Source organism: Capricornis sumatraensis, chromosome 7, assembly GCF_032405125.1.
Source record: "Capricornis sumatraensis isolate serow.1 chromosome 7, serow.2, whole genome shotgun sequence".
Taxonomy (NCBI): Eukaryota; Metazoa; Chordata; class Mammalia; order Artiodactyla; family Bovidae; genus Capricornis; species Capricornis sumatraensis.
Window position 1 is genome coordinate 113,163,751 of NC_091075.1, and position 71,730 is coordinate 113,235,480.

A 71,730-nucleotide genomic window follows, 5' to 3' on the forward strand; every position below is an offset into this window, starting at 1 on the left:
CTCAAGAGTCTTCTCCAACACCACAGTTCAAAAGCATCAATTCTTCGGCATTCAGCCTTCTTCACAGTCCAACTCTCACATCCATACATGACCACAGGAAAAACCATAGTCTTGACTAGACGGACCTTAGTCGGCCAAGTAATGTCTCTTAAAAGATTAGACCGGAATAAGTACAGTGGTGACAGACTGATGAAAATTGATGGCATTCAGATCATTTGTGGGCTTCCCTGATGGCTCAGTAGTAAAGAATCCACCTGCCAATTCAGAAGACCTAGGTTCAAACCCTGGGTTTGGAAGATCCCCCTGGAGGAGGAAATGGTAACCCACTCCAGTGTTCTTGCCTGGAAAATGCCATGGACAGAGGAACCTGGTGGGCTACAGTCCTGGGATTGCAGAGTCAGAGGTGACTGAGCACAGATGGAAGACTTTACCCTTCTTCCATTCCATTCTCACCCCCACCCCCGCACACACAAATTGGCATTACTTAATGGAGAGGTTTGTAAGGAAGTGCTGTATTATGCTGATAAGACCCAAATATCCCAAGTTCAAGAAAGCAGTGCAGTAAGTACTTTCAAAACGGTCACAGTCAACATGAGCTAAGAGGAAATAACACTTGGTGGAGGAGCTGTGTTGCTCCATGGTCTGCTGTATTCAGCTTTGGCAGTGTACTCTGCATCTCCTGGTGCCGACCCCCAGGTCTTGCATCATTTTTTCTCTCTCCCAGTCTTGGTTGAAGTGGTCTGCCTTGTAGAAATGGGCCTAAACCTGTATAATATGGTGGTGAGGAGAACTACAGCTTTTTGCTTCAACATCCATGACCTTGGATTTTGTAACGGTCACGATAGCTGAGAACAGTACTGCTCTGTCTTGTAATGCTTAATGTCATATTTCTGGTCTTATTCCCAGGTCAAGGATGCATTCCAAGAAAGCTCTAAAGAGATATCACCAGCTCCAACCGTATAGCTGACCTAGCCATGGAACCTTACTAGATCAAAGCGTAATCTTAAAAAATATGCTTCCTATCAGAAAGTATCAGGAATAAAAATCTGAGATGTATACTCACCACTTCAAGGAAGTTCCAGTGTCAGCCAGCAGTTTAGCAGATCAGCTAGTTTATCTTTGATCAAGCAGACATAGTCAAGCTACCAACACAACAGAAGAAAATGCCTCTGTATTTTTCATGTTATGTGTGGGACCCATTTAGTAGGTCATGAAATCAATTTTGTGAGTCATGATGAACACTTTTAAAAACAAAATAAAATTTGAAATATCAGAGTGCTTTGCATAAATCCTTTGCCAGAATCCTGCACCTTACAGTTTCAGTATGTGAAAAGATATTTGATGGAGGGGATATGATCAATATAGTGTCCATTGATTGCTTAAGAAATGGTTTTTCAGTCATTTGTTCATTGATGTTTGGTTTTCATAACAAAATGGCTGATGTGCAGTCTAGTTGTATATTATAACATGCAACTGGATATAAAATCTGAGATGGTCAACTGAGATTCAGTTGCAAATTGAATGTTTTGGAAAGATGTTATCTAGGCTATAAATATACACACATAAATATATATATTTGAGTTAGTGGCAATTGGAACATTCAAAATTGCTTTTAAAATGAATCATTTCTTTTTTAAAAGAAAGAGGAATAATGAAGCAAAATATGCAAAAGCATGTTCAAGTTCTACCTCGGGATCTGGAAGTGTGACCAGTGACAATTATGAGAAAAATATTGACTCTAATCTGCAAACATCAACTGCATTTGAACCACATTTCAAAAAGAAAAAAGTCAGTGTAAGACGTTATAATGAAGGTTATTTAAAATATGGTTTTATCAAATGTGAAAAACCCTTTGAAAGTGACAGACCTCAGTGTGTTATTTGTAATAATATTCTTGCAAATGAAAGCTTAAAACCTTCAAAATTAAAAAGGCACTTAGAAACACAGCATGCTGAACTTATTGATAAGCCTCTTGAATATTTTCAAAGGAAGAAAAAAGACATAAAGTCACCAACACCATTTCTTAGCTATTCTCCTGTCAGTGAGAAAGCCTTATTGTCATCGTACTTAGTTGCATATCTTGTGGCAAAAGAGAAAATGGCTTACACAGCTGCAGAAAAAATTATTCTTCCAGCATGCTTGGATATGGTGCGTACAATTTTTGATGATAAATCTGTGGATAAATTAAAAACTATTCCTAATGATAACACAATAGCTCTTAGAATTTGTACAATTGCCGAGCATTTAGAGGCCATGCTTGCTACTCGATTACAGTCAGGAATAGACTTTGCAGTTCAGTTTGATGAAAGCACTGATACTGGAAGCTGCCCAGCACTTTTAGCCTATGTAAGATACATGTGGCAAGGTGACTTCATGGAGGATTTTTTTGTGTTATTTAAACTTAACCTCATGCCTAAGTGAAGTAGGTATTTTCACAGAATTGGAAAAGTGCATTGTTGGTCACTATAACTTAAACTGGAAAAACTGCAAAGGAATCAAGTGATGGAACAGCAAACAACTGGGAAACAGAGCAGAGTAATTAAAAAGTTGCTCGAGGTGACTAGTGCTATGTGGAATCACTGTTTTATCCATCGTGAAGCATTAGTGTCCAGAGAGATCCCACAAAATCTCATGGAAGTATTGAAAAATGCAGCGAAAGTTGTTAATTTTATTAAAGGAAGCTCACTAAACAGCCGACTGCTTGAAACCTTCTGTTTAGAGATTGGAGCTAACTATACCCACTTACTATATCATACCAAAGTCCGCTGGTTATCTCAAGGGAAAATACTAAGCAGGGTTTATGAACTCAGGAACGAGATCCACATTTTTCTCACTGAAAAGAAATCTCATTTGGCAGCTATTTTTGAGGATAATATTTGGGTAATGAAACTGGCATATTTAACAGATTTTTGGCATCCTTAATGAACTCAGTTTAAAACTACAGGGGAAAAACAATGATGTATTCCAACAGATGGAACGGATCCAAGGATTCCGAAAGACATTATTGTTGTGGCAAGCGAGACTGAAAAGCAACCGTCCTAGCTACTACATGTTTCCAAGATTTTTGCAGCACATCGAAGAAAATGTTATTAATGAGAACATTTTGGAGGAAATAAAACTAGAGATACTGTTGCATCTCATGTCTCTCTCTCAAACCTTTAACCATTTCTTCCCAGAAGAGAAATTCGAAACACTAAGACAAAATTGTTGGGTAAAAGATCCATTTGCTTTTCAAAACCCAGAATTAATAACTGAGTTAGACCTGGTGCCTGAGGAAGAGAATGAATTCTTGCAGCTCAGTTCTTCATTCACATTGAAGAATGATTATGAAGCATTAAGTTTATCAGCATTTTGGATTAGGATAAAGGAAGATTTTCCTTTGCTAAGTTGAAAGAGCATCCTGCTACTGTTACCATTCACAACGACTAGTTTGTGTGAACTGGGATTTTCGGTCTTAACTCAGTTAAAAACAAAGGAAAGGAATGGATTCTGTGGTGCAGCAGAGATGCGGGTAGCACTCTCCTCCTGTGTTCCAGACTGGAACGAGCTCTTGCGCAGGCAGGACACTCCCCACGTTAAATCAGTCTGACCCGGTTTTTGTTTGTGTTTCATATTTTGTGACCCTTTACTGTGTTGTATTTAAATGTTAATATAGCAGTGTATGTGGTAACATGTTTTATTTTGGTTAAATTTAAATACAATAAAATAATTTTATGTCCATTGAACAGAAATTAATGAATTTTGATTAGCGGTCATGCACTGCTGTAGAGGCATTTGGGATATGAAATGAAGAAAACAAAAGATCATTCTCTAGTGGAGCTTTAGTTCTGGCAAGGAGGGAAAGATGATAAATGTAATAAATACAACCTTTATAATATTTAGCAGATAATAAGTGCTGTAGGAACGGGTTTCCCCCGTGGCTCAGTGGTAAAGAATCCCCCTGCAATGCAGGAGACAAGAGACATGGGTTCAATCCCTGGGCCAGGAAGATGCCCTGGAGGAGGGCATGGCGACCCACTCCAGTATTCTTGCTTAGAGAGTTACATGGACAGAGGAAGCTGATGGGCTACAGTCCCTGGGGTCACAAAGTTGGGACACAACTGGGCACATGTGCAACACAACAAGTGCTACAGAAAGTAATAAGAAAGGAGGTCAGGGAAGTACTGGAGGACCAAATCATGAAGGACTGTGGACCATTCTAGGGCCTCTGGGTTTTGCCAGTGACAAGGAGAGCAATTGAAGGGTTCTGTGCAGGAGAGACATGGTGTGAATTAGGTTTTCAAAAACTCCCCTTGACTTCTGTTTTGAGAATAGGTTGAATTTAAAGGTTGCCTCTTTAAAGAAGTCCTTCCTAATCACCTTAGTTTGGGTACCTCCTTTATCCTTCTTTCTATTTCTTTGCTTTCTTGGTGGTATGTAATTTCTAATATTTGTATTTATTTGATTACTGGTTCTGTCACTCTGCCACCTTGGAATGCATGCTCCATAGGAGCAGAAATTGTGTTCCGTCTTGCATGATACATCGTAAGTGGATATTTCATTTACATTTGTCGAGGCACAAATGAATCTGTGATACCTATCACTTGTAACCTGAGGTCATATTCCCTGGAATAATTAATCAATGTATGGCAAATTTCTTTGCCCTTTTTTTACATTTAAATATATGATTTGGGGGGACTTAGTGGTGATCCAGTGCTTAAGACTGCCTTCCAGTGCAGGGGGTTCAGGTTCAACCCCTGGTCAGGGGACAAACCTTGTGGTTCAGTTGATAAAGAATCCGCCTGCAATGTGGGAGACCTGGATTTGATCCCTGGGTTGGGAAGATCCCCTGGAGAAGGGAAAGGCCAGTATTCTGGCCTGGAGAATTCCATGGACTGTATAGTCCATGGGGTCGCAAAGAGTCGGACACAACAGAGCGACTTTAACTTCACTTAAGGGACTAAGGTCCCAAATGCTGCGAGTTGTGACCAAGATTTTTTTTAAAGTCTGATCTTTGTCAGATTAGAAGTGTCCCCAAATGGAATTGATTGATGTTGCTTCCTCACATCATTGCTGAAAATTAAGCAACTTAATTGCTTAACATGTCTTCCTCAAACTGCTTTCAACTTCTGCCTGTCGTATTTCCTGACTCCCCCTCCCCACCTGTTTCTTTGGGTATGGTCTTTCTCTAAAATCAGTTCAGTTCAGTTCAGTCGCTCAGTCGTGTTCGACTCTGCGGCCCCATGAATCGCAGCATGCCAGGCCTCCCTGTCCATCACCAACTCTCTGAGTTCACTCAGACTCATGTCCATTGAGTCAGTGATGCCATCCAGCCATCTCATCCTCTGTCGTCCCCTTCTCCTCCTGCCCGCAATCCCTCCCAACATCAGAGTCTTTTACAATGAGTCAACTCTTCTCATGAGGTGGCCAAAATATGGGAGTTTCAGCTTTAGCATCATTCCGTCCAAAGAAATCCCAGGGCTGATCTCCTTCAGAATGCACTGGTTGGATCTCCTTGCAGTCCAAGGGACTCTCAACAGTCTTCTCCAACACCACAGTTCAAAAGCATCAATTCTTCGGCACTCAGCCTTCTTCACAGTCCAACTCTCACATCCATACATGACCACTGGAAAAACCATAGCCTTGACTAGACGGACCTTAGTTGGCAAAGTAATGTCTCTGCTTTTGAATATGCTATCTACGTTGGTCATAACTTTTCTTCCAAGGAGTAAGCGTCTTTTAATTTCATGGCTGCAGTCACCATCTGCAGTGATTTTGGAGCCCCCCCAAAATAAAGTCTGACACTGTTTCCACTGTTTCCCCATCTATTTCCAATGAAGTGATGGGACCAGATGCCATGATCTTCGTTTTCTGAATGTTGAGCTTTAAGCCAACTTTTTCACTCTCCTCTGTTACTTTCATCAAGAGGCTTTGAGTTCCTCTTCACTTTCTGCCATAAGGGTGGTGTCATCTGCATATCTGAAGTTATTGATAGTTCTCCCGGCAATCTTGATTCCAGCTTGTGTTTCTTCCAGTCCAGGTTTCTCATGATATACTCTGCATAGAAGTTAAATAAGCAGGGTGACAATATACAGCCTTGATGTACTCCTTTTCCTATTTGGAGCCAGTCTGTTGTTCCATGTCCAGTTCTAACTGTTGCTTCCTGACCTGCATACAGATTTCTCACAGGAGGCAGGTCAGGTGGTCTGGTATTCCCATCTCTCTCAGAATTTTCCACAGTTTATTGTGATCCACACAGTCAAAGGCTTTGGCATAGTCAATAAAGCAGAAATAGATGTTTTTCTGGAACTCTCTTGCTTTTTCCATGATCCAGCAGATGTTGGCAATTTGATCTCTGGTTCCTCTGCCTTTTCTAAAACCAGCTTGAACATCAGGAAGTTCACGGTTCACATATTGCTGAAGCCTGGCTTGGAGAATTTTGAGCATTACTTTACTAGCATGTGAGATGAGTGCAATTGTGGGGTAGTTTGAGCATTCTTTGGCATTGCCTTTCTTTGGAATTGGAATGAAAACTGACCTTTTCCAGTCCTGTGGCCACTGCTGTTTTCCAAATTTGCTGGCATATTGAGTGCAGCACTTTCACAGCATCATCTTTCAGGATTTGAAATAGCTCCACTGGAATTCGTCACTTCCACTAGCTTTGTTAGTAGTGATATTTTCTAAGGCCCACTTAACTTCACATTCCAGGATGTCTGGCTCTAGGTGAGTGATCACACCATCGTGATTATCTGGGTCATGAAAATCTTTTTTTGTACAGTTCTTCTGTGTATTCTTGCCACCTCTTCTTAATATCTTCTGCTTCTGTTAGGTCCAGACCACTTATGTCCTTTATCAAGCCCATCTTTGCAAGAAATGTTCCCTTGGTATCTCTAATTTTCTGGAAGAGATCTCTAGTCTTTCCCATTCTGTTGTTTTCCTCTATTTCTTTGCATTGATCCCTGAAGAAGGCTTTCTTATCTCTCTTTGCTGTTCTCTGGAACTCTGCATTCAGATGCTTATATCTTTCCTTTTCTCCTTTGCTTTTTGCCTCTTCTTTTCACAGGTATTTGTAAGGCCTCCCTAGATAGCCATTTTGCTTTTTTGCATTTCTTTTCCATGGGGATGGTCTTGATCCCTGTCTCCTGTACAATGTCACGAACCTCATCCCATAGTTCATGAGGCACTCTGTCTATCAGATCTAGGCCCTTAAATCTATTTCTCACTTCCACTGTATAATCATAAGGGATTTGATTTAGGTCATACCTGAATGGTCTAGCGGTTTTCCCTACTTTCTTCAATTTAAGTCTGAATTTGGTAATAAGGAGTTCATTATCTGAGCCACAGTCAGCTCCTGGTCTTGTTTTTGGTGACTGTATAGAGCTTCTCCATCTTTGACTGCATAGAATATAATCAATCTGATTTTGGTGTTGACCATCTGGTGATGTCCATTTGTAGAGTCTTCTCTTGTGTTGTTGGAAGAGGGTGTTTGCTATGACCAGTGCATTTTCTTGGCAAAACTCTATTAGTCTTTGCCCTGCTTCATTCCACATTCCAAGGCCAAATTTGCCTGTAACTCTGGGTGTTTCTTGACTTCCTACTTTTGCCTTCCAGTCCCCTGTAACAAAAAGGACATCTTTTTTGGGTGTTAGTTGTAAAAGGTCTTGTAGGTCTTCACAGAACCAGTCAACTTCAGCTTCTTCAGTGTTACTGGTTGGGGCATAGACTTGGATTACCGTGATATTGAATGGTTTGCCTTGGAGACGAACAGAGATCATTCTGTCGTTTTTGAGATTGCATCCAAGTACTGCATTTCGGACTCTTTTGTTGACCATGATGGCTATTCCATTTCTTCTGAGGGATTCCTGCCCACAGTAGTAGATATAATGGTCATCTGAGTTAAATTCAGCCATTCCAGTCCATTTTAGTTTGCTGATTCCTAGAATGTCGACGTTCACTCTTGCCATCTCCTGTTTGACCACTTCCAATCTGCCTTGATTCATGGATCTGACATTCCAGGTTCCTATGCAATATTGCTCTTTACAGTATCAGATCTTGCTTCTATCACCAGTCACATCCACAGCCGGGTACTGTTTTTGCTTTGGCTCCATCCCTTCATTCTTTCTGGAGTTATTTCTCCACTGATCTCCAGTAGCATATTGGGCACCTACTGACCTGGGTAGTTCCTCTTTCGGTATCCCATCATTTTGCCTTTTCATACTGTTCATGGGGTTCTCAAGGCAAGAATACTGAAGTGGCTTGCCATTCACTTTTCCAGTGGTCCACATTCTATCAGACCTCTCTACCATGACCCGCCCGTCTTGGGTTGCCCCCCAGGCATGGCTTGGTTTCATTGAGTTAGACAAGGCTGTGGTCCTAGTGTGATTAGATTGAGTAGTTTTCTGTGAGTATGGTTTCAGTGAGTCTGCCCTCTGATGCCCTCTTGCAACACCTACCATCTTACTTGGGTTTCTCTTACCTTGGGCATGGGGTATCTCTTCACGGCTGCTCCAGCAAAGCACAGCCGCTGCTCCTTACCTTGGATGAGGGGTATCTCCTCACTGCCACCCTTCCTGACCCTGAACGTGGGATAGCTCCTCTAGGCCCTCCTGCGCCTGCACAGCCACTGCTCCTTGGACGTGGGGTTGCTCCTCCCGGCCACTGCCCCTGGCCTCAGGCGCGGGGTGGCTCCTCTCAGCCGCGCTTAGTGCGCCAGTTGCAGCCGCCTGCGCTTAGTGCGCCGGTCACAGGTTAGCAATTCCTTTCCATCAGCTTCTCCGAACATTCTTGTAATTTTGGGGGATTTTTTTAGTTTTTTCTGCTCTGTTAAATATAATAGACTTATCCCCCTTTCGGGTGCCTTCAGCTGGAAGACAACTCTCCATGAATAGCTCACATTTCTGCATCATCTGAATGAAAGTATTTGGATTTAAATTAAGAATATGCATATAAGGGAACTTTCCAGGATGGTGAGACTAGAAACATCCTTCTTCCCAAGGAATATCCCTGGGAAGAAAAGGTCAAGTCTTCTCCTTTCTTCCCTGGAGACATTTGCTTGCCTTCCAAGAGTAATGAGTAATCTCTCTGTGGAGAAGGGTAGGAAGATGTACCAGTAGCCCCTTAAAACCTGCCTCCAGTGGTGCAAGCGCTGCGTGAAGAGCTGAGACCTGTGGGAACTGCAGCATAGGCAGCGAACCCACACGCTGATCTGGTTCCTCCCCCTTTTTTTTACTTGCTATAATTAATAAGTTGTATCTCTGACCCAAAGGTCTCGTATCTTTATGGCCAACATATGTCACTTCTATCGTTCATGGGGTCACAATGAGCCAGACACAACTTAGTGACTGAACAACGTCACTTCTACAAAATCCCTTTTACCGTGCGTGACAACATAACCACAGGTTTCAGGGATTAAGACTTGGCCATCTTTAGTGGGAACCATTATTCAGCCTATCACAGTCCACCCCCAGTCCTCATAGACTCTTATACGTCCCACGTGAAAAATACATTCATCTATTCCAGGGGCTTCCCAAAATCTCAGCCCATTACAACATCAACTCAAATTTCATATCCCATCATCTAAATTATGTATGGGTGCACTTCTGGGTATAACCTATCCTGGAGCAAAATCTGTGGACCTGTGAAATTAGAAAGTAAGTCTGTGTTCCAAAAAAAAGAGTGGTGGGACAGGCATAGGGTAACAGGTCCTTCCTCATTCAGTAAGGGAGAGAATGAAGGAAAAGAGCCAGTTGATCATTTGTCCACCTAGGCAAGCTCCATTAAGTTTCAAAGCGTAGAAATAACTTCTATGGCTCATGCCTCTGCCCCCTGGACTCATTCCACTCTCCAGAGCTCTCCACCCTTGGAATCATCTTTTCTTATCAAGAGTAATACAGCTCTGTTGTTCACAGCCTGTTTTCTGCCTGTCGAATTTTGGGAGTCTGACAGCTTTTACAGTTTTGTCCTCTGTCCCTTTTCATCCAACGTGACTATGTTTCTGTTGGTATAGCAGTCTCATAAACATTGTGGGTGATAAATTCACTCCGTTAGAAGAGGCTACTCCACAGATATTTCCTGAACCATTTCATTTCTCTTTCTGGCTTCTGAGTCATGCTGCTGCTGCTGCTGCTGCTAAGTCACTTCAGTCGTGTCTGACTCTGTGTGACCCCATAGACGGCAGCCCACCAGGCTCCCCCGTCCCTGGGATTCTCCAGGCAAGAACGCTGGAGTGGGTTGCCATTTCCTTCTCCAATGCATGCAAGTGAAAAGTGAAAGTGAAGTCACTCAGTTGTGTCTGACTCTTAGCGACCCCATGGACTGACTATAGCCTACCAGGTTCCTCCATCCATGCGGTTTTCCAGGCAAGAGTACTGGAGTGGGGTGTCATTGCCTTCCCCGTTCTGAGTCATAGACCCTTTCAAAGAGCCCTCTATGTACTTGAATCTGCTAACCTTTTGTACTTCCCAGGCACTAGCAAAAGTCTCTCCACACTTAAAATGGTTAAGATGATAACTTTAATGTGTATTTTACCACAGTTAAATTTTTAATTAAAAAAAAAAAAAAAGACAATACCTCACCAACCACATCATTGGCTAACTCTCCAGAGCATCCTTTCCTGACACCGAATCTCAACTCCAGCATTATTTGCAATCTATGTAGTCTAAGAATTTCCCAAATAAAATTTGGCTAACTTTTTGTAACAGTTTTCTCCACTTTTTTCTTTCACATTTTACCAAAAGCAACAAGGAGAAACCAGGTCACACCTTCAGAACTTTGCTGGGAAATCTCAACCAAATACCCAAATTTGTTGCTTACACGTTCCATTTTCTGTATAATTTATAGGACACAGTATTATCATTATATAACAACCCCCTTGCTTCCAGTTTCCAAAAACATATTCCTCTTTTCCTTCTGAGACTTTATCAGCAGACACCGATATTTCTTTTTTTGGCTGTGTCACAGGGCAGACGGGATCTTAGTTCCCTGAGCAGGGTTCAAACCCATGCCTCTGCAGTGGCAGCTTGGGGTCTTAGCCACTGGACCACCAGGGAAGTCTTCCAAACCACATTTCTACTAACTGTGTGTTAACGGCAGTCTAGGATTTTCTATCACGTTCCTCAAACTTCTTCCAGCTTCTACCCGTTAATCCACTTCCAAACCACTTTCATAGTTTTAGTATTTGTTACAGTAGAGTTGGCATAGTTTGGAGCCAGAAAAAAATCTTTCTTGTGATGATTGAACTCACCACACTCCTACTCCAATTCCACTTCTTCTTTGGTGCATGCTCCTGGCAGACTCTGGCCAAGATTAGCCAAGGGTAAGATGCCCATGGTGTCCCTCCCAAGCTCAGTCTTGGAAGTGAAGACAAAGGGAGGCAGAAAGACAGACACTTTCAGAGACCAAAACCTGTACTCACTTCCTATTGCTGCTGTAACAAATGACCACAATATGAATGGCTTAAAGCAACACGGATTTATTATCTTTTGGAGGCAGAAGTCCAGTGATAATCTCACTGGACTAAAGTCAAGGTGTCAGCAGAGTTTGTGCCTTCTGGAGACCCCAGGGAAGAATCTGTTTCCTTGAGTTTTCAAGCTTCTAGGGTCTTCCTGCATTCGCTGTCTCAGAGCACCTTCCTGCATCTTCAAAGCCAGCAGCAAAGCACCTTCAAATATCTCTCTGCTTCCATCACCACATTGCCTTCTCTCTATGATTGTCTTCACTTATGAATCCATTGGACCCATCCGGACGGTCCATTATAATCCCTCCATCTCAGGATCCCTAATTTAACCACATTTGCAAAGTCCCTTTTACCATGTGAGCTGATGTATTCATAGGTTCCACAGGACTAAGACATGGACATCTCTGTGGGACCGTTACTCAGTTGACCACAACTGAAAATAAACACAAGGAACAAACAAGACGATGATAAGCATTTAAAGGGACTTCCCAGGTGGTGCTAGTGGTAGAGAATCTGCCTGCCAGTGGAGGAGACAGAAGAGACATGGCTTCCATCCCGACTCTTGGGTCAGGAAGATCCCCTGGAGGAGGGAATGGCAACCAGCTCCAGTATTCTTGCCTGGGAAATTCCATGGACAGAGGCGCCTGGCAGCTTACAGTTCATGGGGTCACAAAAGAGCTGGATGTGACGGAACGACTGAGCACAAGTATTTAAAACATTCATTGAGAGGTCATTACGAATCGTTCAAACCTTCAAATTCATTCTCTCTCTTGCTTCATCCTCCAGCAACCAAAAATTCCAACCAGCAAACAAGACAAAATTTTCAATAAGGAAGTTTAGGAATGAAAGCACTTGTTGTTCAGGAGGACAAAGATCAAATTAGTACTGTGTCCAAGGTCTTTAAGACATAAAATATGACCCTGGAAATTCCCTGGTGGTCCAGTGGTTAGGACTGCATGCTTTCACTGCTGAGGGCATGGGTCCAATTGCTGGTCGGGGAAATAGATTCTACAAGCTTCGAGGCAGGGCCAAAAAAGAAAAAAAAGGTATGACCCTAACTTTTTAAGTCAGATCTCAACCTGCACCCTATTTATCAGTGAAAATAAAACTATACCTTTTTCAAGAGAAGCCCCGTGCTTTCTCGTCGTTCTGCCTTTGCTCAGGCAATGGTTCCATCTGAAATCTCTTTTCTCCCAATTCTGTATATCAGCATTCTCTTTTTTCTTCTAGAACGTCATATAAGAATGACCCAGTGTGTATTCTATTATGCTTAGCTTCTTTGATGAAGCATATGTATGTTTTTAGATTCTTCATTGTTTGCTCCTTTGTGTCTCTTAGTTGTATTTTATTGTAGACTACATCATAATTTGCTTATTCCTTCCTTGTTGGGTATCTGCGTTGTTTAGGGACTACTATGAATTAAGCTGCTATGCATATTTCATGTATAAATCTTTCAGTTCAGTTCAGTCACTCAGTTGTGTCTGACTCTGCAACCCCACGGACTGCAGCACACCAGGCTTCTCTGTCCATCACCAACTCCTGGAGCCTACTCAAACTCATGTCCATCGAGTCGATGATACCATCCAATCATGTCATCCTCTGTTGCCCCCTTCTCCTCCCGCCTTTAATCTTCCCAGCATCAGGGTCTTTTCCAATGAGTCAGTTTTTTGCATCAGGTAACCAAAGCATTGGAGTTTCAGCTTCAGCATCAGTCCTTCCAATGAATATTCAGGACTGATTTGCTTTCAGATGGACTGGTTGGATCTCCTTGCTGTCCAAGGGACTCTCAAGAGTCTTCACCACAGTTCAAAAACATCAATTCTTTGGCGTTCAGGTTGCTTTACAGTCCCACTCTCACATCCATACATGACTACTAGAAAAACCATAGCTTTGACTCGATGGACCTTTGTTGGCAAAGTAATGTCTCTGCTTTTTAATATGCTGTCTAAGTTGGTCATAGCTTTTCCTCCAAGAAGCAAGTGTGTTATAATTTCATGGCTACAATCACCATCTGCAGTGATTTTGGAGCCCCCCAAAATAAAATCTGTCACTGTTTCCCCATCTATTTGCCATGAAGTGATGGGACCAGATGCCATGATATTAGTTTTCTGAATGTTGAGTTTTAGGCAAACTTTTTCACTCCTCTTTCACTTTCATCAAGAGGCTCTTTAGTTCTTCTTTGCTTTCTGTCATAAGTGTGGTGTCATCTGCATGTCTGAGGTTATTGATATTTCTCATGGCATCTTGATTCCAGCCTGTGCTTCATCCAGCCTGGCATTTCTCATGATGTACTCTGCTGCTGCTGCTGCGGCTGCTAAGTCGCTTCAGTTGTGTCCAACTCTGTGCGACTCCATAGATGGCAGCCCACCAGGCTCCCCCGTCCCTCGGATTCTCCAGGCAAGAACACTGGAGTGGGTTGCCATTTCCTTCTCCAAGGCATGAAAGTGAAAAGTGAAAGTGAAGTCGCTCAGTCGTGTCCGACTAGTAGCGACCCTATGCTCTGCAGCCCACCAGGCTCCTCCGTCCATGGGATTTTCCAGGCAAGAGTACTGGAGTGGGGTGCCATTGCCTTCTCCGCATGATGTACTCTACATATAAGTTAAATAAGCAGGGTGACAATGTACAGCCTGATGTCCTCCTTTCCCGATTTGGAACCAGTCTGTTGTTCCATGTCCAGTTCTAACTGTTGCTTCTTGGCCTACATACAGATTTCTCAGGAGGCAGGTCAGGTGGTCTGGCATTCCCATCTCTTGAAGGATTTTCCACAATTTATTGTGATCCACACAGTCAAAGCCTTTGGCATAGTCAATAAAGCAGAGCTAGATGTTTTTCTGGACCCCTCTTGCTTTTTCAATGATCCAGTGGATGTTGGCAATTTGATCTCTAGTTCCTCTGCCTTTTCTAAAACCAGCTTGAACATCTGGAAGTTCACAGTTCATGTACTGTTGAAGCCTGGCTTGGAGAGTTTTTGAGCATTACTTTTGAGCATTACTTTGCTAGCGTGTGAGATGAGTGCAATTGTGTAGTAGTTTGAACATTCTTTAGCATTGCCTTTCTTTGGGATTGGAATGAAAACTGACCTTTTCCAGTCCCGTGACCACTGCTGAGTTTCCCAAATTTGCTGGCGTATTGAGTGTAGCACTTTCACAGCGTCATCTTTCAGGATTTGAAATAGCTCAACTGGACTTCCATCACCTCCACTAGCTTTGTTCGTAGTGATGCTACCTAAGGCCCACTTGACTTCACATTCCAGGTTGTCTGGCTCTAGGTGAGTGGTCATACCATCATGGTTATCTGGGTCATAAAGATCTTTTTTGTATAGTTCTTCTGTGTATTCTTGCCACTTCTTAATATCGTCTGCTTCTGTTAGGTCCATACCATTTCTGTCCTTTATTGTGCCTATCTTTGCATGAAATATTCCCTTGGTATCTCTAATTTTCTTGAAGAGATCTCTAGTCTTTCCCAATCTATTGTTTTCCTCTATTTCTTTGCATTGATCACTGAGGAAGGCTTTCTTATCTCTCCTTGCTAGTCTTTGGAACTCTGCATTGAAATGGGTATATCTTTCTTTATCTCCCTTGCCTTTGGCTTCCTCTTCTTTTCTCATCTGTTTGTAAGGCCTCCTCAGACAACCATTTTCCCTTTTTGCATTTCTTTTTCTTGGGGATGGTCTTGATCACTGCCTCCTGTATAATGTCAGGAACCTCCATCCAGTGTTCTTCAGGCACTCTGCCTATCAGCTCTAATCCCTTGAATCTATTTCTCACTTCCACTGTATAGTCATAAGGGATTTGATGTAGGTCACACCTGAATGATCTAATGGTTTTCCCTACTTTCTTCAAGTTAAGTCTGAATCTTGGAATAAGGAGTTCATGATCTGAGCTACAGTCGGCTCCCAGTCTTATTTTTGATGACTTTATAGAGCTTCTCAATCTTTGGCTGCAAAGAATACACTCAATCTGATTTTGGTGTTGACCATCTGGTGATGTCCATGTGCAGACTCTTCTCTTGTGTTGTTGGAAGAGAGTGTTTGCTATGACCAGTGCGTTCTCTTGGCAAAACTCTGTTAGCCTTTGCCCTGCTTCATTTTGAACTCCAAGGCCGAATTTGCCTGTTATTCCAGACATATTTTCATTTTTTTCTTTGGCAAATAACCTAGTAGTAGAATATCTTCCTTGGTGAGGTGTCTGCTCATATTTTAAAAGCAGATGCCATTTAAAAATTTGGGTGGTTTTTCTTATTTTTGAGTTGTTGAATTCTTTCTATTTTCTAGATGAAAGCATTAAAGCAGTAGTCAGCATTTACATTGTGTCTCATGAATGTTATTCATAGCTGAGCTTAAACTATTCTGTGATTATGTTTTTTCTTGTAAACTTGCTTAACTTAGAGATAATAATTGTCTCCCTTCTCCCAAGTTTATTTGCTTGGTATTCTGTTAAGACATACATTTGTAATCATGGTTAAATTATCTGCAAGATGTATAAATCTCTCAATGCATTTGAAAGCATTAGTCAATACATCAGGTGATTTCTTTAGCTCTGTCTGTCTCTTTCTCTGTTTTTTTTTCCCCCCCCCTTGGAAACATCCTTCCAGGAGCTGTCAGCACAATGAAAGGAAATGGCTTGCTCTCAAGTTCATCTCTGAAATTTCATACTCTCGAGATTTATCCTAAAGACTTCCAGAGAGAAAGTCAAATAAACAGGATTAGGAAAATGGCCTTGGCTCTTTCAACAATAACATAGACATCAGAAAACAGTGGTGCACTGCCTTCAGATTTTTGAGGGAAAATTATTTTCAACTTAAAATTCTCTCCAACCAAATTCTCAGTAAAGTGTGAGGGTAGAATAATGCCATTTTACATTATTATGCAAAAGTCAAAAAATTTAGCCCCTATGGCATCTTCTGAAGACACTATTGGAAGATGCAATCTAAAAAACAGGTAAGAAGACAGATCTAGGAAACAGGACATCAACTCAAGAGAGAGGAGAACCAGCATGTTCCTGGACCACTGCAAGACAACTACACAGCAACTTTAGAGCAGTGAGCTCAGATTGGGACATAAACTGGACAAGAAAGGATGTTTCCAAGAAACGAAAAGAGAGAGAGAGTGAGACACCTGAAAGATTGACTGATGCTTTAAAATGCATTGAGGGATTTACAAGCCTTGTAGAGAACTTGACCATAATCGTAAGTGTACATATTACACCAAGGAAGCAAATCAGCCAGTGGCGGGGAATTGTGGGAGAAAGTGACTACTTCCAGGGTAAGCATGAAGTTCACAAGAAAGGAAACAGAACCATAGAAGACTACAATTCAGCCATGAATAATATTCACAGTTCAGTTCAATCCCTCAGTCATGTCCGACTCTTTGTGACCCCATGGACCGCCGCCCGCCAGGCCTCCCTGCTGGGGTCCAGCCCTGGTGGATCCAGGGAAATTTGAAGTGGGGACGGCGTGGGTGAGGAAAACTTATTTATTTAGAAATGTAAAAGAAATTAAGGAGAAATAGTATAGTAGGAAAATTTACCGGAGAAAAGAGGCTGAATAACTTGGTTTACTGGGAAAGCCAATAAAATCTCAAGATGAGATTTGCACCATCTACGTTAGGCCACCGGCACCCACTTGAATATCGAAGGGTACCCTGCCTTAGGCTCCCTTTCTGTGGCTCTTAGACACCAGGGCAAGTAAGTAGATGTGGTGAGCCTCCTCGCTCCAGATGGGAATTCCGCTGTAAAAGGAGAAGGAGGGAGAGGGAGAGGGAGAAAGAGAAAGAGAGAGACACGGGGGGAGCCAGACTTCCAAGAAACTAGTTCGAGAGACTAGTCTGAGAAACTGGTCCATCCTGTATTGTTCAGAAGGCTTTTTATACTTTTGATTGTACATAGAGATCAATGGGTAATACAAAGTTATGCAGCGTCAGCAGCAGCCCTGACTCTTATCAAAACCAGGCTTTCTCTCTGCATACCTAGTTGTATACACAAGTCTTAGGTGATTTACATCATCTTCTGGCCAGAAAGCCAATTAGCATTTTACGGTCTTTTTTCTGATAAGGGTTTGTCAACCAGAAGACTTATTTGTGCTGTTCTTCCCAAAGTCTGGTGCCACTCTCAGAAAGCACTAAATAAGGTTACATTCTTACATAGCAAAGATACAGCAACTTATAACAAGTAAAAGGAGTACAGTGATTTATAACAAAGAAAAGTAATTAACTCAAAAGTCTAGTGTTGCTAACATCAAAACTACTATATTCCTTTTTCTATATCCCTATTACATTGATTAATATCCTTCAGGTGTCTAAAAGATAAAGAATATGGAGGCCTGGCAGCAGTCATTGAGTCAACAGTGAAAACCCATCACCAATATGATTTTTAGCTCTTTAGAAAAGGCTCTATATCTTTAAGATGCTTTAAGCTTTGTGCCTTTCACGGTTGGGGGGCTGTAAACAATTCACAAGTTGTAAAAAGTCCCGGGGAACCTGTCAGGCAAGTTAGAGGGCCATCAGAGGGGGTCTGAGCTGAAACATTCCTCTCATATGCAGGAGACTGAAGCCCTGAGTTAATTCTTTTTCGAGGAAAGTGGTCAGGGATGGCCCCCTGTTATGTCAGAAGAGTGGAAACACAGTACAATAAGGCAGGCAGACTCTGGTTTTGGGGGGTAGATGTTCAGGAAAACTCAGGGGGAACCCTTGAAGCCAGATCACGCCTTTGCGTTTTGCCGGACTTCCTTCCTCATGACCTTTGCCATGGGCGGGATTCCTCACACTGGCTCCTGGCACCTCGCTGTCCATCACCAAATCCCAGAGTTTACTCAAACTCATGTCCATCAAGTCGGTGATGCTATCCAGCCATCTCATCCTTTGTCGTTCCCTTTTCCTCCCGCCTTCAATCAACCCCAGCATCAGGGTCTTTTCCAATGAGTCAGCTCTTCGCATCAGGTGGCCGAAGTATTATATACCCACAAGTCATAATAATGTAAATGCTGCTTACGGAGTGAAAGCTTTTGATACAAGCTACCTGGGGGCTTCCCTAGTGGCTCAGTGGTAAAGAATCCGCCTGCCAATGAGCCCTGGTCTGGGACGATCACACATGCCTCGGAGCAGCTAAGCCCACACGCCGCAAGACTGAAGTGCCTGAGCTCTACAACCTTTCCTCCGCAAGGAGAGAAGCCACTTCAAGGAGAAACCTGTGCACCGCAACTAGAGAGTAGCCCCTGCTCACTGCAACTAGAGAAAGACTGCAGGCAGCAACCAAGACCCAGTGCAGCCATAATAGTAAGTACGTAAGTGTTAGTCACTCAGTCATGCCCGAGTCTTTGTGACCCCAGTGACTGCAGCCCACCAGGGCTGTGTCCATGAGATTTTCTAGGTAAGGATACTGGAGTGGGTTGCCATTTCCTTCTCCAGGGATCAACCCTGGGTCTCCTGCACTTCAGGGAGATTCTTTACCGACTGAGCTACAAGGGAAGCCATAATAAAAATAAATAAATCTTAAAAAAAAAAAAAAAAAGATTTGCCTAAAGAAAGATACAGAAGGCTGCATTTTTTCCCCCAGTGTATTTGGCTGCACTAGGTCTTTATTGCAGCATGAGAGATCTTTAGTTGCAGCATGGGAGATCTTTAGCTTTGGCATGGAAACTTTTAGTTGCAGCTTGTGGGATCTAGTTCCCTGATCCTGGATTGAACCCAGGCTCCCTGCATTGGAAGCATGAAGTCTTAGCTGCTGAACCTCCAGGGAAGTCCTAAGGATGCCTTTTGAGGAAATGTGGAATTAAAGTTCAAATTTCCTTTTCCACGGTGGGAAGTCAAAGATACTACCCAAGATGGAAACATCAGGAAACAGCATATAGGTTTATTATTTGGAAATGCGGAAGTCAATACCAGGGGGAGAAAACCTGCTGACAAAATTTTAAATGCTTATTTCTGGAAAGTGGACTTCAGTTACGAAGGGACTGGACAGGACAATGAGGGTTTTGATTAAAATTTCAAAAACAAAAAAAGGAGATTAAAATAAAACTTTAATAATGTAAATGCTGTCAATTATTAAATGTAAATTTAATAATGTAAATTATTATTTATATTAAAAGTTAAATTTATTAAACGTAAAAATAATGTAAATTCTAGAATCCTCCCACCCTACCTCTCACAGACCTCCCACATTTATCACATGTCTGCCAGGCACTCGGTTCAAAGCTATCATCACCGAGGGACTGAGGACTTGGCCCTCCACGTGGAGTTCTGCTAATCTTTGCTCCCTGCACTGATATCTCAGGAATTCTGCATCTATCTGGAAAGGAGTTTAACATTCGACAAGTTACTTAATTTCCCTGAAGTTAACGGGAGTGATAAACCTAGCTCAGAGAGGTATTGTGAAAAGGCAATGAAAAATATGCATGCAGAGGGCTTGGCACTTAGTAATAAATAATAGAAAGCAAACATCATTCACTTATTATTGGGCCGTTGAGAAAGAGGGTGTCTTTGAAAGCTGTCGGTGTGAAACTTGGAAAAATCTTCCCTTAGGGGACTGAATTCGTCCTTCTCCAACCTGGCTTCTTGGGAGCTCCCTCCCGGTGGACTCCGGCCACGGTTAGCTGAGGGCAAGAGTCCTGCCTAGGGTGATGTCCCAACTCATCCCGGAGCTGAAGCAGAAAGAGGGGGACAGGAAGTGAGCGCGGGTGCCGATTGGGCGAAGAGCGCTGCGCGGGGTTGCTCGGGGAGAACCTGGCTGGGAGGGGAGGGGAGGGTCCCGGAGCAGAGTCGCCCGAAGTGCCCGCGATGGCTGGCTCGGGGCGCGCGCGCGGGGGGCGCCCGCGGCCGGCCCTCCAGCTGCTGCTGCTGCTGCTGCTGCATCTGCGGTGGCCCCAGGTCGCCGGCGCTGCGGGTGCGCGCTGGAGCGGGCCAGGTACCACCCCGCACCTGCAGACCATATTCCTGGGCCGCTGCGCCGAGCAGATCGCACTGCAGAACCCGGAGCTGCGGTGAGCGCGGCAGGGGGCTAGGGAGCCGGAGGGGGAGGGAAGTGGGGGGAAAAGGGGAGGGGTGGGGCAAAGGGGGAGGGGGTGAGATAAAGGGGAGGGGAGGGTAAAGAGGCAGGGGTGGGATAAAGGGGAGGGGGATAAAGAGGGAGGCCGGTGGGGAATCTACTGGGTGCTTGAGTGGGCTGTAGGGGTCTGGAGGTGAATCGTGTGTGTGTGTGTGTGTGTGTGTGTGTGTGTGTGTGTGTGTGTGTGTAAGTGTGTAAAGATGAAGAGGAGGGTGTATGTGGGGGCTCGTGGATGGGGATGAGGCAGCGATGTGTTTGGATGGCAACCAGCTTAAAATTTAAGCAGAATGCTCAGACCCAGGAACGTGGTCTCCAGCTGTAATTCCCAGAGCCCAGCTACTCTGAGAGTTCAAATTTCACGTCTTCTCATTTAGAGGGCGTTTAAAAGTCTGAGTCTCTCTTGCCAGCACTGTGGCTCTTAATCATTTTTGTTCCTTCTTGGGACACACGTTTTCAGTTTTCACAAGGCCCCTTTTATGTGCCATTTGTTTTTATTGAGACGCATTTTAGGCAAATAAAAAAGAACAGAGAATAACACGGGGAACACCCATGTTATTCACTGCCCAGCGTGAGAAATCACAAGGTAGGAAAGGTGTGGGAAGTGTTTTTGGAAAGCCAGGCGGGACTTAGGCATTGCTGCGGGCTCTGGAGGTCATGCTTCCTGCCTTAGCGGGAGGTGGAAACCCTTTTCCACACGTGGTCCTCACTCCTGAGTTTACTAACACGAGGTCCTGCCTGTCCGCCTGATCTCACCTGGCCTCCAGGCCCAAGATGGACCTGTGTCTAAGTGAAGGGGTACCTGAAGCCAGGAGCCCATGTGATTTATCGGGATCCTCTCCTAGTTCCCTGCATTCTCTGCCACCTCTGTGAGCCTGTTCTAAGTTCCACGAGATGTATGTGGCACCTCTGAAAGACACTTCCACTGTCAGCTTTCTAAATCCATCACCAAAGTTATTTTTCATCCTCTTCTGAATCGGGGTTAATGCGTGAGTCATGACCATTTCCTGTCTGTTTTGTATGCCTACTTCTGCAGTGCTGACATTTGACAAAATCGCTCATAAAAACACTTGGAGTGAGAAGAGGAAATGTATCACACTGGAATGTAGTCTTTAAAAAAAAAAAAAAACCAACCCAAACAAACGTGTGCTTTCCTGCAGGGACAAGAACTGCACAGCCATCTGGGAAGCCTTTAAAGTGGTGCTGGATAAGGATCCCTGTTCTGTGCGCCCCTCGGATTATGACCTTTTTATTAACCTCTCCAGACACTCCATTCCCAGAGACAAGGTAACCCTGCCTTCCGACACTGCTCTGCTTCATCAAGCAGCCAACTCACAAGGAGTGCCAGGTGGCTGGTGGGAAGGTGGCTCTGTCTTCACTCATGCCCCTGGGTCTCCTGTCTGTCGTGGGCAGAAGGAGCTTTCTTAAGTCAAGAACTCAGTGCCGGAACCACTAGAACATCAGGGTGTCACCACACGTTTCCTACGGGACCGCTGCACCTGGCCAGTTCTGAACAATCTCCGTCCTGACCTACACCAGAGTGTTGAACCTTGAGGACTTCAGAAAACCCTCCTCCCAATATCCTTACAGGAGACCAGTCCCTCCTCTCATCAGGCCTTACGATGATGTCCATTCAGTTCTTAAAGAAACTGGTCAAGTGTACACAAGTGGTTTACGTGTGTGCATCCTGTCTGCACTCTAGTCCCTAATAGAGTGAATGTAAATGAAAACATCCTTGTAAACTGCTTTAGAACAACACCTTGAGTTTAGAGAAAGCTAGATACCATTTTTATTTCTCTGCCTTAAATTCTTTTTTTCTTAATGAAGGGCATATTTATTTTTGATATAAAATCTTAACTTGATTTTTTAAATTGTAAAGTCATGTAGCACTGATGTTTACAAATGAAAACATCTGACTGGTTTTGTTTTGTTTTTTTTTTTTTTAGATAAAGGCAGGTGAATGGAACTGGGAGGTTCAAACGTATAATAGGCTCAAAATGTGCTTTTTGAATATGCGTTGCCATTTGAATCTCGCAGTTGCTCTGTCAGTGAGGAGAGGAGCTATTGCTGGTTTTTCTTTTCTTTTGGCTGCGCTGTGCAGCATGAAGGATCTCAGTTCCCTGACTAGGAATCAAACCTGCAAGCCCTGCAATGGAAGTGCAGAGTCGTAGCCATTGGACTGCCAGGAAAGTGCCTGCATGCATGCGTGCTAAATCGCTTCGGTCGTGGCTGACTCTTTGTGACCCCATGGACTGTAGCCCACCAGCTTCCTCTGTCCATGGGATTCTCCAGGCAAGAAAACTGGAGTGGGTTGCCATGCCTTTCTCTAGGGGAACTTCCTGACCCGGGGATGGAACGTGCATCTCTTAGGTGCATTGGCAGCTGGGTTCTTTACCACTAGTGCCACCTGGGAAGGCTCAGGGAAGTGCCTGGGAGCTGCTATATTTGTTCTCCTTTCTCATAGACTTTGACTGATAGACTCATAAACACTGAGCTACTCTTATGTAGCAGGCATTGTTCTCAGGGTTTCCGTTGCAATAGGGAACACAGTCCGCCCTTGGGTAGCATCCAGTCTAGACCAAGACCCTGGTTGGGATACTGAGGATATGATGGTGTGATGAGGGGAATGTTGTTCTTTGTGTTATTAGTGTCTGAAAACACTGTAACTTATAGGAGAAAACTACAAAATATAATCTAAAAGCAATGTGTTTTTGAGGCACCTTACCCCTTAGGAATCCATCTGTGATTGTATGTCATCTTCGTCACAGCTGTGAGAGAAGAGAAAGGGTTCATACTCCCCATGTTCCACGTGTGGAAACTGAGGCAAAGGGAGATGACTTGCTGTGCTCATGATCACACATTTAGGGCGTGACAGACCCAAGATTTGAACCCAGGTCCCTTGATTAAAAAAAAAAATTCTATTATTTTTTAAGTACTAGAAAATGTAAGTATATGTGTGTTGTGTGCTTAGTCACTAAGTCATGTCCAAATCTTTGTGACCCCGTGAACTGTAGCCCTCCAAGCTCCTCTGTCCATGGGATTTCCCAGGCAAGAATACTGGAGTGGGTTACCATTTCCTCCTACAGGGGAATCTTCCCGACCCAGGGACTGACCTGTGTCTTTTGCATTAGCAGACAGATTCTTTACCACTGGCCCACCAGGGAAGCCTATATATATGTATCTACCTATCTACTTTGTTTTTACTGCTGGGAAAATATTTTGTTGACATTTACATGTTACCCTTGCAATAAAGGGAAGAGAGCTGGTGTGTGTTAATCACTCAGCCACGTCCGACTCTTTGTAACCCCATGGACCATAGCCCACCAGGCTCCTCTATCCGTGGGTTCTCCAGGAAAGAATACTAGAGTAGGAAGCCAATCCCTTCTCCAGGGGATCTTCCCGACCCAGGGATTGAACCCAGATCTCCTGCGTTGCCACCGTCTGAGCCATCATCTAAGCCATCAGGAAATACCTATCTACTTTTTTTCACTGCTGGGAAAGTATTTCATTAGCATTTGTATGCTACCCTTGTTATAAAAAGGTTCACTGGTGGCTCAGATGGTAAAGAATCTGCCTGCAACCTGGAAGACCCAGATTTGATCCCTGGGTTGGGCTTCCCATGTGGCTCAGTTGGTAAAGTATTTGCTCGCAATGCGGGAGACCTGGGTTCAATTCCTGGGTCAGGAAGTTCCCCTGGAGAAGGAAATGGCAACCCACTCCAGTATTCTTGCCTGGAGAATCCCATGGACAGAGGAACTTGGCGGGCTACAGCCCATGGGGTGGCAAAGAGTCAGACACGACTGAGCAACTAACACACACCTGCGGTAAAGAGGAGAGAGTCGGTAGCCCTCTCCAAGGGGCTCAGTGAAGACAAAGCCACGTTTGCCTGTCATAAGGCAAGTCTCAGTTGGATGAGAAATGATTGTCCTGACTTGTCTTGATGATGCTGTGCCTGAAGGAATCTGTTGTGATTTTATTTTACGTTTTCATTTCGTGTTGATTTTTCCTCAGTCCCTGTTCTGGGAAAACAACCACCTCCTTGTCACCAGCTATGCAGAGAACGGCCGCCGCCTTGTACCGCTCTGCAACGTTCTGTATGGCAGGGTCGGAGATTTCTTGAACTGGTGTCGACAAACAAATGCCTCAGGTAAGACTTCCGCATGTATCACAAGAAAAGTCAGTGTTCCTATCTACTATGAAGCTTCCCTGGTAGTTCAGCCGGTAAAGAAACTGCCTGTAATGCAGGAGACCCCGGTTCTATTCCTGGGTTGGGAAGATCTGCTGGAGAAGGGACAGGCTACCCACTCCAGTATTCTTGGGCTTCCCTGGTGGCTCAGCTGGTAAAGAATGCACCTGCTATGCGGGAGACCTGGGTTCGATCCCTGGGTTGGGCAGATCCCCTGGAGAAGGGAAAGGCTACCCACTTTAGTATTCTGGCCTGGAGAATTCCATGGGCTGTATAATCCATGGGATTGCAAAGAGTTGGACACGACTGAGTGACTTTCCGTGCATTTGCCATTTTTGTTAAATGCTTTCCTATGCATTTATCTCATCTGATTGCCCTCAAATCCTCCCAGGTAAAGTGGTCATAATAATAATAATTAATGACAGTAATAGAGAGCATCCATCTTTGCTAGGAGCTGTTCTAAGCCCTTCACATATGCAGTGTGTTCCCTACATATGAACGAGTTACATTTCAAGAGTGTGTTCGTAAGTCCAATAAGGTAAGCTAGGTACCCGACTAACACAGTCAGCTATATAGTACCGTACTGTGATAGGTTCATAATAGTTTTCACACAAACAATACATAAAAAACAAACACAAGAATAAAGAAAACATGTCTAACCTTATAGTACAGTACCTTGAAAAGTAGAGGACAGCTGGCATACAGGGGCTGGCATCCAGTGAACAGGCAAGAAGAGTTACTGACTGGAAGAGAGAGAGGAAGCGAGAGACGGTAGAGCTGAAAGATCGTCAGCAATAGGAGACGGAGGGCAAGCTGTGATTTCACTCACGCCCGTTGATGATGGTACAGCTTCGGGTTCCTTGCTGGAACCAGACGTACACTCAAACATCTTTGAAAGTTCGCGACTTGAAGCTCTGTCGTAGGGGAGTTACTGTATTAACTCATTGAATCCCTGCAACGGCCCCGTGGGACAGTCCTCTCCTGATTCCTGTTCTGACAAACGAGGAAACTGATGCACAGCAAGGTTGAGACACTAGCTCAGGAGTGCGCAGCATGTTAGCAGCAAAGTTGGACCGTCTGACTTCAGCCCTGCGTGACTCTGTCTCACTATCCTCAGAGGGGTAAACTGAGGCTGAAGGCAGTTAAATGACTTGAGGAACTGGGACCAAGATTCACCCCCCGTTCCCACTGGTTCTGAAAGCACACCAGACACCAGCCAATATTTTGAAATTCAGATTGTCAACTGAAAAAGAAATTGCACAATGTTAAGCTGCGGGTCAGTTTTATTTAGGGCAACATGAAGACTATAGTCTGGGAGACAGCATTTCAGATAGCTCTGAGAAAGTGCTCTAAAGAGACAGTGCGGAAGGTCAGTGTTATGTATGATTTCAGTGAAGGGGGTGCATACAGTCAGGCACGCACTTTGGCAAAGACTGGCTGCTAGTTACGAGGAGCAGACATCACCACGAAGGATTTTAGTGCTCTTCTAGGTACGAAGAGATGCAAGAATTGGGATTGTCAAAACCTCTTGAAAATATCTGACTATCCGAAGACCTGTTCTGCCAGTTTTTCCCAGAGCACAGAGTGCCTCATTCTTGATCTCCACCCTAAACTCTTTTCAAGGGATGTTGAAGGGCAGCAACTGCAGTGGCTCATGATTTAATCCTTGTAGAGGTGGATGGAAAGTGCCAACTTGTCGTTGGCAAAATCACAATGAAAGTTAAAGTCACAGAAACTGACCTGATGGTAATGCAGACACTTCCTCATTCATCAACTCCACTGGTGACACAGTGGTCTCTGCCCTCAGGGAGCTTGTAGCCTTGGTGGTAGGTGGGGGCGGGGCATTTAGTCCAGAGGCATATACTCTGAGGCAGAAGGATGGGCGCTCAGGAGTAAGCAGAGAGAGACACCAGCATGGATCAGAGACTCCGGAAGCTTCCCAGAGGCTCTTAGCTCTTAGTGAGTCTTACACACCGAGCAGGACCAAGGCCAGCAAAGAAGTGGGTGCACGGAGGTGGCCCTTTCATGAAGACTGGAGATTCTTCCTCCCTGGGTATTGGAGTCATTTTAAAAGTTAACTTTAGTTCAGTTCAGTCGCTCAGTCATGTCTGACTCTTTGTGACCCCATGGACTGCAGCACCCCGGTCCCCCCTTGTCCATCATCAACTCCCAGAGCTTGCTGAAACTCATGTCCATCGAGTTGGTGATGCCATCCAACCATCTCATCCTCTGTCGTCCCCTTTTCCTCTCGCCTCCAATCTTTCCCAGCACCAAGGTGTTTTCTAAGGAGTCAGTTCTTCACATCAGGTGGCCAAAGTATTGGAGTTTCAGCTTCAGCATCAGTCCTTACTGATGGGTTAATTTACTATACATAAAAGTTAGCTTACTGTGTATAAAATAGACAACTAATGAGAACCTACTGTGGAGCACAGGGACCTCCACTCAGTGCTTTGTGCTGACCTAAATGGGAAGGAAATCCAAGAGAGTAGATATGTATATATATAGCTGACTCAGTAAAGAATTCACCTGCAATGTAGGAGGCCCAGGCTCAATTCCTGGGTTGGGAAAAGTTCCTGGAGAAGGAAATGGCAACCCACTCCAGTATTCTTGCCTGGGAAATCCCATGGACAGAGGAGCCTGACTGACTACAGTCTCTGGTGTTGCAAAAAGTCAGACGCAACTGAGCCGCTGACACACACATAGCTGATTCACTTTGCTGCACAGCAGAAACTAACACAACATAGTTAAGGAAACTATACACCAATAAAATTTTTAAGAAAGTTAAAAGAAATGTTAACCTAAGCTCAGTTCTGTTTCTCCTCCATTCATTCATCCATGTTAAAGTTTGTAGAGTACTTGCTCCACGCCAGTGTTTGCTCTTCTAGGCACTAGGAACACAAGAGAGAATAAACCATCCAAACAACACCTGATCCTTACAGGGGTGAAGATAAGACCATAAATAGGCAAGTGATAATTTATAGTCTGCCATACTGTTGACGGCTACGGAGAAAAACAAAATAGGGAAAAGAGGGTGGGGAGTGCTGGCTGATGGGGAAGGGAGAGGAAAGCCTTGCAGTTTTACATGGGTCCAGAACAGGCCTCACTGAGAGGCTGGTATTTGAGTAGAGGCCTGAAGGAGATGAGGAAGAACATTTCCTGGTGCAGGGAACTGCAAGTGCAAAGGCCCTGAGGTGGGAGTGTGTCTGGCAGGTTCAAGGAACAGAAAGGCAGGCAGTCAGTGAAGAGGCAGGTCGTCGGCTACGAGGCTAGGGAAATAAAGGGCCAGACGGCACAGGACACTGAGGACGCTGGCTTTCACTTTGACTGAGACAGGAAGAGTGGCAGGGTACAGACGAAACGGCCATGGACATTCTTCCAGTGGACTGTGATCAGGAGACCACAGTTTGATTATTCTGCAGAGGGTGGGGGAGGCTGAAGGGGGAACATGATGGAAAGACTTCGAAGAGAGGGAGTTGTTCCTGAGTCACTCAGTCGTGTCCTATTCTTTTCGACCCCATGGACTGCAGCATGTCAGGCTTCCTTGTCCTTTACTATAGTAAAGGACATTAGATATATCCTGGAGTTTGCTCAAATTCATGTCCATTGAGTCAGTGATGCTATCTAACCATTGCATTCTCTGCTGCCCTCTTCTCCTTTTTGCCTTCAATCTTTCCCAGCATCAAGTTCTTTTCTAATGAGTCGGCTCTTTGCATCAGGTAGCTAAGGTATTGGAGCTTCAGCTTCAGCATCAGTCCTTCCAATGAATATTCAGGGTTAATTTCCTTTAGGATTGACTGGTGTGATCTCCATGCAGTCCAAGGGACTCTCAAGAGTCTTCACCACCACAGTGTGAAAGCATCAGTTCTTCGGCACTCAGCCTTCTTTGTGGTCTCTCTCATCCGTATATGACTACTGGAAAAAGTATAGCTTTGGCCAGATGGAAGAGAGGGAGACTGTGGCATAATAGAAATGAATATTTGGTGTTGGTCCCCTGGTTTCTCATAAGGCTCTTGGAAACCTTGGTGTTGAGGAGTAATAAGAGTGTCTTCTGTACAGCAATGTGATGACTGGTGGTCGGGAGCCCCTAGGTAACTTTTGATGGGGGCTGCTTGCCAAAAACACAGAGGCATCATTAAAAAGCTGGAACTTTCAACCCCATCCTCTGTCCTCTGGGTAGGGGAGTGGGACTGGAGATTGAGTCAGTCACCAACGACTGACTCAGTGACGCCTACATCATGAAGCCTCCATAAAAGCCCCTCTCTGATGGGGATCAGGAAACCTCCAAATTGGTGAGCACCTTAAGATGCTGGTACACCCAGAGGGGCCAAGGAATCATCATGCATTTCCCTTCAAGAAGTTCACATGGTGCCCTGCTTGGTCCTCCCTGGAATGAACTGGCAATGAGCACTTTCTCCTTCTTTTTTTTTTTTAATAGAGTAAATGGGAGACAAATCCCATTATATAACTGCTGAATTTTGCCCTTAAAATTTTTAAACGTGGTACATTTTACCTTTTTGTATATTTTAAATATTATAAAATTTTTGTTTTCTGGCTAAGGACTGTTATTGTCTGGGTCTGTTTTTCTTGTATTTACTTCCAAGACTTGTGCTAATTACAGAAGACATTTCTCCCAATAAAGAAAAAAATATATATATATGTCATGTATATACATTTAAAATATTTATAATTTTAATATGCATATAACATAATATTATATATAATTTTGGATATATATATCAATATATGTTGGAGTAGGAAATGGTAACTCACTCTAGTATTCTTGCCTGGAAAATTCCATGGACAAAGGAGCCTGGCAGGCTACGGTCCATGGGGTTGCAAAGAGTCAGACAGGACTGAGTGAGCACACACACACACCAATATATGTATCACTGGCTAGAACTCCAGCAGAGAAATAACCCATCTGTTCAATTCTCCACCTTCTTCACATTTGTGTAGCAGGATGACGAATGTGTTCTTATCGGGGGTTGGATGCTTCTCACCAGGCTCCTTGTGGTCTAGGTAGACAGAGCTATGAATTTTAAGCCCATACACGTTCTGTAGAATTCAGCTCAATATATTTGTTGGAGGGACTTCTCTGGTGGCCCAGTGGTTAAGATTTTACCTTCCAATGCAGGGGATGTGGGCTTGACCCTTGGTTGGGGAGGGCTCAAGATCCCACGTGCCTCTTGGCCATAAAGACAAAACGTAAACCAGGAGCAATATTGCAACAAATTCATTAAAGATTTTTTAAAAAATCCACTAAAATCTTTATATATATGCCTATAGTGGACCCAGCAAATATTTTCAATAAATCCCTTCCTGTTATAATCTTCTCAATGAACTCTGTCTGTCTGTTTTCCCTGTAGGACTCGACTACCAATCCTGTCCAACATCAGAAGATTGTGAAAATAACCCTGTGGATTCTTTCTGGAGAAGCGCATCCATCCAGGTAATCCTGGGGTACATGGCTGGGTGGCAGAGCAGGTGTGGGGCCTGGGAAGCGGGCGCCGGAGGGTTCAGAGGCATCACTGGGCCATCGCGTCAGGCCTTCATTTCCCTGTGTCCCACTTTCTGCCACGTTCTGATTCAGCCTCTTTGCTCCATAAAGGCGTCAGGATTTAAGAAGCTGAAATGCTTAATGCAGTGCCTGGTGCAGAGAAAATATTCTAAATGGTAGCTTCAGATGCGGATCTTAAACAGTCGTTATTGTTACTGTTGTGTCGAGGTTGTTGTTAGTATTGTAAATCAATGTGATATTGGTTGCAATGTGAAGTGGCACAATCCCTGCTTTATGGGAGAACCTGGGGCACCTGAGACCTATATGTGGGGGTCAGAAGTGTCCAGAAGGCTGATATTCTTGGGGCAGGAGATGATAGGAGACCAGAGATAAACTGGAGGTGCAGAAAATGAAAGTGAAGTCGCTCAGTTGTGTCTGACTCTTTGCAACCCCATGGACTGTAGCCTACTAGGCTCCTCCATCCATGGGATTTTTGCAGGCAAGAATACTGGAGTGGGTTGCCATTGCCTTCTCCAACAGATCTTCCCAACCCATGGACTGAATCCGGTCTCCCGCATTGTAGGCAGACGCTTTACCGTCTGAGCCACCAGGGAAGTCCCACGGTCCCCTAAAGGCCAGTCTGTTTCTCGGAGAATATCATTAGCAGTATTGATAGCGATCAGTAGCTAGAAAACACCAGTGACTGCAGCTTACATTTCCTGTCACCAGCATTAGACCAAAGATTCCAAATAAGAAGGTGACATTTTTAGCTCAATGCCCGACAAAGAGCAGTTGACTGTTATCTGCATTGGCTAGGGCTCTGGTGATGTCCGATCCTGCCACCGAGCCCCTTTCAGGGTTATCTGTGTCCCTTTTGGTCTCATTTCCTGCCCTGGATCACCAGGTGTCCACAGGAGCCACTGTTCATCAGGGCGAGGGACTCTTCGGTCAAATCTTCCGCTACAGGGGCAGTTTGGAACTAAGTGGAGGGTGGCTCCTGACAAAGGTGTTCTATTCCTCTCTCTCCTGCCAGCTCTGGGGAGACCTTGGTCTGTGCCCGCTCCCCACAGGTTCTGCCTGGAGTGCAGACTCCAGGGGGTAAGCTGCCCGAGCCCCTCAGTGAGGAGTGGGGGGCTGTGTGTGGCCACATCGTCACCTGAACGTGGGGTCCTGATGACCACACAGGGGTGACGTCAGCATCGAATGCAGAGAGACCCATACGTTACCCAGTGGACCCACCCCGTTTCAAAGTATGCTCTAAGTCACAAACGGAGTCTCGTAACCATGCTCACCCTTTACGACTGGAGAAGGAATTGGCAACCCACTCCAGTATTCTTGCCTGGAGAGTCCCATGGACAGAGGTGCCTGGCGGGCTGCAGTCCTTGCAATCACAAATAGTGGGACTCGACTGAGTGACTAACACAAGCACACACACATTTTATGAACCCTCAGAATATGCTGGGTAGTCTGAACGTGAAGTGAGATGGTATAGTATTGATATACTGACGAGGAGAGGGTCTGAACCATGGCAGAGAAATATGCCATAAAAAGTATCATTTTAAATAATTTGATCATCACAGCAATCCTATGGGTAGGGACTCTTACTACCCTTGTTTTACAGATAGGAACACGAGGCCAAGAAACTTAATCAGACTAATTACTAAGCTAATAAGTGCAGCGACTGGACACCGTGACTTCATACAGCCTCACTGTATCTGCATTCCTTTTTCTTTTTCTTTTTTGGCTGTGCCATGTGGCATTCAGGACCTTAGCTCCCCAACCAGGTATTGAACCTATGCCCCCTGCAATGGAAGAATGGCATCTTAACCACTGGACCACCAGGAAAGTCCCAACATGGTTTGTTTTAATGAAAAAAAAAATTATCACCAGTTTAATAGCTGCTCATGATAGAGAATGACAACTATAGAATGTATAAAGGAAAAAATCGAGTCATTCACATTCCTGCTACCTAAGAGCAAATCATTTAACACAGTGGTCATCAGACCTTGGCATTTGCAGATTTAACCTCGAATGTTTGCATGTTTGGAAGCAATCTGAGACAGGTGTGGTGGCATGGAGCAGAGTGTTGCGGCCGGTATTGGGTGGCCTGGCTCTCCTGGTGGCTCAGATGGTAAAGAATCCACCTGTGATGTGGGAGACCAGGGTTCTATCCCCGAGTCAGGAAGGTCCCCTGGAGAAGGAATTGGTGACCCACTCCAGTGTTCTTGCCTGGAGAATTCCATGGACAGAGGAGCCAGGCAGGCTACAGTCCATGGAATCATGGAGTTGACATGACTGAGCGACTAACATGTAAAACTTAACACTGCCAGAGAGCAAGCCTGGCCTTGCGTATCTCAGATCTGCGTGACAACCCTGCCCTGCTCCACCTTCAGTCTAGAAGAAGCATTTTATCAGGGAAATCATATGCTCCAGTAGTGTGCTGAGCAGCAGATTGGGGAATTTCTCTGGCCCTGTCTCTGCCTTAGGAATTTTGGGTGTTAACTAATTCCCACACTTCTGCCCATTCGTTTTTGTGTTTTTCTTTCTTTATTTGACTCCACTGAGTCTCAGTTGTGACAGGCAGGATATTTTCAAGTTGCAGCACACAGGAGCCAGGTCCCTGACCTGGGATCGAACCCTGGCCCCCTGCGCTGAGAGTGCAAGAGGCTTAGCTACTGGACCACCAGCGAAGTCCCCGCCCATTCATTTTGAACACAGTTGAGCGCAGGCATGCTCTGTCCATCTCGTCTCACACTGTGCTTTGGATGTAAGCACTTCTTGGGCTCTGGCCAGTCTCTTGTAGGCTTTTACCAGTGGTTGAGTCGTGTTTCAGACGTGGGAGCAGCACGATGGACTTACCCTCCCCTGGGGCTGACTGTTTAGATTGGTTACAAGCCCTGCTGCTGTAGAGCTCCCCGTGCACCAGGGGATCCTTCGTGATGCTTCCTGAGTATGTCTGGGTCATCGTCTGGGCGTGTGTTTCGCATTCATTCTGTCTCTTGGAGTTACTTCTGTGTGACTTGCACTGGCTAATAGGATGTGAGTGGGAGTGACTGCGTGACTTCTGGGTGTGTGCGTGCATGTGCGCCAGGTCACTTTAGTCATGTCCGACTCTTTGCGACCCCATGGACTGTACCCCGCCAGGCTCCTCTGTCCATGGGATTCTCCAGGCAAGGATACTGGAGTGGCTTGCCATTTCCTCCTCCAGGGGATCTTCCCGCCTCCAGGATCAAACATGAATCTTCTGTGGCTCCCGCATTGCAGGCAGGTTCTTTACCACTGAGCCACTGGGGAAGACTTGAAGAACTGGTCTGTGGCTTGCCGCTTTTTCTCTCCCTTCACTGATAAACTGTGACTCTGCAGATGTGGAGACTTCATCAACTCGGGTCCCAGAGCAGGAGCATATGCAGGAAAACCCAAACCCCAAATCCGAAAACCAGTGATACACATGTAGCATGTGCGTGAGATAAACCTTTCTTGTTTGAAGCCACTGGGATTTTTGAGACTGTGTGTAATGGCAGCAGCATAAGACAGCCTACGCTGGTTGGTACAGGGTTGGAATCTGATAGTGTTTTGCATGCTTTTATTTTTTAAAAATAGTTCTTTATTTATGTTGGCTGTACTGGGTCTCTGTTGCTGCTTGAAGGGGCTTTTCTCTAGTGGCAGTGTGGGACTTCTCTTTGCAGTGGCTTCTCTTCCTGCAGAGCCCAGGCTCTAGAGTGCGGGCTCAGTGGTTGGGGCACACGGACTTAGTTGTTTGGTGGCCTGTGGGATCTTCCCAGACCAGGGATGGAACCCATGTGCCCTGTATGGGCAGGCAGATTCTTAACCACTGGACCAGCAAGGGAGTCCCGATTCTTTTATGATGGTAGATGACAGGCATGAGGTTTGCACATTTCACAGCAATTTGCTTTCCAAGATATGCCGATTTACATCCCTTCTAGCTCTGTGGAATACCAGCTTTATCACATCCTTGTCAGTATTGAGGATTGTCAATTGAAAAAAACGGTTGACTCTTTCATAGGTGAAAATGGTGTCTTGGCTAACTCAAAATGCTTGTTTCTTTTTTGCAGTATGCAAGAGATAGTTCTGGGGTGATCAATGTCATGCTGAATGGCTCAGAGCCAGCAGGAGCCTATCCTGTGAAAGGGTAAGGATGCGAGCCCTAGCATATATGACAAAGATGCCAAGATGTCTTTTTAATAGTTTTGAATGGAGGCCTAAGAGGATCGTCCCCATATCCCAATCTACTGCTTTTGTAAGTTCAGCTGGAGCAGAACCACTGAATGACCTGGACATCAGAGCCACGTCCATGCCTTTATACCACTAACAGCTGAATGCACGAATGCAATAAGTAACCTAAAAGTTAAAGCTGAAAAGTAACCCCCAAAGGGCTTCCCTGGCGGCCCCGTGGTAAAAATCCACCTGCCCATGAAGGAGACCCGGGTTTGATCCTTGAGTCAGGAAGATCCCCTGGAAAAGGAAATGGCAAGCCACTCCAGTATTCTCGCCTGGAGAATCCCATGGACGGAGGAGCCTGGTGGGCTACAGTGCATGAGGTCGCAGGACTTAGCAACAAAGTCACCACCACCAACAACCCCCAACAGTATTAAAAGTCATGTGTAAATCAGCTAACAATGATATGGGAACAGTGTCATATTGCTTTAGGACTTGACAAAACGTGTGTTTCTCAGTTTTTTTGCAGATTTTGAAATTCCTTACCTCCAGAAGGATAAAATCACACGAATTGAGATCTGGGTTATGCATGAAATCGGAGGACCCAAGGTGTAAGTTGCAGTGCTGCTGGTGATGCTCATGGTACAAACGTGCTTTTCTTGGATGCGATGTGATCCAGTCTGATTTACATGTACGGTTCTGCGGAAGCCACTGTCTTCTCTGTTCATAGTGTGGTGGGCAGAGAAAGGCAAAGGCTTGACTTTCTGAAATGCCACAAGTCAGTCCCGAGCCCAGAGAGAAAGCCTCCCTTATCCAGAGGCTCCTCTCAGCCTTTCTGAGTGACCAGGGCAGCATCAGACAGGAGAGGGCCTCATGCATTCGTGTGGGGCAAAGCCAATTTTCTCTCTCTGTCATTGGAAGTCCAAAAACCTCACCAGGAGTTCTCAGAATTGACTGATGGACTATGTAATGAAGACATTCTTTTCACAGAACAACCAGCTTCATAACTGGGTCTCAGATAACTGGCTGAGAAAGCTTTTAAGATCCATATTTTTCTGGGAAACCACTAACTCAATGGTTGCATCAGCTCAGCTATCAATGCAAGCTTGAAGTCATCCTTTTTTTAAGAAAACTTTTTATTTTGTATTGGGGTATATAGCCGATTACATGTTGTGATAGTTTCAGCTGAACAGCGAAGGGACTCAGCCATACATGTACATATATCCATGTAGTGTCCATGGCACTGAAATGTAGGACTGAACCTTTAACAACAGGGGACTGCTTTTTATGAATTATGCTCAGACTGTATAAAGGAGCCCAAGCAGGAATTAAAAATAATGGCAGAGAGGTACATACGTGGACACACAAACATGGGCAAATGCAAACTAAACACGCATTGGGCAGCAGAATTGGATTGGTATGTTCTCAGTCTCGTCAGAATAAATACATTTAAAAAGTCGACAGTGATGTACATCAACATGTTAGCTGAGGTTATCGCCAGTGATGTGAGATTTAGACTCCCCCGCCCTTTTTTTTTTTTTTTTGAGTTTTCTAACATTTTTTGATTTTGTATGTATTTTCTATTTCCATCTGAAGATCGACTTAATACGCTGTGGGTTGAATAAGGGGGCAGTCAGCTCGCTCGGAGCCCAAGCCCAGCCCAGCGCTGCGTGTGCGGTGCGGCTGGGATGCGCCCTGTGGTCCACCGCGCATGCGCCAGCGCAGGCCTGGGCATGGATGTGCGTGACTCGCAGGCTTCCGACAGGTTTAAGGTTCAGAGCGTCTCCACGTGGGAGCGGCGGCTCGGGCTCCCGCAACACCTCTGCGTTCAGAGAATCTGCCACGTATTTCTCCAGCGAGGAGTAGATCTCAGTAGCACGTGGCCAGTATAACTTTTCTTTAACACGGAAACAGCTTCTTTTATGTGTGTATGTCTGTGTTTCTGTGTCAGGGAATCCTGTGGAGAAGGCAGCGTGAAGCTCCTGGAAGAGAGGCTGGACAAGATGGGTTTCCAGTACAGCTGTATCGATGACTACCCGTAGGTGGCGGATTGTAATCCGTTGTTCAGTCGCTAAGTCGTGTCCGGCGCTTTGCAACCCTCCCTGTCCTTCACTGTCTCCTGGAGTTTGTTCAAATGCATGCTTATCGAGTCTGTGACACTATCTAACCCTCTCATCCTCTGCTGCCCCCTTCTCCTCCTTTCTTCCATCTTTCCCAGCATCAGGGTCTTTTCCAAAGAGTTGGCTCTTCACATAAGATGGCCAAAGTATTGGAGCTTCAGCTTCAGCAACAGTTATCCGTGCTTATATTCAAAGAAGGAGCAGGGGGCTGTTGAAAAGGTTTTTCAGAGGTCAGCCCCAGAGTCCATGGAACTGTGCCTTCCTATTGTCACGGGATCTGGGAACTGGTAGTGCTTTCCAGCTAGAGTTCCCCCGACCCCCTCCTGCTACTGTCCACAGCCCTTTTTAAGGATGCTTAAAGGATGGACATTTGTCCTTTATCATTTGTATTTATCTGGTTTCCTCCTCACTGCTTACCTGCATGGGGAGTGACCTGCACATGGGGACTGTGACCCTTGCTTCTCTGGATGCCACACTACCCGTGATTTGTGTTAAGGGGAGTTTGAGATACTTACAGAGAGATGCTTGGTGGCTGTGGACCAACTGAAAAGTCATCATAGCTACCATTTATCACGGACATCATGGGCCAGGTACTTTATATACATGTAGTCAGAGATCATTTCAGGGTGCTCCTGATTCTTGGAAATGTAAGTTTGGCTCAAATTCTGGGATGATTGAAAGCCCTCCCCTGGCCTGGGAATTCCTCACCTATCGCTTCCTGCTTCTCTATGTGCCTGTTATGTGTCGGCTCCTGAGTTTACAGGCCTGTTTGTTTCCCCGGGGGCTGGAGCCCAACACCTCGGTGACTTAGGGGCTTTCCCGAAGGTTTGTGAGTGCGGCAGGGAGCACGTCACACGTGCAGCCTTTACCAGCGCCAGAGACTGTCTAGCTGGCCCTGCCATCCTCTGACCTTCTCAAAAGTCACCTGGTGACCCTCCCACCTGAGCAGAGCCCCCAGAAGTGTGGGTCTCCCCTTCCTCAGGCCTCCCCCCAGCAGAACAGGCCTGTTCCTCCCCCACAGCTTGAAGCTGGACTGTTTTCCTCAGCTGTTATTGCTAACGCTCTCAGAAGACTCTGAAGTCAGGTGTTGTCGTTACCCTGTTTTGAACACAAAGTAAAGCACACCCTCTTGTTTTGGAAATATAATCTGTGTTCAGGAAAATGCAGAAACCGTAAGGATCCGGTTGGATGAATTTTCCCCAGGTCACCGAACACGTGTCCCTGGATTAAGAGGCAGAGCGTCACCAGCACCCCGGTCTCTCCTTGGTCTCCCTTCAGGCTCCCCATCCGCCTGTAGTAGGAAGCACTCTCTGGACTTATAAGACCATAGATTCATTTTGTCTGTTTCATATAAATATCCCCTTTTCATGAATGGGTAAATGAAAGGTCAGAGGTTAAGCGAGTTTCCCAAAGTCACCACTCGGTGACACAGCTGAGTTTTGAACCCATCACTGTGTGACCCTGAAGCTTCCCCTTTTTCTTTCTACTCCAAGATTCCTCCTTTCTTACAGCATCAGGTTTTTGTAAATTAAATAAATGGCAATTCTGATTCTAAAAGAGCTCAGGGATAGCAAAAAAAAAAAATGGTTAAATATTCCGCAGTTATGACCACTTTGCTTTGGCCCAGGGACTTCTCTGAGGAGGCTGTCTTTTTACAAGTCATCAGGTCAAGTGGGGCCCAGGGTTGCCTTCCTGACTCACAGCTGTGAGCCTCGAGGACTCAGCCTGCTTTTCGTGAGTCATGTTGCCCCACCTAAGCTGGCCCCAGGCTGTGCCCTTGCATGCCTGGCTCAGCCCCCAGCTCCTATTTCTGTACCACCTGTGGGCTCTCTTGTGTTCAGATGGGATTTTATTTCTCCTGGGCGCCCAGAGGAGATAACAATAGGCTTAACACAGGGTGAGCAACCAGGGTCAACAGATCAGACTCAAGCCCAGATGTAAGTGAGAATCCCCTGCCCGTCAAATTTCAGGTGACACTGATCTCTGTGCCATGGCGGTCGAACTTTCTCCCCAAGTCCTGCAGATCGTGGCAAGGTCCTTGTTCAAAGCCTCTCTTGCCTCCTGTTTTCTGCTTTGTGATGTATTGACCCACACTCCGTGAAACTCAATGCGTGTTGTTGGGGGAAGGGGGGAGGCGTGAAAGCAATAACAAGCTTCTTTTAAAAATTCAATATTATTTTTTGGCTGTGCTGGATCTTTGTTGCTGTGAGGCGGCCTTTCCCTTGTTGCAGCCAGCAGGGGATTCCTCTCTAGCTGCGGTGCTGGGGCTTCCCTTGTGGTCAAACACGGGCTCCAGAGCTCAAGCTCAGCAGCTGGGGTGCTTGGGCTGAGTTGCCCTGCACCGTGTCGAATCTTCCGAGACCAGGGATTAAACCCGTGTCCTCTGCATTGGCAGGCAGATTTGCAACCAATGGCCTGCCAGGGAAATTCAATAACACTACTCTTGTTAATAAAAAAGAATGTATCTGAACGGTGTCCACTGAGTAGAGAGTCCTGGGGAGGGGTCACGTAGCATGCCATAGACAGGATGCTTTCCTGTTCTTCCCAAGTCCCCTCCAGCCACCCTCTGGCTGACTGAGATCCTCTCTTGGCCTGCCTCTCACTGCTACCAGGCTCCCGTCTTTCCCTTCCCTCCGGACTGTCCTGGAACTTTCCCTTCCTTCCAGACTGTCCTGGAACCCGCATCTTCTCGCCTTACCATGCAAGCAGTTAGCTTTCTTCCCTGAAGCCCAGGCACCAGCCATCACCCACGTGCTTCAAGTCCAACCTTCTGCCCAAAGTTCTTATCAACAGATTTTCCAAGCAAAGTTGTACATCTTTACAGAAGTGGTTCCGTGCCCAGGCTTTGGAGGGGAGGTTCAAAGTCAGCTCCTCAACTCGCTACTGTGAGAACTTGGCCAGGTTTCTCTGGACAGCTTTCTCAGCTGTAGATTGCAGATAATAATTTGTTGTTTTTATTCAGCTGCTCAGTCATGTTCGACTCTTTGTGACCACATGGACTGCAGCATGCCAGGCTTCCCTGTCCTTCACCATCTCCTGGAGTTTGCTCAAATTCATGTCCCCTGAGTCCTTGATGCTATCTAACTATCTCATCCTCTGCTACCCTCTTCTCCTGCCCTCAATCTTTCCCAGCATCAGGGTCTTTTCCAATGGCTTGGCTCTTCGCATAAGGGGGCCAAAGTATTGGAGCTTCAGCTTCAGCATCGATCCTTCCAGTGAATATTCAGGGTTGTTTTCCTATAGGATTGACTGTTTTGATCTCCTTAGTACCTGCTTTGTTCAGTTGTTGTAAGGAGGGAATGACATCATCTATGTAAAATATTTAATACATAATCAGATTTTCTGGTACATAGTAAGTGCTCAACAAATGACAGCTAATATTTTTGAAAAGAAACTGTGTCCTTCAAGGTCAGAGACTTTGTATATCCAGTACCTTGCAGGTTCCCCATAAACATATGATGAATCATACTTTTGAATCATCCTTAAGTATTACTTCTTTTCATTTTGCAGACCAGTGAAGCTCTTAAAGTGTGTGGAACACAGCACTCATCCTGACTGTGCCTTAAGTTCGTAAGTAAATGTTTAACTTAACTTCCTTGCTTCCTGAAGATAGCCAGCCCTTACTATTTACAGGACGCTGGGGGGTCACAGTGTCATTTATGCCCACCCCCTGAGATGCCCGGCTGCAGAGTAATGTTGGTACTTGTGCACTGCCCTGCTCTCCATCTCTGCGCTGCTGGGTCAGTGCAGGTTTGCTGAGCATCCATGCAGCTGAGCTGACCCCCGCGTGTGCCATGGGAGCAAGGCCACTCTGGCTGCACCAGCTGCAGCACAAAGGCTGGACCTGGGGTGGCAGGACCACATTTTAAAATTTACTTCTGTGGACCTCAGAAATGAAAGCTATTTTACCAGCAAAAGTGGGCTTATTGTGGGGGACCTCCCTGGTGGTTCGGTGGTTCAGACTTTGCCTTCCAATGCAGAAAGTGTGGGTTTGATCCCTGGCTGGGAAGTTAAGACCCCCCCTTGTCTCGTGGCTTGAAAACCAAAATGTGCAACCGAAACAATATTATAACAAATTCAATAAAGACTTGAAAAATGGTCCACACCAAAAAAACCTTTTCATTTTTTTTTAAGAAAGTGAGTTTATTTGGGACCAGTAGAGGAATCGCAGTTTGGGACAAGCAAGCTATAGCAAAAGCCACAGGCAATACTGGAGTGGTCGCCTTTCTCTTCTCCAGGGGATCTTCTCAACCCAGGGATCGAACCCAGGTCTCCCGCATTGCAGGCAGATTCTTTACCAGCTGGGCCTCAGGGGAGGCCCAGCAAATGAAGGAAAGGGGGGTTATTTTCTGGAGAGAAGGAGGAAGTTGGGAAGGGATGTTTTGAATGAGAGTCTATCAGAGAAAAGTGAGAGCTCAAGGTGATGAAAGTTTCTCTTCGGTTGAGTTGCTGGGGTAGTCAGCTCCTTACAGAAGATGCTGTGGACATCTTCCCTGCTGTGGCCTCTAACTGACCATTTGTTCCTTGTCGGTGGTTCTTTTTTGAGGTCTGTAATGGACAATTCTTCTTTAATTGATGTGCCTGGCCCTGCCTAAGAGCGCCCCCTTCTGGCCTCCTGACTCCATTTTCGGGGTGAGGTTTCTCTTGACGAAGTTTCACATTTCTTACTTCTGATATATTTTTAAATCATATTAAACTTTTGAAACGATAATGCATGTGCATACGATGAAATCCAAAGTTACGAAAGGGCAGAAAAAGTGAGAAAGTTTTCTTCCTCTATTTCTAATTGCTCAGTTTCTGTGTGTGTGTGTGTGTGTGTGTGTGTGTGTGCTCAGTTGGGTCCGACTCTTTGCTACCCCATGTAGCCCGCCAGGCGCCTCTGTCCATGGGATTTCCCAGGCAAGAATACTGGAGTGGGTTGCCATTTTCTTCTCCTGGATCTTCCTGACCCAGGGATCGAACCTACATTGCTTGTGTCTCTTGCATTGGCAGCCGGACCACTGCACCACCTGGGAAGCCCAATTTCCTTACCCAGAGGCAACTACTATTTCTAGTTTCTTTTGTGCCCTTCTAGAATATTCTGTGTTTGCTAGAACACACATGTTTCTCCTTTTCATTCCATATACATAAGAGTAGACACAGGACTCTGCAACTTGCTTTCTTCGCATAATGGTATCTCAGTGTCACACCCCTGCCTGTGGTATTCCGTTGTATGCGTACATCATCATATCTCATGATTCTTTTCTTTTTAACATGGGAGATACTCTCTGTTTTTTCTACAACTTTTAATTTTGTATTGGACTATAGTCTATTAAGAATGCTGTGATAGTTTCAGGGGGGTCAGCCACACCGATGCACGGGTCCATTCTCCCCCAAGCCCCCCTCCCATCCCGGCTGCCACGTAACACTGAGCAGAGTTCCATGTGCTGTTCAGTAGGTCCTTGTTGGTTCCACTTTAAATAAAGCAGTGGCACACATCACGCAGGATTGGTGAGGATATGAGGAGGCAGACATATTCGTGTTACTGACATAAGGCCTTGCTGTGTCAGGCAGGGTTCGGAGGAGAAAATCAGATTTCTCATCTTGGCCCCAGTTTACTGTTCAAAATGTATTCCCCTACTCCGCCCTGGCCCTAGGTCACAAAAGTAGGAAAGCAAATTTCACTTGCGTAGGGATAAGAGAGAAAAGGACTTTTCATCTGAAGAAATTCAGAATCTAATGAGCAGTTGTTGATATAAAGCCAACTTCTATTACTTTTGTGTTAAGTTTAGTAACAGTCTGTATTTTTTTTGATATTTAACTTATTTATAACATTTTAGAGGATTTAGCATATACGAATAGCTCTTGGAATAGCCCTGTGATTCCAATATAAATTTAACTTTTAAATAACTGATTCTAGACTTAGAATTTTTAGTTGAAAGTTATTAGGGATTTTTGCTTTTTTAAATCAGTCGTTGATGTTGTTCAGTTGCTAAGTTGTCTCTGACTCTTTGTGACCCCATGGACTGCAGCATGCCGGGCTCCCCTGTTCTTTAAATCAGTACTGAAATGTTTAAGAGAATTAAGATTAACTGTTATACACTTATTAAATTTACCAGCATCAAGTATTTGAGAAGATTTTGCTCACTTGAAGTCACTTAACAATATTTTATAAAGAAAATGTAATATTTTAAAATGAAAGTTTAAAAGACTCTAACCTAAAATGTTCTGGGAATTAGAATCATTTTGAAGTCCCCTTAGAAGTTATTATCAGAGCTCATTCGGCTTTTAAACTAGAACAAGACTATTCATAAATGAAATAGAAAAAGTGTATGGGGAAGTCAAGATTTTGAATTTACTAATGTAATAGCTAGAATTAATTTTTAAAACCAAAGTAACTGCAAGTTCTGTGTGTTTCCCTCTGCATAAATGCCGTCCTCAAGCACAACCCCACACTGGCCTGAAAAGCTTCAGCTAACACGTGTCAAGTCAGTGCAGAGAGCGTGGACCCAAACATGTAAAGTGAAAGAAAACAAAAGTATATTTCTGTTTGTGCATGATATTGAATGTAAATGGTAGAAATGAATCTGAGATGATAAACTCCCAGTCGCTAACAGTGATTACAGCTAGGGAAGGGAGTGAGAACTGGGAAAGGTGAAGGGAGACCCACTATTCCTGTGCTCAGTTCTGTATTATTTTATTTTCTTAAAAAGTAAAAATAAGTGTATCTCTGTCTTAATAGGTTAATTATTTAAAAGCAAAAACGAATCAGTATTGAGAAACCTATATGCAGGTCAGGAAGCAACAGTTAGAAGTGGACATGGAACAACAGACTGGTTTCAAATAGGAAAAGGAGTACGTCAAGGCTGTATATTGTCACCCTGCTTATTTAACTTCTATGCAGAGTACATCATGAGAAATGCTGGGCTGGAAGAAACACAAGCTGGAATCAAGATTGCTGGGAGAAATATCAATAACCTCACATATGCAGATGACACCACCCTTATGGCAGAAAGTGAAGAGGAACTCAAAAGCCTCTTGATGAAAGTGAAAGTGGAGAGTGAAAAAGTTGGCTTAAAGCTCAACATTCAGAAAACGAAGATCCTGGCATCTGGTCCCATCACTTCATGGGAAATAGATGGGGAAACAGTAGAAACAGTGGCTGACATTATTTTGGGGGGCTCCAAAATCACTGCAGATGGTGACTGCAGTCATGAAATTAAAAGACGCTTACGCCTTGGAAGGAAAGTAATGACCAAACTAGATAGCATATTCAAAAGCATAGACATTCCTTTGCCAACAAAGGTCCGTCTAGTCAAGGCTATGGTTTTTCCAGTGGTCATGTATGGATGTGAGAGTTGGACTGTGAAGAAGGCTGAGTGCCGAAGAATTGATGCTTTTGAACTGTGGTGTTGGAGAAGACTGTTGAGAGTCCCTTGGACTGCAAGGAGATCCAACCAGTGCATTCTGAAGGAGATCAGCCCCTGGGATTTCTTTGGAAGGAATGATGCTAAAGCTGAAACTCCAGTACTTTGGCCACCTCATGCGAAGAGTTGACTCATTGGAAAAGACCCCGATGCTGGGAGGGATTGGGGGCAGGAGGAAAAGGGATGAGATGGCTGGATGGCATCACGGACTCGATGGACGTGAGTGTGAGTGAACTCCGAGAGATGGTGATGGACAGGGAGGCCTGGCGTGCTGTGATTCATGGGGTCGCAAAGAGTCGACATGACTGAGCAGCTGAACTGAACTGAACTGAATCAATTTTGAATGAATGAAGTCTAGGCAACCCACTCCAGTGTTCTTGCCTGGAGAATCCCAGGGACGGGAGAGCTTGATGGGCTGCCGTCTATGGGGTCGCCCAGAGTCGGACACGACTGAAGTGACGCAGCAGCAGCAGCAGCAGCAGCAGCAGCAGCAGCAGCAGCAGCAGCAGCAGCAAAGAATCAGATGTGCAGTTATAGAAAATGTCCAGCAGGCGGAGCCATAGTACAGCTTTGTGGACTGCTGGAGATTGCTTAAGCGAAAACGGGGTGATCAGCATTCAGGTGCAGTGAGCAACCATAAGCCATTCATGCGAAGAGTTGGCTCATTGGAAAAGACTCATGCTGAAGGGATTGGGGGCAGGAGGAGAAGGGGACGACCGAGGATGAGATGGCTGGATGGCATCCCGGACTCGATGGACCCAAATCTGAGTGAACTCCGGAGTTGGTGATGGACAGGGAGGCCTGGTGTGCTGCGATTCATGGGGTTGAAAAGAATCGGACATGACTGAGCGACTGAACTGAACTGAGAGAGCCAGGGAATAAAGACGTCAGAGTGTTTCCTAATTTTAAAAACGTTATCTTTGACTGCTTTCAAAGAATTCATTACTTCTGTTTTTAAAAATCTGGAGGTCAGCTCCTAATCGCTATGGCCACAGTCCCTATTTTGGCCAGAGCCTCTCTCAATATCTTTATGTCATAACTGGTTTTTCATCACCAGTTAAACTCTAATGGTGTAATATCCATCAGTAGATACTGCTGAATTTGGGTAACTTTATGGTGCATTCATACACTCAGAATTCATCCAGGAGAAAGGATGAGTACTTCCATATGTACCAGTATGGAAGCAGGTCCAAGATGTCCTGTTGGGTGAAGAAACAAATTGTGGATTCCATTTGTGCTTAGATGAAAGGATGTGTTAATTTCTTTGCATGCGTGTGGGAGTGTCCTGAGAGGACAGCTCAAGCTATCAAGAATTATCTCTATGCAAAGTGGGAATGGGGAGGCCTGGGTAGGGATGATCCCCTGGAGGAGGAAATGGCAACCCACTCCAGGATTCTTGCCTGGAGAATCCCATGGACAGAGGAGCCTGGTGGGCCCCAGCGCATGGGGTTGCAAAGAGTCAGACACGACTTAGGGACTGAACGACGAAGAAGCGTTTACTTTTCACGCTGTAACTTTCTGCGCTACGTTATTTTGAATTGACTTGTTAATTTTGGCTGTGCTGGGTCTTCGTCGCTGTGCGTGGGCTTTCCCTAGTTGTGGTGAGTGGGGTTACTCCCTAGTTGCCCTGCTGAGGCTTCAGTAGCTCACGCTCACAGTCTTGGCTGCCCCACGCACGTGGAGTCTTCCTGGATCAGGGATCCAACCTGTGTCCCCTGCGTTGGCAGGCGGATTCTTAACCACTGGACCACCGGGGAACTCCCTTTCTGTACTATTCAGATTTTCCTGCCGTGTGCGTGTATTTTTCGAAAGTAGGTGCCATGCCTCAATACTGACTTTTTTTTCCTGTTTCCTTTTTAATTTTCAGGGCGGCAGCGTCTACTCAAAGGGAAGCCTTTTATGCAGTACAGGGTGCCTGCTTTATCTTTCGTCTCTTAGCAGCTTTCGCTTCAGTTGCTCAGATGTAACTAGAAACCCAGTTATGCTGCCCTAAGTGGCCCGCAGACCTGAAACCTGCCCTTGCTCAGTCATCCTTGTCTGTATACACCAAGTGGTTCCATTGTCTAAAGAAGCTTCCTGCTGGCTGAACACTGTTCTGAAATGGATTGTGAGTGATATACATGCTCAGGATTTCAGAAATTAATCTAGTTCTATTTAGCTGGTTAAAAACAACTTCATTAGAGCAAAGTTGGTTATTATTTTCTTATTTTCATAATACAATGCATTGAGACACAGACTGTCTTATATAAGCAAACATTTTAAGAAAATTTTAGTACAACTGTGTATATATTTTCATATATTCCTATGCCACCAGCAGAGCATACTGCCTGTTTGTTGACAGCTTCAAACATATGTATACTATACAAGTATATTCAAAGATGTTTGGTAGGCAAAAAGTTATGTATGAAGATGTCCATTTAATGGTTATTTATAATGAGGGGGAACTAAAAATTCTAATAATAGGGAACTCTTTGCATATGGTTCAGTATATCTGCAGGATGGGATATCATTCAAATAGGAAAAGTCATGCTTATCAGCCCAACTGTCCTTCAGCCAGTGAATGGAGGAGCTAACTCTGGTACATCTCTACAGTGGAATGCCATAGCAGTAAGAAGTGACCAGCTATGGATAAATGAAGCAGTGTGAGTGAGTCTCAGTTGCATTGTGCCAAGTGAAGGAAGCCAGACCGAAAGGCTAGGTACTATATCATTCTATTTACAGGACATTCTGAAAAAAAGCAAAATTATAGGAATGGAGTACTTTTCAGCGTTAAGACTGGAGAGGGCACTAACTAAAAAGGAGCCCGTAGGGGCTCTAGTAGGGGTGACGGATTGTTCTGGATCTTGACTGTGGTGATGGGAACTGGAGTCTCTGTGTTTGTCAACTCTCCTTCCAATTTTTTCAGAATTGCATGCAAAGGAGTCATTTCATTGTATGTAAATCATTTTCAGAGAACATTTCATGCCATGTAAAAATGTCAGTGACACGTGTAAGATGTAGAACGTAAAACTGTTTCTCATGTGATCCACTTGTCAAATGAAATACCAATGTAACCCATCAATGTGTGTGTATTACCTAGACATACTCAAATGAACGAATCAGACCAATCAGTCCTGAATATTCACTAGAAGGACTGATGCGGAAGCGGAAGCTCCCATACTTTGCCCACCTGATGTGAAGAGCTGACTCATTGGAAAAGACCCTGATGCTGGCAAAGACCGAAGGCAGGAGGAGAAGGGGGTGACAGAGGATGAGAGGGTTGGATGGCATCACCGACTCGACATGAATTTGAGCAAACTCCGGGAGATGGTGAAAGACAAGGAAGCCTGGCGGGCTGCAGTCCACGGTCACAAATAGTCAGGCACGACTTAGGAACTGAACCACAAGATAAATGAAAGGAAGCGTTAGTCGCTCAGTCATGACTCTTTGCAGTCGCATGGATTATAGCCTAGCAAGCTCCTCTGTCTGGAATTCTCCAGGCAAGAACACTGGAGTGGGTTGCCATTTCCTCCTCCAGAGGATCTTCCCAACCCGGGGATCGAAAAGAAGCCCAAATGCAGAGCAGTAATCTCTGCAGAATGGTCTTTTCAGTGGTGCCTATTCTTGACTTTTGACCTTTTGTGTTTTCCAAATTTTCTCTAGTAAGCTCACATCCCTTTCCTAATCAGGAAAAGAAAACTAAACCTGCCTTCTGTGTATGGTCATTCAACGCAGCACACATTTCCAGAAGACAAAAACAAAACCAGAAGTTGTCACGGACACTTCTCTGTTCTTGCTCCTTATTTTTTCACAGAGGTCGGGTGTGGGAGGTTCAGATGTGAGAACTGGCGTAATCTGGTGCCCTGGTGCCCACAAGTGGTAATGGGAGCTTTCACTTTCTGTCATTTCCTGTAAACCTCCAGAGAGAAAAAGAATTGCCCATCTCAGGCAGAGCTGTTCCTCAAATGTGCTCATCTGAGAGCAGGGCTCTCTCTTCCTCCTGACTTCACTCCATTTTTTTGTAAACACTTGCCCAGAGTCTGATGGTCATTGTGTATAACATGTATTTACAGTTCAACCGTGTGCGTCTCTAGAGAGCGGCTGAGATGCTGCCCTGGGCATGTCTCACTGGCAGTGAGCACAGGTCTCCTCGTTGGCTCCCCGAGCTGCCCGTCTCTTCCTCCCCTGGTTGCTCCTCATTGCCCACCACTACCCCTCTTGTGGGGTCCACACGCTCATCCACCCCTCCCCATGGTGCTCACTCCAGGGTTCAGGAGAGGCCAGGTTCCTTGACCATCAATAGCAGTCACCTTTATCACCATCATCATCACCATCTTCGTAAACTTCGATATCATCACCATCACCATGCCAAGTATTTCTTGAATTCTACCAAAGACCAGTCATTGTTATCTACTTGAATAATTCATGTACTTCTCATTACTCCCCTCATTACTATCTCATACTGTCTCATCCTCGTTACTGTCTAATCTTTGCAGAAAATCAAGGCTTGATGAGGTTAAATCACTTTTTTCAAGGTCGCCCAGTTAGTCATGGAGGGGAAGTGTTACAGCTAGGTGGACTGACTCTAGAGTTGGGGTGCCTCCCCATCTGCTGCACTAAATGAGTCCCCAGGAATGTTAAAAACAACCACAACAACCGCAACTCGGATTCTGTTCTAGAGACCTCTGGACTCACTCCCGCTTCCTCTTTCCACTTTCTCAGTCTTAGATCTCCAGCCCTATACCCCACCTGCCATTTATGTTTTGGCTTCTCCGTTACACTTTGACTCTCCTGTCTCAAACTGGGCTCCCCTTTTTTCTACACCTGCATCTGTCCTCCTCAGCTCAGCACACTTAAGGACACGAGTCAGGGTAACATCCTTTCTATCACTCCTTCCCAGGGCGGACATTGTTGGACCCCTACTGAGCCCTGTAGGTGGGAGTTAGTCTTACAGCTCGAATCCTTCCAGGTGTGCAGATGAGCGTGCAGTATTACCAGCATCAAGGTGCTGTTATGCTTTCCATAGCTGAGGCCCCATGGGTTTTGGAGAAGCCTGGTATGGATGGTTGAATCTTGGGGTGTTTTTTTTCTTTTTATAGAAATGTTGAATGCATGTATCCTTTGTCATGAAATACAGGGTTATGGATGTCTCACTTTAGCTCCAGAGAATACACTTGACCAAAGTTTTATAGAAGGAAGAGACAAAAGGAAAGAAAGAAGGAAAAAAGAAAAACCTCTCTGTAGTGTTTCACACTTCTGTCCCAGTTCACTCACCATAACAACCCGCATCCCGAGACAAGAAGTCCAGCATTATGAAGAGAGCAAGCTTGCCAAAGTGGCTTCTGTTCCTAGTTCAGCTTTGGAATTCATCCTTTGTCCTTTTTTGTGTAGGTCCCAGAATTTTATGATACCTCCCTTCCCTACCCAGTGAGCTCTGATAGGTTTCCAGATGGATCCAGACCTTACCAGTTATCTTATTATTGAGGATTATCACTGGAGTTACCACCTCTTCCCACCATGTCCAGCAATAGCAGGTTAGACAAGTGTCCAAACAACATAAATCTGGTCAACCCGGAGGAAAAAGAGGCAGACATTGTGATCCATGAAGTTACACAAGGACTCATGCTCAGAGAGGCCCACGCTTGGTCTAATTCCTCTGTCTTTAAATTCTTAATTTTTGGGCAAGGAGCTCAGCACTTTAATTTTTCACTGGGACTTGCGAATTATGTAGCTGGCCCTGAGTGAAAGTAAAGCATTCCGAGACAAAGTGGGTCCTGGTCTGTCTAAGATGGCCCTGTTAATATGTAAGAAACAGATGATAGAGTGTCTTGGGTGATGCAGGTTGCTGTGACTGAACTCAATGGCTCTGCTGGGTGGATAGACATTGCTAATTTGGGTGTGGTTCCAGGTTGCTTCCCTGGTAGTTCAGTTGGGAAAGAATCTGCGTGCGAAAGCAGGAGACCTGGGTTCGATTCCTGGGTTGGGAAGATCCCCTGGAGAGGGAAATGGCAACCCACTCCAGCATTCTTGCCTGGAGAATCCCATGGACAGAGGAGCCCAGCAGACTACAGTCCTTGGAGTCGCAAAGAGTCAGACACTACTTGGCGGCCAAACCACCACCACCACCAGGGTGGCATAGTCAGGAAGCGCCATCCCCTGGCTTTCCTGGAGATTCTATTAATCGGAGTGCTTTCTGCTTAAGCTGGAGTGGTTCTGTTGTTTGCAGTTGAGAATCCCAACTGACAAGCTCCCAACTCTGACTGAAGCCCTCCCCAGCCAAAGGCGAAGGGGAGAGATGTCTTGGCTCACCATGTCTGCCCATTTGGGAAGCTTATGGGGTTGTTATTATTATTTTTTAAACTTTTTATTTTGAAATGGGGTACAGCTGATTAACAATGTTATGATAGTTTCAGGTAAACAGTGAAGGGACTTAGCCGTACATACACCTGTGTTCCTTCTCCCCTAAAATCCCCTCCCGTTGCTTATGAGGTATCTCAGTGATGAAGGTGGGGATTCTTACGTGGAACGGCAGCTCTCGGCAGCGTGGCCAGACTTGGATGGACTGGCTTGTCTAGCCCAGGCCACTTCCCGCTGCCTCTTGCTGTGCACTCTCTCGAACCTGCGGTGGGGACAGCGGCGCCAAGTCCATCACTTCACACTTCAGCTGCTCGTGCCTTGAACCACCATGTCTTCTTAAGTGAATCTCACTAACTCTCTTGTCCCTCCCCCGTCGAAAAGAAAGATTACTGTCTTAGTCCGTTTTGGCTTCTGCTGTAACTGAACACTACAGACTGGGTGCGTGCTAAGTTGCTTCAGTCATACCCGACTCTGCGATCCTGTGGACTGTAGCCCGCCAGGATCCTGTCCTTGGGATTCTCCAGGCAAGAACACTGGAGCGGGCTGCCATTTCCTCCTCCAGCGGATCTTCCTGACCCAGGGATCAAAGCTGCCTCTCTTAGGTCTCCTGCATCGGCAGGTGGGTTCTTTACCACAGGTACCACACTGGGTAACTTAAAAACAGCAGAAATTTATTTCTCATAGTGCTGGAGGCTGAGAAGCCCAAGATCAAGGTGCCAGAAAAGTCACGTTCTGGTGAGGGTCCTCATCCTGGGAGATAAGCCAGCGGACCCCTGCTGTGCCCTCACATGGAAGGAGGAGCTCGGGCTCTCTCTGGAGTCTCTTTTGTAGACACTAATCTCATGTATTGGGACTCCACCTTCAAGGCTTACATGTCCCCAAACCATCACTTCAGGCATTAGGATTTTAATGTTTTGGGAATGAGTCTGGGAGTGGGGGGACACAAACATTTAGACCACAGCAGGCACTGATGCCCAAGTCAACTCAGAACACTTCACAGCTCATCAACCCTGCATTTTACCCCTTCTTCTTAGAAGATTCAACCAAACTCCAGCCACAGAGCGGGCTGGGTCTCCCTTTGTGCTCACAATGCTCTAAGCCTCCTCTCCACGTCTATGCTCCACGTCTTTGCCAGTTATCTCCTGCCCACCATTTGGATCTCAGCTCAAGGCTTTCTTACTCCCCGAAGCTTTCCCTGACCACCGTTCCCAGTCTAGGTCAAGTTCCAAGTTCTTTTCCTTATTTCAGTGTGTAATTATACATTTATCACTATCAATATTGATTAACATCTGTATCTGCCCTCTCACAAGGCCAGGGAACAGTGCTGTGCTCAGTTGCTGAGTCGTGTCCGACTCTTTGCGACCCCATGGACTGTAGCTCACCAGCCTCCTCTGTCCATGGGGATTCTCTAGGCAAGAATATTAGAGTGGGTTGCCATGCCCTCCTCCAGGGAATCTTCCCAGCCCAGAAATAGAACCCAGGTCTCCCACATTGCAGGCAGATTCTTTACCAGCTGAGCTAACAGGGAAGCCAGCCAGGGACCAGAGGTGACATGAAAAATAATTAACCATCACTGTGTCACAGGCCTGACCAGTCAGAGCAGACACCAGGTGCTCTAATCAGGAAAACCACTAGCTTTAGCAACTGCAGCCAGGGAGCGATGGGGTTAACTCTGTTCATTGCATCTTCAGCCTCTGGCCCAGTGCTTAACAAGTAAAAGGTGCTCAGTAGGATTTCCCTGGTGGTACGATGGCTTGCAGCCATGAAATTAAAAGGCGCTTACTCCTTAGAAGGAAAGTCATGACCAACCTAGACAGCATATTAAAAAGCAGAGACATTACTTTGTCAACAAAGGTCTGTCTAGTCAAGGCTATGGTTTTTCCAGTAGTCATGTATGGATGTGAGAGTTGGACTATAAAGAAAGCTGAGTGCCGAAGAACTGATGCTTTTGAACTGTGGTGTTGGAGAAGACTCTTGAGAGTCCCTTGGACTGCAAGGAGATCCAACCAGTCCACCCTAAAGGAGATCAGTCCTGAATAGTCATTGGAAGGACTGATGCTGAAGCTGAAGCTCCAGTACTTTGGCCACCTCATGTGAAGAGCTGACTCATTTGAAAAGACCCTGATGTTGGGAAAGATTGAAGATGGGAGGAGAAGGGGACGAGAGAGGATGAGATAGTTGGATGGCATTGCCAACTCAATGGAAATAGGTTTGGGTTGGTGATGGACAGGGAGGCCTGGCGTGCTGCGGTTCATGGGGCCACAGAGTCGGACACAACTGAGCGACTGAACTGAACTGAACTGAACAGTGGATAAGAACAGCCTGCCAATGCAGGGACCTGATGGGTTCAATCTGTGTTCAACTACTGAGCCCAAATCCTGCCACTGTTGAAGCCCCAGAGCTTAGAGCCTGTGCTCCACAACCAAGGAAGCCACCACAGTGAGACGCCTGTGCCCTGCAGTGCAGAGCCGCCCCATCCTGTTCAGCTAGAGAAAACCTCGCAGCAGTGAGGCCTAGGGCAACCAGGAAGAGCGAGGCAGTGCAGTTTAAAGAGAAGTGCAGCAGAAATCCCCGTGAGTGAAGGACTGTTCTCTGTTGTTGATCCTAGGTTTGCTCCACAGCTTTTTCAGACTTAATGTGTTGGACCCGTTGTGACTTCCTAGCCTGCCCTGACTCGGAACATGGACACCATTTAGCCTTGCCTCCTGAAGCTCCCGGTCATGCTTTCCAACTTCCAGGCCAAACAGACACTCAGGCACCAGGTGGAAGAGTGAATGCCTTCCTTCAATCCAGGACCCTCTGGGGGCCACAGTGTGATGGGACACCAGCCTGACAGGGAGTGGAGGGCACTGGGAACAAGGTCAAGCTCAGAATGGGTGAAGTGAGCAGAGTATGGCAAGAAAGATAGCAGAGAAACAAAATCCAAGAAGAACTTTAATGATGTAGAATGTGTATGGTGTGGCCACTGCTATGAATCGTAAGAGTGATGTCAGTGTCTTAGGCTGTGCCCAGCTGGGCTTCCCTCAAGGCTCAGCTGGTAAAGAATCTGCCTGCACTACAGGAGACCTGGGTTCGATCTCCTGGAGGGAAGATCCCCTGGAGAAGGGAAAGGCTACCGACTCGTGTTCTGGCCTGGAGAATTCCATGGATTGTATAGTCCATGGGTTGCAAAGAGTTGGGCACAACTGAGCGACTTCTTCCACATTCACCCAGTGGGCACCATCAGACCAAGGACTTGCCATGAGCCACACGTGTCCTGCTCTCTCACTCCGTGTATCTTGAATGGGTTGGTCTCTCTGTGCTGATATCCCTTCCTGCTCTGCCATCTCTTTCTCAGATTTTAAGCCCCTTAGGCCTTGGGGCTTCCCAGATGATTCGGTGGTAAAGAATCTGCCTGCTAAGGCAGGAGACAGGGGTTCAATCCCTGGGTCAGGTAGATGCTCTGGAGAAGAGAATGGCAACCCACTCCAGTATTCTTGCTTGGAAAGTCCCATGGAAGGAGGAGCCTGGTGGGCTATGGTCCACGGGGTCGCAAAGAGTCGGACGCAACTGAGTGGCTGAGCATGCACGCACGCACCTTAAGCATCACCTTGTGGGGGCAAAACTTTCCTCCCTGAAATGTCTCTTTGGCATGTGGATTATTTTGAGCTGAAAAGAATCAAGACCCAAAAGAGTCGGGAAGAAACCTTGAAATTCCTCCTAACTGCCTAAAAGAGTTTAGATGGAGGGAGTTCCCTAGAATAGAGCTATCACCAGAGATATCTGCAAAGATCTGGGCTCGGTGGGGCTGGGGGAACTCGACAGGGCTTAGAGATCAGAGCCCACTCTGTGACCCACTGTCTCTGCGTGACCCATTGTCTCTGTGTGACCCAGCAAATATGTGTTTACCAGACATTTGCTTGGCTATTCATGTGAATTGCAATTTTACCCTTTGTGGTTCCCAACCACTATCCCCCACATCCTCTTTCATCTCTAGCTGAAGATGTTATTTAAAATGAAGACTTCAATTATTTTGGTGAGTGCCTTAGTTTATCTGGATCTCTCCCATGTATACTGAAGAAAGTGAAATCGCTTAGTCGTGTCCAACTCTTTGCGACCCCACGGACTGTAACCTATCAGGCTCCTCTGACCAGGGGATTCTCCAGGCAAGGATACTGGAGTCGGTTGCCATTTCCAGCTCCAGGGGATCTTCCTGACCCAGGGATCGAACCTGGGCCTTCTGCATTGCAGGCAGACGCTTTACCATCTGAGCCACCAGGATATATACTAAACTTCTGTTTGATTATCTCCCGTTACTCCGTCTCACATCAATTCAGTTTCTAGTCTGACCAGAAGCGTCTAGAAGGGTAGAGGAAAATCTCTTCCTACCGACAACCTTCTGAGCCCTCTGGTTCCTCTGCCACCAGGGCCTTGGTTGCTCTTTGCTGCCCCAGCCCCTGTGAATCTTCCTGACATGGTCCATCTGCCGTGTCTTGTCATTGCTGGGCCTGTGGTTTTTCCTGAAGACATGCATCATTTCCTCCCTGGCTCAGCCTCGGCTGGGTGAAGTGGATGCTTCACGTGTGGCTTCATTGAGACAGTAGAGTTGTGAATGAACTGGCTTCAGAGAAGAAAACACAGGATGGGTGATTCATTGATTTGCTTTTAATGTAAATTTTGTTGGAGGAGATCAGGGATGGTACAAGGGAAGATTACAAGCGCCGCATATCACTTTTCTTCCTTTTTTAAAAAAAAAAAACCTTTTTTATGTGGCATCAGAGTATAAGCCGATTCCCTGGTGGCTCAGAGGTAAAGAATCTGCCTGCAATGCAGGAGAAGTGAGTTCGATCCTTGAGGTGGGAAGATCCCCTGGAGGAGGAAACGGCAACCCACTCCAGCGTTCTTGGAAACTCAGGGACAGCCTGGGAAAACTCATGGACAGAAGAGCCTGGCAGACTATGACCCGCGGGGTCGCAAAGAGTCAGAGACGACTGAAGCGGCTGCGTCTGCGCTCAAAGCCGATGAACAATATTGTGACAGTTTCAGGGGGACAGTGAAGGGACTCAGCCCTACATACACCTGTGTCCATTGTCCCTCCCATCCAGGCGGCCGTGTGACACTGAGCAGCGTTCTCTGTGCTACACGGCCGGCTCTGGCTGGCTGTCCATTTTAAATAGATATCACAGCGCATCCCTCATATGCGGAATCTAAAAAGAACATGATAGGAAGGAAATTGTTTACAGAACAAAAACAGATTCACACACTTAGAGATTAAACTTATGCTTGGGGGGCGGGGGGATGGGGAGAAGGGATAGTTATGGAGCTGGGGTTTGACATGTACACACTGCTGTATTTGAAAGGCATATTTATGCTCTACTTCAATGAAACGTGAAATGTGTGGTCTACTCTAGTGTGGGTGAGGGGAGCAGCAGGGAGCTTGACAAGAGGCCTAAGGACTTGGGGTTCCTAGAAAGGAAAAGAAAGACCCCTCCTGACCTGCAGTTCAGCTTGTCTCTGGGCCAGCTGGCTCCTCAGGCTAATCCCGTGGAAACCCGGCCAAGGGCATCTATCAGGCCGGGCTCGGAGAACGCAGCATCCACTGCCTTTGGGTTGCCTGGGTAACCAGTGGATTTGCACAGTCTCTCACAGCACGCTGGTCTGCGACTTCATTAGATGCTGTCATTTTGAGCTCCATGGAAAAGAAAGGGATTTATTAAAAATAATAATAATAATAACATTACTTTTTTCTGAACACAAAAACAAGGACAATGGCTCCCTTGAAAAACTTTGAATGATACAGAAGATTAACGTAAAAGGCAATATGGGTCTTCTCTCATACTATATGCACCATAACAGATTTTTCTCTACGTAGATTCAAACACATTTGTTGTCCTAGTTGCTAAGTAGCATCTGACTCTTTGTAACCCCATGGACTGCAGCCTGCCAGGCTCCTCTGTCCTTCACGGTCTCCCAGAGTTTGCTCAAATTCATGTCCATGGAGTTGGTGATGCCATCCAACCATCCCATCTTCTGTCGTTCCCTTCTTGTCCTGCCCTCAATCTTTCCTAGCATCAGGGTCTTTTCCAATGAGTTGGCTGTTTGCAACAGATGGACAAAATATTGGAGCTTCAGCTTCAGCATCAGTCTTTCCGATGAGTGTTCAGGGTTAATTTCCTTTAGGATTGACTGGTTTGATCTCTTTGCTGTCCAAGGGACACATGCTCCTGTTTTTGAACACAGGAGGCTGTATTTGACAATTGAGAGCAGAATCATTTGACTGCAGATTCTAGGCTTTTGACATGTTAAAATGCTGATTTCAAACAATTGCTGATCCACTTCCCCCCAGCCTAACTTCTACAGAGGTGCCAGAGAAAGCATTCTAAGAGAGGATCCCGGTTTCACGATCCCCTAATTAAGATATCACAGGAAACTGGGACCCAAAGGATGGTCATGTCCCAGATCTCAGGTGAGTCCTTGGGGCGGACCGCCAAATGTGGGTCCTTGGCTTCATGCACAAAATACTTCCAGAGTGAGCCGAAGTAAAGTTAGAGCAGATTTAAAGCAGATTTACTCAGGGAGAAACACATTCCATAGACAGTGTGGACCATCTTAGAGGGCGAGAGGCTCTGAAATATGGCATGGTCTGTACGCCACCAGGCTCCTCTGTCGGTGGAATTTTCCAGGAAAGAATACTGAAATGAGTAGCCATTCCCTTCTCCAGGGGATCTTTCTGACTCAGGAATTGAACCCAGGTGTTCTGCATTGCAGGCAGATTCTGAACTGTCTTAACCACCAGGAAAGTCCCAGTTTTGGAGGAGAACTATAACAAACCTAGACAGCATATTAAAAAGCAGATGCATCATTTTGCCAGCAAAGGTCTGTACAGTCAAAGCTGTGGTTTTTTCCAGTAGTCATGTATGGATGCGAGAGTTGGGCCATAAAGAAGGTTTAGCACCAAAGAATTGATGCTTTCAAATTGTGGTGCTCAACAAGACTCCTGAGAGTCCCTTGGACTGCAAGGAGATCAACCTTGCAAGGAAATTAACCCTGAATATTCACTGGAAGGACTGATGCTGAAGTTCCAATACTTCGGCCACTTGATGTAAAAAGCTGACATTTGGAAAAGACCCTGATGCTGGGAAAGATTGCGGGCAGGAGAAGAAAGGGCAACAGACGATGAGATGGTTGAATGGCATCACCGACTCAATGAGCATGAGTTTGAACAAACCCCAGGAGATAGTGAGATAGTGAAGGACAACAGGGAAGCCTGGCGGGCTGCAGTCCATGAAGTCGCAAAGAGTCAGACGTGATTGAACAACTGAACAACCACAATCCACACAGAACACTTCTGATGCTCCTGGTTGTCAAATATGTGGATTTTTTTCCCCCACACCAAGCAATTTTCTGATACTAGCTGCGTGTCCTACAATTTAATTCAATTCAGATCCTTCCTTGCCGGGGTCCAGCCCTGGTGGATCCAGGGTGATTCGAAGGTGGGGATGGAGTCGGCGTCCTTGGAAAAATACATATTTAATTACAGATATATAGAGAGATTAGAAACGGATAGTGTAGTAGGAAAATTAGTGGAGAAAAAGAGGGTGAATAACTTTGTTTACATGGAATAGCATCCATGCTCCAGATGGAAATTCAGCCAGAAAAACAGGGAGCAAGAAAGAAGGACATGGGGGAACCAGTCTTTCCAGAAACTGATCCCATTTCTTTTATTTTTAGGTTTGCTTATATACCTTTTGTTACACATAAGGGTGAATACAAAGTCACGCGGGGGTCAGCAGTCCTGACCTTTATCAAAATCAGGTGCTTCACATAAAAAGGTCTTAGGGGTTTAACATCATCATGAGGCCTGCTGACATTTACGACCCTTTCTTTCTGATAACCAAAAAAACTTATTTTTTCCAAGGGTGTTTTTTCTAAACCAGGCACCACACTCCAAATAAAGTTGCATTCCTATAGGATGAGGGTGTAGTGAGTTACAATCAAGAAAGGAATTTATTTAACCCAAGGTTAACATGATCAATCTTAAAGGTTAATACTTATTTCTCCTATATGCTAGTTATATTCATTATAAAGGCAGGGAATATGGAGATTTAGCAGCAAACATCAGTCCAACAAATGAAAATCCTTTCACCAATGTTCCCTGTAAGATCTATTTAGTCTTAAGATAGTGATAAAGTTACATTTTTATATAGCAAGGACACAGTGATTTATAACAAAGTACAGTGATCTATATCAAAAGAGAAAATTCATTAACTCAAAAAGTCTAGTATTGCTAACCTTAAAAACTACTATATTTCCTTTTCTATATTCCAAATACATTGATTAATATATTCCCAGGTGCCTAAGGATATGGAGGCCTGGCGGCAATCATTGACTCAACATTATAAAACTCTCTGTGCTGTTTATGGTTAAGAGGTAGTAAACAATCGTGTGGCAGGACTATGGATAATCCTGTCACACAAGCTAGTCTGTCAGCAGAGAGGTTTGACCTGAGACATCCTTGTCCCACCCAGGGCAGGGAATTAGCAGCAATTATTGACACAACAAATGAAAAAACCCTTCACCAATATAATCCCTAATCAACCCACTATACTGATAATTTCTAACTTCACAAAAGAATTTGCCTTTAGTCAGTCTGAAACATCTCTCACAGTTGGGGGGTTGTAAACAATCACATGTGGCCGGATGAACCTATACAGGCAGGCTAGATAACCTTCAGAGTTCGTAAGTTGAAACACTCTTGTCACGCGCAGGAATTTTTATTAACTTGGAGCTGCAAGTTAACTCCTTCTCCGAGAGAAATGGTTATGGGGGAGAGCCCCCCATAAAGTACTCTGGTTTTGGGGGTAGATGCTTGGGAACAGGGGGTTTCCTGAGGCTTGATCATGCCTTTGTGTATGGCAAGCCTCCTTCCCAATGACCTTTGCCAAGGGCAGAGTTCCTTACGCCGGCCCCGGCAATTCCTACCTGGAAATGATGTCAGATTCCACAGGTTATGGGCTCAGCCCCACAAGACTGCCCTCCACTAAGTCCCCTTCAGCTGCCTGTCCGTGGCCCAGGTTTATTTCTGCACCAAAGTTGGGTCTGCTCACCCACAGGCAGTAAAGCCAATCTATTGACACCAAGTTGTGGTGAAGGAAAGAGCAGCATTTGTTGTAATATGCCAGACAAAGAGTCCAGGACAGGTAGGGCTCAAAAAGCCAGAACTCCCCACGGGTTTCAGCAAAGCAATCTTATGGGCCAGCTGAGGGGTGGGGGTGGGGTGGGGGTCACAGAGTATGTGGCCAGCTCGTGCACGAGTCTCTGATCCGTTGATGGTGACATGACGGTGACATTCACATTATCAGTCTTCAGGCTCCAGGAGGCCTGGGCTATGGGCTCAGGGTCATCAAGTAATTAGCATCTCCCATTGGTGAGGGTTTTAGGATCTGAAAAAAAGCTCAGAAAATGTGCATCAGATACTGTCACCACGTACTTTAGTTCAATTGCTCAGTCATGTTCGACTCTTTGTGACCCCATGAATCGTGACATGCCAGGCCTCCCTGTCCATCACCAACTCCTGGAGATTACCCAAACCCATGTCCATTGAGTCAGTGATGCCATCCAACCATCTCATCCTCTGTCATCCCCTTCTCCTCCTGCCTTTAATCTTTCCCAGCATCAGGGTCTTTTCAAATGAGTCAGTTCTTCACATCAGGTGGCCAAAGCATTGGAGTTTCAGCTTCAGCATCAGTCCTTCCAATGAACATTCAGGACTGATTTCCTTTAGGATGGACTGGTTGGATCTCCTTGCAGTCCAAGGGACTCTCAAGAGTCTTTTCCAACACCACAGTTCAAAAGCATCAATTCTTTGGCGCTCAGCTTTCTTTATAGTCCAACTCTCACATCCATACATGACTACTGGAAAAACCACAGCCTTGACTAGACGGACCTTTGTTGGCAAAGTAATGTCTCTGCTTTTGAATATGCTGTCTAGGTTGGTCATAACTTTCCTTCCAAGGAGTAAGTGCCTTTTAATTTCATGGCTGCAATCAACATCTGCAGTGATTTTGGAGCCCCCAAAAATAAATTCAGCCACTGTTTCCCCATCTATTTGCCATGAAATGATGGGACCAGATGCCATCATCTTAGTTTTCTGAATGTTGAGCTTTAAGCCAACCTTTTCACTCTCCTCTTTCACTTTCATCAAGAGGCTCTTTAGTTCCTCTTCACTTTCTGCCATAAGGGTGGTGTCATCTGCATATCTAAGGTTACTGATATTTTTCCTGGCAATCTTGATTCCAGCTTGTGTGGTGGGGGTTTTAGGATCTGAAAAAACAACTCAGAAAATGTGCATCAGATACTGTCACCACTATTTCAGAGAAGAACGACAGCAGAGCGCATGGGAAGGGAGTCTGTCCCGGGAAGGCCCACAGGGTCCTGCGGAGGTTGTCACCTGTGCTTCTGTTCTTGTTCAGTCGCTCAGCCATTCTGACTCTGTGACCCTGTGGATGCAAGAAGCATGGACTGTGCTTCTGCCTGACCGGCTGTAGACCAGAGCTTCCCACGACCTCCTTTTTGGAAAGCTGATTCTGGCCTCTGTACCCTGACGCTGAATTAAACCTTGGGGGTGGCTTTGGGTAAAGTAGAAAAGAATGACTTTATTGCTTTGACAGGCAAAGGGGGCCACAGCGTGCTAATGCCCTCAAAATCATATGTCCTAAGTTGGAGACTTGGAGAAGTTTTGTAGCAATTATCCAAAGAGGGCGTGATCAGCTCATGGACATTCTTCTGATGGGTTGGTGGTGAGGTAAGTAGGAGTCCGTATCATCGACCTTCATGTTCCAACTGGTCTGCTTGCAGGCAGCATCTATGGTTCATCATTCACTTCTCCTACCTGGAGGGAGTTTCAGTGTCTGCAAAATAGCTCAAAGATATTGATTATTGTGTGTATTGATGGGGAAGCAGGACCTTACCCTATTGTTTCTCTTGACTGTTTGCTTTTCCTGGTTGCACATCCCCTCCCTTTCCTAATGAATAACTGCTTGAATCTGCCCAGTGGAACTCAGGGAAGGTCATAGAGGCTGAATGAAGCCTATTTCCTGTAATCAAAGAAATGGGGGTCCCAGGAAGGCTGTGTGCCCAGGAGCCCCAAAAGCCTAAGCCCCACAAGGCTTGGTATCATTTGTGATTAGTTTGCCAAAGTGGGTCACATAACTCAGGAAACCTGTCCACAGATTATCATTTAATAAAAAGGCTGTGATTCAGGAGGGCTCCCCTGGTGGGTCAGTGGTAAAGAATCCGCCTGCCAATGCAGGCAATGAAGGTGACGCAGGTTCCATCTCTGGGTCAGGAAGATCCCCTGGAGAAGGAAACAGCAGCCCGCTCCAGTACTCTTGCCTGGGAAATCCCATGGACAGAGGAGCCTAGTGGGCTACAGTTCATGGCATCACAGAGTTGGACATGACTTAGTGACTGAATAACAATAATAAAACTCAGGAACAGCCAGACGGAAGAGCTGCAGAGACAAGGGACCGGGGAAGGGTGTGGAGCTTCCAAGCCCTCTGCAAGCCCCGCTCCTCCCACACCCGCATGGGCTCAACCACCTGGAAGCTCTCCTTTGAGGTCTTCATGGGGCTTTCCTTACCTAGGAAGGCATGATCACCTAGGAAGGCATGACTGATTAAATCGTTGGCCATTAGTGATTGAACTTAAATTCCGGCTGCCCCTCTGCCCCCCAGGTCAAGGGGGTGAAATGGAAAGTTCCAGCCCTCTAGTCCTGTGGTTAGTTCCGCTGGCAAGCAGCTCCCACTCTTACCTAAGGTCTTTCCCAAAATTCAACTACTAACATAAGAAAACCCACCTTTGCTGCCCTCCTCACTTAAGAAATTCTGAGGGTTTCAGGAGGGCTGTTGCAGGAACAGGGATGCAAACCAAATAGATATTTCTCATCAGAAATCACAGTAAGACAGGGAGCCAAGTGGGGTTGCTGCCCAACACCATGGCTAGGAGCAGATTCTGTGAGGTGTGAATGAAGAATTGCCATCAATGAACAAAGGACGTTGCAGCCATCAGACCATCACATTACAGACATCCTGTCTGAGGAAACTCATAGAAACAGGATGTTTGCCATCAGCCCCTGCAGCCACTCCCCCCACCCCTCGCCCCAGTGTTGTACCCCAAGGAGACTCAAGGTGAGAGTCACAGGATGCTGGCCCCAGATAGCTGATGGTGTGAAGTCACTCAGTCGTGTCTGACTCTTTGCGACCCCATGGACTGTAGCCTACCAGGCTCCTCCCTCCATGGGATTTTCCAGGCAAGAGTACTAGAGTGGGTTGCCATTTCCTTCTTCAGGGGATCTTCCTGACCCAGGGATCGAACCTGGGTCTCCCACATTCCAGGCAGATGCTTTAACCTCTAAGCCACCAGGGAAGCCTTAGATGGCTGAGGTGCCTATCAAAGGAATGGTTTCAGCAAGCCCAGACTCTTGCATCTTCCTATACATAGAAAATGGCCAATTTCCTTACCTTGAGGTCACTGGACTTTTTAATTAATAGTAAACCTTTGATGTTCTGACTGTGTGTTTTTGTTGCAGAAACCCCTATATATCCTGGCTCTTCCCTCACCTCTTTGGAGCAGTCCCTGAGAGCTATCTGAGATCATGTGTCCCAGGCTGAAGACCTCAGTTTTGTTTGCCAAATAAAACATAATTCTCAACTTTTAGGTTGTGCTTTTTCTTTCCCCCCAGTCAACATGAGTTCAATTCAGTCACTCAGTCATGTCTGACTCTTTGCGACCCCATCAATTGCAGCACACCAGGCCTCCCGTCCATCACAAGCTCCTGGCGTTTACCCAAACACATGTCCATTGAGTTAGTGATGCCATCCACCCATCTCATCCTCTGTTGTCCCCTTCTCCTCCTGCTCTCAATCTTTCCCAGCATCAAGGTCTTTTCCAATGAGTCAGCTCTTCGCATCAGGTGGCGAAAGGATTGAAGTTTCAGCTTCAGCATCAGTCCTTCCAAAGAATATTCAGGACTGATCTCCTTTAGGATGGACTGGTTGAATCTCCTTGCAGTCCAGGGGATTACAAGTCCAAGTCCAAGTCCAAGAGTCTTCTCCAGCACCACAGTTCAAAAGCATCAATTCTTCGGCACTCAGCTTTCTTTACAGTCCAACTCTCACATCCATACATGACTACTGGAAAAACCATAGATTTGACTAGATGGACCTTTGTTGGCAAAGTAATGTCTCTGCTTCTTTGTATGCTGTCTAGATTGGCCATAACTTTCCTTCCAAGGAGCAAGCGTCTTTTAATTTCATGGCTGCAGTCACCATCAGTCAACATAAGTCTAGCTAATCCTGCCTTTATCACTTGCTCACTGTGTGGCCCTGGGAAGATCATGTATATCTCTGAGTTGCATCACCTTGTTGTAGATAGAGGGTGTAGTACTCAGAATGAAATGAATCCATGTTTATAAAGAACCCAAGACAATGCCAGGCATGCAGTAGGTGAGCACTGTGGAAGTGTCAGTTGCTAGCGTTGTTATTGAGACCAGAGGCAAGAGGGCAGGGCACAACTTTTAGAATGACGCAGTCATTGTGGATACGACATTAACTGGCTGGAACCAGTGAGGTCCAAGATGGTGGAAGATTCAGCTTCCATAGACCTTGAGCCTCCTTATACATTCATTGTGATGCCTCAACTTGCTGAATGACACACCCACAGGCACCATGACAGTTTCAAAGCCAATGATAAAAAGCCAATACATGAGCTGTGATCCAGTTCCTGGAAATCCCTGCCCCTTCCCCAAATAGTTGGGATAATCTTCCCGTGTAATAGCTTATGGAATGGCCCAGCCCATAAAAACTAACCACCCCGTGTTTTGGGACTTTTCGCCTTCTGAGATAGTCCACATTCTGTCTATGGAGTGTGTATTTCCCTAAATAAACTTGCTTTCCCACATAACTCTGGGGGCAGAGCCCCCCCCTTGCCTGCCCACTTATATCCCTGACAAGCATCCTATATTAATACATCTACTTATTGCCTATCATTTTGCCTCTTGATAAATTCCTTCTGTACTGAGATGTTAAGAACCTGAGCTTCAGTAAGTCCTGACACCAAGTAAGTGATTTTAACTAAAAGACAAGAGGGTTCAAGTCTCAGCCCATGTGTGCAAGTGCCAATCTGAGTTTTGGCTGGTTTCAAGTCCCAGTCTGAGGTGTGCGCTTTTGTTATTACCACTAGAGATGTTAGATAATTGTTTAAATACTATCTACCAAGACAGTGCTTTCTAGCGCAGTGCAGGAATTACTGTGCAGCAGGCACTGTGCCAAGCATTTTCATAGATGCCCTGTTTAGTCTTCACCTGCCCCATGAGATCAGTTCTTTACATCCTGTTTTGCAGAGGCGAAACTGTAGAAACAGAGAGCTTTCATTACAGGGTTAAGACCTCTGAGAGTTTCCTGCTCTGGGCAGAGAGGGCGGCTGTCAGTCTTAGCAGAAGTTTATGCACCGGCTCTCCTTCTTTATGAACTGACATATCGGTGCCAGCATCACACTTGGCACTTAGTATATGCTTAGTCCATATCTGCTGAGTGAGTGAATGAGGACTGGCATTAAACCGCAAATGAAATGCTCGTGAACGGTCCCGGAGCACAAGACTGGGCAGGCACGTGGAGGAACTGAGTATTTGTCTTTCCTGTTCTGCTCTGGGTCTCCATGGTAACCACCTCCAAAATTGGTCGTTTTCTCTCTAGTATGACATACTGGATACCAAGCGACTTTTGGAACCTGAAGAGGACTAGTAGAAACTAGGATGGTGAAGATTGTTAACCACAGACAATAAAACAGGCAGTTACTCTATTAGCAAAATGGGTTTTTTCAGGGGGTGGGGAGCAGCAGAGAATTACAGTTTGGGACCTGCAACTGGAGTAATGCTATGGAAGTCCAGTGAAGCAAAGGAGAGGAAACTCTCTGATGGAGGAGAAGGGGAAGCTGGGAGGAACTGTTATAAACAAAAAGTCCATTGGAGGAAACTAGGACTTCGAAGTATGGTGGCTTTTCATTGGCTGGATTGTTGCCAGGCAAAAAGGAAAAACTTTTCTTTCTTTGGCTGGTGGGAGTCAAGAAGTGTCATTTGCTGTGGGAGATGCAAACTACGTTTCTTCCTGTCGGGATCGGTATGGACTCAGAGTGGTACTGGCATGAGAATGCCCCGCTTGAACCCTCCTGACTCCGTTTTAGTGAGGTTCCCGTTTATTAATTTTCACAAGATACTGACAGCTTCTGTGTGCCTGCTAAGTCACTTCAGTCATGTCCGACTCTCTGCGGCCTTATGGACTGCAGCCCGCCAGGCTTCTCTGTCCATGGGATTCTCCAGACAAGAAAACTGGAGTGGGCTGACGTGTCCTCCTCCAGGGGATCTTCCAGACCCAGGGATCGAACCCAAGTCTCCCGGCTCTCCTGCATTGGCAGGTGGGTTCTTTACCACTAGCGCCGCCTGGGAAGTCCTCAGCAAGTCCAGAGGCACAAATGCCTTTGACTTCCACAGAAAGGAGGCCAAAATCTCCAGGGGCCCTGGCTGAGTTCGGTCGGTGTCACTGTCCCTCAGAAACTTCAGAAGCAACAGGACAAAATAGAAGCCCAATTTGAAAAGGAATTTCCGAACTTTGAGAAACAATGGAATGTCTATGAGCCCTTCCTCACTAAGACACTCAATCTATATGGAGCATGTATCACTATTAATGTAACGGATGGATGCGCCCAAAGGTGAAGAAATGAGATGTAAAACAGGGAGGACCTGAATTGTGAGGCATGTGATGATGCTGGTTTTAAAAAAAAAGGAAAAAGAATGGGGAAAAAATCCTAAAAACATCTCTGAATATTGGTTGATTCTTCCCTGGTGGTCCAGTGGGTAAGACTCTGCCTGCCAATGCAGGGGACACAGGTTCAATCCCTGGTCCAGGAAGATCTCACATGCCATGGAGCAACTAAACACTTGGGCCACAACTACTGAGCCTGCTCTCTGGAGCCAACGAGCTGCAACTACTGAAGTGCCCTAGAGCCCGTGAGCCTCAGACAGAGAGGCCACCTGCAGTGCAACGAGAAGCCTTGCATTGCAACAAAAAGTAGCCTCCACTCGATGCAACTAGAGAGTCTGCGTGCAACAATGAAGACCCAGTGCAACATAAATAAATAATTGTTTAAAACCCAAATATATTGGAAGGCAAAAAGACTTTGATTAAAAACCATGGCGACCCTCTTCGGATGATCTTCAAAGATGTGAAGTGGGAGTGACTACATCTTGGCCAGCTGATTGGTTGCCTCTCGGAAATTCTCCTTGAACACAAAGTTTACAGACTAAACCAAGTTCCTCCTCAATCCGTGCTTCTTTATTCCAGCCCCAGAAAGCCAATTCAACGGTGAGTATTTCAAAAGTAAGTTATAAAAGCCGATGTGCTGAATGGAAAACCAGCTTTCTGGACTCCTTGCTCCATGAGATAATGACAGTTGAGGTTTACAAAGGTGCCAAGGGGATATGATGAATAAAGAGTGTCACCTAGATGAGAATTCAGGGCCCCACTCCACATGGGACAGTCCAAAGCAGAGCTGAACCAGCCCTGAATGCTATTCTTCCTTTTTTTGAAGTCTTTCCAAAATCCCTGCATGACCCAAAGTGGAACTTGTGAAAATGAAACTTCACTGAAGAACTTGTGGTTGCTTGAACTTACTTAATAGGCTTCTGAAACACAGATTTCAGCTTTACAAGGAAACTTGTGCCACCAAAGAAAAGGGCAAACTCAGACACTGAACGGGCAAGCAGGGCTCAACTATTGTGGAGACTGGGGACCTGTCTTTTTAAGACCTGGCCAGGATTCTGAGCATCCACTTAGTAACCAATGAAGCGGGTGGCAGGATCAGCACGATGCTAATTTCAACACAACTATTCCTTACTTATAGCCTTATGTTTCCATGCCTTTTTGGTAGAGTCTATCTCAAAATATGTTCCAATAATGAGAAAGGTGTATGTATTCAATCACCTTATTTGGAATTTCAGGCAGGTCATTTTTTTCCCCCCAAAAGATATGGATTGAAGCAGGTTCTGAAAAGCATATTGATTTGTTGTGTTATTTTGGTCCTTTAGAATTCCGCATTGTCATGTGGCTATTAAAAGGTAGCCATCAAAATCATCCAGACGCTTCGCTGAAATGACTTATTTATGTGAGAAAAATACATGTTGAAAAGTCAGTCTGAGTGTATGTGTTTCTGCTCTGTGCAGAAATAGAAAGGGTTTGATTTGACTTCTACCAACTGCACCCGCATGATTTTATGATAGAAATGTGACATGATAACTCTAAGACAGTACCTTGTAAAGCTTTACTATTCGGCAATGGCTGGTTCACAGTTAAAAGCTCTTGGAAGAACACATTATGCTTGTTTGGATTGGATTCTGGGTGACACTGTGACTTGCACAGAATTATAATCAGAATGAAGTTCTTGTTTACCACTGCTGCTGTTAATAGAATTTAGGAAGGATGGCAGGAGGCGGGGAGGAAGAAAGACTCTCTCGACCCTGATAATTAAACTGGGAATTGCTCTCTTTCTTTCTATATATGTGGTGGAGACACAGGGTGTTTTGGGATTGCAGAGTCAGGACCTAGCCCAGTGTAGCATCAGGAAGGAAGGCTTCCTGGAGGAGGAGACCTGTAAGTTGAGATAGGAAAGATAAGGGCTATTCAGCCAGATGAGAGCTGGGAGCACAAAGAGGTGGGTTGGAAGTATTTCCAGGCATGAAGACTAATATATACAAGTGTTTATGTCATCACCTTATTGAGTCTGTCTTAAATGTTTGCACTTAATTTAACAAATTTATACTAGTCAGCCAATTTGTTGTTTAGCACATGCTAAGTCATGTCTGGGCTGGAAGAAGCACAAACTGGGATCAAAATTGTCAGGAGAAATATCAATAACCTCAGATATGCAGATGACACCACCCTTATGGCAGAAACTGAAGAGGAACTAAAAAGCCTCGTGATGAAAGTGAAAGAGGAGAGTGAAAAAGTTGGCTTAAAGCTCAACATTCAGAAAATGAGGATCATGGCATCTGGTCCCATCACTTCATGGGAAATAGATGGGGAAACAGTGGGAACAGTGTCAGACTTTATTTTTTGGGGCTCCAAAATCACTGCAGATGGTGATTGCAGCTATGAAATTAAAAGACGCTTGCTTGTTGGAAGGAAAGTTATGACCAACCTAGACAGTGTATTAAAAAGCAGAGACATCGCATGTACACCCGTGGTGGATTCATGTCAATGTATGGCAAAACGAATATAGTATTGCAAAGTAAAATAAAGTAAAAATAAAAATAAAAAAAAAATACTTCTCCTGGACAATAATTTCAAAACATGATGAAGAATTATCAGAAAAAAAAAAAAAGCAGAGACATTACTTTGCCAACAAAAGTCCATCAAGGCTATGGTTTTTCCTGTGGTCATGTATGGATGTGAGAGTTGGACTGTGAAGAAAGCTGAGCACTGAAGAATTGATGCTTTTGAACTGTGGTGTTGGAGAAGACTCTTGAGAGTCCCTTGGACTGCAAGGAGATCCAACCAGTCCATTCTAAAGGAGATCAGTCCTGGGTGTTCATTGGAAGGACTGCTGCTGAAGCTGAAACTCAAGTACTTTGGCCACCTCATGTGAAGAGTTGACTCACTGGAAAAGACTCTGATGCTGGGAGGGATTGGGGGCAGGAGGAGAAGGGGACGACAGAGGATGAGATGGCTGGATGGTATCACCAACTCGATGGACATGAGTTTGGGTAAACTCCGGGAGTTGGTGATGGACAGGGAGGCCTGGTGTGCTGCGGTCCATGGGGTCGCAAAGAGTCGGACACTACTGAGCGACTGAACTGAACTGAACTGAAGTCATGTCTGACTGTTTTGCATCCCCATGGACTGTAGCCTGCCGGATTCCTCTGTCTATCGAATTCTCCAGGCAAGAATAGTGGAGTGGGTTTCTGTGCCCTCCTCCAGAGGATCTTCCCAACCCAGGAATCGAACCTGAATTTCTTTTGTCTCCTGCATTGGCAGGGGGGTTCCTTACCACTAGTGCCACCTGGGCAGCTGGGAAAGAGAGCTGGGAGGCTAGGCAGATTAGGAAGGGAGAAGTGCTGAAACATTCTGTCTGCACCCTTGATAACCTTCATGAAAAATCACAGTGGTACACATGGAAGCAACCTAAATGTTCATCCAGTGGTTGCTTCCTCTGATGGATAAAGATGAGGTACATATATACTATAATGGAATATTACTTGGCCATCAAGGAGAATGAAATAATACCTTTTGCATTAACATAGATGGATCTAGAGAGTGTCATACTAAATGAATTAGGTCAAAGACAAATATCATATGAGACCACTTATATGTGAAATCTAAAAAAAAAAAAAAGATACAAATGGACTTGTTTACAAAGCAGAAACAGACTCACATTCTTCACAAACAAACTTACGGCTACCAAAGGGGAAAGGTAAGGTGGGATAAATTAGGAATTTGAGATTAACATATAAACACTACTGCTGATATATATAAAATAGAATCGATAATCAACAAGGACCTACTGGATAGTGAACAGAACTCCACTCAATATTCTGTAGTAATCTATATGGGGAAAGAATCTGGAGAAAAATGCCTGACTGAATTACTTTGCAGTACACCTGAAACTAACACAACATTGTAAAACAACTATAATATAGAATAAAAACTTTAAAAAATCACAGTGATAGATGCCCGGAATCTCTCAAACTTAGAAAGGGCTCACACCATAGTTGGCATTGGTGGGGAGGTAAAAACCGACAGCATTACTGAGAGTCTGGGTGTCAATGATGCACAGGGGTCACATTTGACCCAACACTTGCTTTTTATGCAACCCAAAAGCCACTTGGAGGTTTTACATTTTTAAATAGTTGAAAAAAGTCAAAGAAGAACAATATTTCATGACATGTGGAAATAACATGAAGTTCAAATTTCAATGTCCAGAAGTAAAGCTTTATTGAAACCCAGCCAATGTTTATGCATTATGGGTGGCTGTTCCTGGCCTACTGCAGCAGAACTGAGATTGTATGACCAGCAGAGTTGAAAGTACTTATTACTGGGCCCTTTGCAGAAAAATGGGCTTCCCCTGTGGCTCAGCTGGTAAAGAATCTACCTGCAATGCAGGAGACCGGGGTTCGATCCCTAGGTTGGGAAGATCCTCTGGAGAAGGGAAAGGCTATCTGCTCCATTATTCTGGCCTGGAGAATTCCATGGTCTGTATAGTCCACGAGGTGGCAAAGAGTCAGACATGACTGAGCGACTTTCACTTCACTTTGCAGAAAGTGCTTTCTGGGACTTTCCTGGTGCTCCGGTGGTTGAGAATCTGCCTTCCATTGTGGGGGAAAGGGGAGCACAGGTTCAATTCCTGGTTGGGGAACTAAGATCCTACATGCCGAGTGGTTACTAAACCCCAGTGCTGCAACTAGAGAATCACACACACAGCAACAAAGACCCAGCACAGCCGCAAAGGAAAAAGAATACGCTCGCCGACCTATGACCTGCAAGTCTGAGGAGGTCAGTAGCCCTCATCCCCGTGCTACTCTGGGAGAAGTACAGGTGGTCTGGTTGGTACACGTTGGCTCCACCCTCTCCCTCCTTCAGACACATGATACAAACAGATGATATCACGTTTCCTTCCAACACTCAGCTCTGCAGTCTTCCACAGCTGGGACAATTCTGGGACAAGCAGTTTCTCAAGGAGGAGGAGAAGAAGGTTCTTTCTTTGCCAGGCTTTTGTTGAGGTGTCTTCCCTCGAGAACTTGAGAATCAGGGAATCCCTTTTATTACTTGTGCCCAGTTAAATTGCTTAAGTTAATGCCTAAGTTAAGTTGATGCTTTTGAACTGTGGTGCTGGAGAAGACTCTTGAGAGTCCCTTGGACTGCAAGGAGATCCAACCAGTCCATCCTAAAGGGAATCAGCCTTGAATATTCATTGGAAGGACTGATGCTGAAGCTGAAACTCCAATACTTTGGCCACCTGATGCGAAGAACTGACACATTTGAAAAGACCCTGATGCTGGGAAAGATTGAAGGCAGGAAGAGAAAGGGACGACAGAGGATGAGATGGTTGGATGGCATCACCGATTCAATGGACGTGAGTTTGAGTAAATCCGGGAGCTGGTGATGGACAGGGAGGCCTGGAGTGCTGCAGTCCCTGGGGTCACTAAGGGTCGGACACGACTGAGCGACTGAAATGAACTGAACTGAACTGAGCTGAGGTTAAGTTGTAGACTGACTTCACAACATAGCCAGCAGTTGCTCTGACTTTCCTTAAAAGCAGACCCAGTGCAGAAACTAAGTCCAGGGTGAGTCCCAAGTCAATCTGGGGGGTGCTGGCAGGAAACACTGGTGAGGAAGCGGGAGTGAGTCCACGAGTGCAGGAAGCCAAGCCAGGTTATCAGGGGAGCGGCCGCAGGCAGCGTAGACAACACTTCAGCGTTTCTGCACCTGAGGTGGCAGCGTAGACGACACTTCA

The 71,730-nt window shown here is 45.5% G+C and overlaps 1 protein-coding gene and 1 non-coding gene across 2 annotated transcripts; one reads left to right on the forward strand and one right to left on the reverse strand.

Moving 5' to 3' along the window:
- The first annotated feature begins 20,204 nt into the window (after positions 1 to 20,204).
- BST1 (bone marrow stromal cell antigen 1) lies at positions 20,205 to 45,845 on the forward strand. Its single transcript, XM_068974986.1, has 9 exons — positions 20,205 to 20,407; positions 21,630 to 21,756; positions 24,481 to 24,616; positions 30,022 to 30,104; positions 34,226 to 34,302; positions 34,847 to 34,939; positions 36,280 to 36,366; positions 39,959 to 40,018; positions 45,722 to 45,845. The coding sequence occupies exons 1-9, from the start codon at positions 20,205 to 20,207 to the stop codon at positions 45,819 to 45,821; spliced, it is 966 nt and encodes a 321-aa protein (XP_068831087.1). The 3' UTR covers positions 45,822 to 45,845.
- Positions 45,846 to 54,378: 8,533 nt separating this feature from the next.
- TRNAC-GCA (transfer RNA cysteine (anticodon GCA)) lies at positions 54,379 to 54,451 on the reverse strand. Its single transcript has one exon. It is a non-coding gene; the product is annotated as a tRNA-Cys (tRNA).
- Between the last annotated feature and the right edge of the window lie 17,279 nt (positions 54,452 to 71,730).

Bases quoted from the DNA above. Each gene is read 5' to 3' on its own strand.
- BST1 (XM_068974986.1), top strand. From the start codon at position 20,205: ATGGCTGGCTCGGGGCGCGCGCGCGGGGGGCGCCCGCGGCCGGCCCTC. The intron at 20,408-21,629 runs GTGAGCGCGGCA...GCTTTCCTGCAG, and splicing joins CTGCAGAACCCGGAGCTGCG to GGACAAGAACTGCACAGCCA. The intron at 24,617-30,021 runs GTAAGACTTCCG...TTTTCCCTGTAG, and splicing joins TCGACAAACAAATGCCTCAG to GACTCGACTACCAATCCTGT.